This window comes from Caenorhabditis remanei, chromosome III (assembly GCF_010183535.1).
Source record: "Caenorhabditis remanei strain PX506 chromosome III, whole genome shotgun sequence".
Taxonomy (NCBI): domain Eukaryota; kingdom Metazoa; phylum Nematoda; class Chromadorea; order Rhabditida; family Rhabditidae; genus Caenorhabditis; species Caenorhabditis remanei.
In genome coordinates, this window is record NC_071330.1 from 13432867 (window position 1) to 13500076 (window position 67210).

Genomic DNA, 67210 nt, shown 5'->3' on the forward strand with positions numbered 1-67210 from the left:
GTTACTGTAACTCCTTGAAAATCAGGCCAAACCATCTCAAATGTTGCAAAAACCGATATTAAGTTTATCAACAAAAATTTAACAAAAGATTTTTTAACTTAACAAATCATTATTTTTCAGACCACCGAGATGAAATATGCAGATTCAAAATGTCAAGCTGTCTGTGCCATTCCCAATCCCAATGCTTTTTAATGGGTCTATTCTGGAGGTAGTAAAAACAGCAAAAAACTATTTTTTGCTAGTAAAACCGTTTTTTGCTTTTTTGCTACCTCCAGAATAGCCTCATAAAATAAATTCTCAATAAAATTGTTTAAAATTATCTGTTGTTTAAATTTTAATCGTGAAAATTAAAATTTCAATAGAACCGGTATTTCTTATCACTAGTCTTGCTCTGCCGACACTGAAAAGAATAAATTATTAAGAAAATATGACTAAACATATCAAATTTTCGAAACGATACTCAAAATGAGTTTCACAACAAAAATTGTATATTATATCTATTTTCAAAAATGGAAACCGACGTATTCTTTTATCCGATTTTTTCCAGAACTTGCAGTTTGAAATCAATATAAAGGAGAACTGAAATCTTTTTTTTCAGAATCTGATACTTCAGAAAATTCTGAACAACTTTCATAGTTGGAGCATGTGCTAAAAATTGCTCTGAACGCTCTATATTCCCGTTTTCCCGGCTCAAAAGTAGCCTTCGTGGAAGAGTTTTCCCACGCGAATTTTGCAAAATGATTTCTTTTTATTTCTCGATTTATTGTTTTCTTGCTTTCTTGCTTTTTTCTACAAAATTTCGTGTTATTTTCAATTTATAACGTAAAAAAAGAAGAAAAAAGTCATCCTTTAAACCAAAAGAGAAAATTCTCAAAACTAATTCCTCAACAAATCATAATTACTACCTCAAACGCGCCGAAGACTCACCGGACACCCGTTTAATAGTGTCTTTCCCTTTTCACTTTTCTCATGAATCATAGAGACGGACGGCTGGCTAAATGACCTCAAGAACAAGATTCAAGTGGAACTTGGCATTGGTTTTGAATTATTGTTTGAAAGGGAACACCGGTATTCCAAAAATTGAGTGTTTTATATAGATCGACTCAGAGTTTTGGGAAGAAGGAAAAAGTCTTTTGGAGCCAAGTCCGAAAATTTGTTCTAGAAGTCTTTTTTTTTTGACCCGGTTTGCAAGTTTGCTTTTTGACGGGCACTGTCTATCGTTCGTTTCTCCGCAAGGGATATCTCTTTTTACATTCAAACTGTCTCTCCGCTCGTGTCGATCAAGATAATACGGCTAATACACGGATATCGGCATTCGTCAAAAATTCATACTCATTCCAGATGAATGAGAGCCAACCAAAAAAACAATGGAAAAAATAATGAAGGCGCCCTCCTTTAAAATACTTTTGAATTTCACCAATTACTCATAGTCAGATCGATTAAATCATTGAATTCCATTTCGTGTCTGTTTGAAAAAAAAAACCGGAATAGCCTTCCGTCAAGATTGTTCCTTTCCTCTTTTTCCTAAAATCGTCACTCTTAAAGGTGGACAAAACTCAACTCTGATATTTTCATAGAATAATGTATGAGTACCGGTGAGTTCATTTTCATATCGATAAAATTTTAAAAATCGGTCTGGAACCCGCTGAGAGCGATCGCCGGTGAGTTTGGGCATTTCGGTGGCCTAGAAATTCGACTTCGGCCATGTTGAATTTTTCAAATTTTAACGCTATTTTCGGTCATTTTTGTTGTTTTCTTTCAATAATTTCGAAAGTAAACGGCAAAAATTGATTGAATTATTACAAAAATGTTAGAAAAAACGAAGAAAACTCGAAAAAAACAACATTTTCGAAAAAGTTCTAGAATGTTCCACGCCCACAGAAATGCCCAAACTGTTTCGGCGCTCGTTCTCCGCGGGGAATGAACCGAATTGAAAAATTCTTGAAATATGAAGATGAACTCACGGAAATGAACAAAGGAACATACGACTGAACTCGAATTTCTGAGCCATACCGCCAATTTTCACCAGCCACCGAAATGCCCAAACTCACCGGCGATCGCTCTCAGCGGGTTCCAGACCGATTTTTAAAATTTTTTCGATATGAAAATGAACTCACCGGTACTCATACATTATTCTATGAAAATATCAGAGTTGAGTTTAGTCCACCTTTAATCTCAAGACATCCTACTGAATGGACTGTCGAAACTTTATGTTATATTGATTTTTATTGAAATCTGAGCTGTATTTTCTAATTATTGGATTAATTTTAACAATTTGAGGTAACACCATATTTTTCTTAAGCTTTGTAATAAAAATACTAATTTTCAGGAACAGGAAAATCTTTTTTCATTAAAACTTTTGAAACTCTAACCCCACAAATCTCACAGCCAATGCTCTAGAAGCAAAGCCTGTCTACAAGTTTTGTCGCTGGACCCCCGGTATAGGACGGCTTCAAATACGAGTATGACCCAAACTTGGAAATAGTCATCGCTGACGAGGTTGGGTGCATGAATGCCCATATCCTCGAAGTATCCAAGATGACTCACCGTTCGGAGGATGTTCAGTTATTTTGGTGGGAGACTTTCTCCAATTTCCCGCAATCGAAGAAATGAATAGCGAGACTGAAGAAAGGGAAACGTTTCAATTGTACAATGGTAATTCAAAATGTAATTTTTTTTCCAAAGATTATCATTGTACTATTTTGCAGCAAAAGATGATCTGATCTACCTTAAAAGTCAAACAATATGTCCTGAAATCGCACTCAAATACATTCGTTGGCTAGAGCACCTTGATCCCGATTTGAAGCCTGTGAGAAGGAGAAGAAAAGATCAAAGTGCAAGGACACGAATACTACGTGTTTAAACAACGTGATATTCTTGAGGTATTGAGGAAATGTAAATTTTGATTGTTTTTATTTTTTAAAATTAGATGTATGGATGCATGTGGCATGGTTGTATACTACTCGTGATGTAAAATGCCCAAAAGGATCGACGTTACAATGGGAGTGCTTTATGATGCAACAATGGCAAGAAAATCTTTACTGGCTTCACTGTGTCATCAATTTGGGAATGTGAAATCAAGTCCGAGTTGAAAAAGAATAGAGAAACCCCGTGGATCCCTATTTTTAAAATATTTTTTCAATAAAACTTTTTTATATTTTCCAATGTAAAAAGAATGTTAAATCAAAGAGACATTGTCTTCTTTCGGCAGAACGTGAAGAGTGTTTTATTGAAAGATTTTAATCTTGGGGCCACTCGACAAGGAAACATTCAACAGTCTCACATTTCCTTTTTCCCTGTCGTCTGCATCTCTCTGTTTCCTCATAAACAAAAAAGTACAGTACCCCAATTAAGAAAACGCAATTGGGAGCCGAGTTTCGAGGTCATGAGCAATATTATATAAAGGGAAATTTTCAAAAATGCGGGAACTTGTTTCCCCCGTCTTGAATAGTTTTCTGTTTCTGAAGTTTTTATTAAAAACTTGAAAAAAAAACGATAAAGTCATAATTACAGTAACCCTATGGGATCCAGGATCCAAAAATCAAGATCCAACTACAGTAGCCTATAGGATCGAAGGATCGGGAGGGATCTGACTACAGTAACCCAGTTACAGAACTCCTCCTGAGACTACAGTACCCCCGATTCTGGATCTTAAATTCAGAATAGTACAGTAACCAATAGGATTAGATATCTAGCACCCAGGAAACTACAGTAATCCATAAATTCAGGATCCTGGATCTCAAATCCAATGGGTTACTGAAAAATTGTGAAAAAAATTGATAGAAATTGAACCGTTAAGGTGGAAAAGTTCCATAAAACTTGAGTAATTATAATTAATAACTAATCATAACTTTGATACCATAATCATTATACCACCCGCGTAGATCTTATCTCTGACAGGGTGTTTTTTTCTTTTCTTTTCATTCTCGGGGATCTTATCTTTAATTAAGTAGGTGCTTTCCTGCGTTTTCGGAGATCTTACCTTCGAGAGGATGTGGAGATAATTAGGAGCGAGCACTTTTGCTTTGGCAAGGGGGCTAATCTTGATGGGGGGATTATATTGAATGGGGAGAGGGGGAGCCTTCTCTAATCCACTTTGTGGAGGTATTATGAGTGGAGGTCCTATAATCCTATTCCAGGACACATTTTGGGGGTCATATTTTTGAATTAAGGGGGGAGGGGGGACGCTTTTTGAATTTCACACCAGTAACTCAAATCGGCTTATTATTCGTCCTTGAAAATCACAACTTGGTGACTACTTGAAACCCAGATTAGCTCTCCGCTATGGTTGCTCCTCCCCTCTTCTTCCTAAAATCATCACTCTTATCCCCAAGACGTCCTACTGAATGGACTGTCAAAACTATATTTTATAATGATTTTCTTTGAATTCTGATCTGTATTTTTTCAACACTGTATTTTCATATTTCCATCAGAATATTCTACTATTCAACGCTAAAGTTCTCATCATGGCTACCCTCAGTGACGAACAAGAATTCTACATTCGAAAAATTCTAAAAACTATCGAAAAAAAAGTGAGTTTAAAAAAAATAGTAAATACTTTTGGCTCTATTTCAGTTTAAATGTCCTTTGAAAACTTGAACGTCCCAAAAAACATTTAGACGTCCCTTAAAACACTAAGACGTCCCTTAAACGTCCTTTCGGATCTCAAATATGTTCAAAAATGTTTAAATGGTCCCAAAAAAGCATTTAGACGTCCCAAAAAACATTTGAACGTCCCAAAAAATGTTTAGACCAGAGTTGCGCGGAATTCCGACTTCCGACTTCCGGATTAGAAATTTTACTTCCGACTTCCGACTTCCGACTTCCGGATTACAAATTTTACTTCCGACTTCCGACTTCCGTTTTAGAAAAAATCACTTCCGCGCAACTCTGGTTTAGACGTCATTTCAACACTAAAAGTCACTGAAAGTGTTCAAGGGACGTCTACATATTTTTTGGGAGGTTTAAATGTTTTTTGGGACGTTTGAGTTTTTAAAGGACATCTAAACTGGAATAGAGCCATATTTTTGAATAATAGAACACATGAATCAAGTTTTGAATGCACATTTTTAGGGCCAAGCACTATTCGCAATCATTTCCCCAGGAGGAACAGGGAAATCTTTTTTCATTAAAAAGTTTGAAACTTTTTTTGAGAAGGGACTAACTCTCGAAACTGTAGCTCCCACAAATCTTACTGCAATTGCTATAGATGCAAAGACAATCTACGCATTTTGTGGTTGGACTCCCGACAGATCCAAATGGGACCTAAAAGGATATGACCACGACCCGAACTTGCAAATAGTCATTGCGGACGAGGTTGGGCTCATGGATGCCCAAATGCTAGAAGGGTTAAACACAAGAAAAAAACGAAATGATGCGCCATTTGGTGGATGTTCTGTGATTCTCGTGGGAGACTTCCTCCAACTCCCCGCGATCGGAGACATAGACAACAAGACAGACGAACGAGACACTCCCCAATTATTCGAAGGTAAATTATTCCTTTTTTCAAATAGATTGACACTATATTAATTTCAGCTCCTTCATGGGATTTGTTTGAACTCATCAAGTTCAAAACAAATCACCGTCAAAGCGGTGATGCGCACCAACAAGAAAGACTTGATAGATGGAGAGTCGGGAGAGTCAACACAGAGGATATACAATACCTCAAGGATCGTACAATCTGCACAAGATTCATGGATTATAATCTCGTTGCATCGAAAATGGCAGGATGGTATAAAGAGGCGGACAATCCTCAGTCTTTCATTGTGGCCCCATTCAGAACAAGTGTCACAAAGTTCAATAACTTGGTATGAAAAAACAGTAAATTTAGAAACTTATACTCTATTTTTTTAGGTTTGCCAACATTTGGGCTTCACGCACAAAGCGGTTAAGGAACCCTCAGGTTATATCGAAGTCAAGTGAGTTCAAAATATGAAAAAACGGTACATCAAATTCCAATTTTTCAGTTTTCCCCGCATTGGAAGATCGATGAGAATCCCTCGTGGCTTACCTCATCAATCGTTCGCGTTTAAAATGGACAATGCTTATGCATTGACTATTCACAAGGAACAAGGAAAAACATTGGAAAACGTCATCCTTGACACATCACTGGCTCGTGTTCCTACCGATATGACTGAATTTATGAAACCCGGAGCATTCTACACGGCAGCGAGCAGGGTCACGAAAGGATCCAACTTCTACATAACCGAGTTATGGCACGTAAAAAACAATTTATGAAATATCCCCTCAAAAATTCCTTGAACTATATCAATTATTCTAATATCCATATTCCAATCTTTTCAATTACTTTTCTAATATTCCTTGAAATAAATAAATGAAATTACCCTTCTAAATAGATTCTATGAAAAAAGTGAAAGTGTGCCTCTCTCGGTTCGTAATAAGATTAAAAAGGGAGGGCGCCAAGCCCCCCTTTTATACATCAGCTGATTCCCGAAAATGTTGAAAACGATGTCATTTGCATCTTTCAAAAATGCGCCTAATTTTTTCACAAAATTTTTTTTTCCAAATTTTAATCAAAATTCTAAAACTCACATTTTGAGCTCTCGTGGTCGAGAAACCCAATTCTCGGTCATGAAATTTATATCATGAAATTCAGCGTGTCAAGACGCTTCGAATGAGTATAATCATGCCTAGGTTCTGAGCAAGTTGGGTCTCACCACGAAAACTGCCGATCCTGGGTTACGGTAGTTTTCGTGGTGAGACCCGACTTCCTTCAAACATAGGCTTGTTTATACTTTTTTGAAGCGTCTCGACGAGCTGAATCCGATAAGATATGTTTCATGGAAATTTTTTGATGATTTTACCTGCCTGGCCTGTTGCAAGTCTGTCTTTCAGTCTTTGTCTACTGTGGCATAGACCTCTGGTGGGGTCTAGGAGACAGTCTTTTCATATACATGGCAAAACAGAACACGGTTTGAGGATAATTAGGTTTATTGAATACCGGTTAATAAACTACAAAAAAGATATAAAGATATGAATTAAAAGATAAAAAAGTTTACATTTTATTGCTCCATATCTGTCCAACAGTGCATTTGATTCTTTCTTCCATTCGGCCCACAACTCTTCATTCACTCTTGTTCTTGAGAAGAGCACGTGATGAAATTCTTTGATTAGTGGGATGGCTGCGCAAAACTGAAAAAAAAACATTTGATGACGACAAAACGTATACAACTAATTGAATGATCGGTATACAGTACTGTTCATAAAGAATGCGACACTTTTGGAGTTTTTTTTTGAAAATGGTCAAATTTGTGAGTGTGAAACGGATTTCCTAGTAATACCAAAATACAGATCAAAAGTAGAACGTCATTTTTGTAGTTGACTGCTTTTCTCTAGCTCCGCCCATTTTTGAGATATGCGCCTTTAAATATGGCTGCGGTGCTAGAATACGTGATCTGGCGCGCCTCCAGCGCAAAAGTGTCCTGGTGTGCCTGCGGCGCTAGATTGTTTATTTAAAACAGTTTGGCGTGCCTGCGGGGCTAGAATCGTTATAAAAAACCATCTGGAGCGCCGTTGGCGCAAAAAAATGGTTGGTGGTATGGACTTGTTAAAACTGTTATATTCAAAGACCCATAACTAAAAAGTGGGCGGAGCAAACAAAAAACGAGCAATTACAAAATTGTATATCAAATCCAGCCCTAAATTTTTGTAGTTGACAACTTTTTGTTAGCTCCGCCCACTTTTGAGATATGCGCCTTCGAAGTGAAAAAGAGCGCGTTCATCTTTAAAGGTGCATATCTCAAAAGTGGGCGGAGCTAACGAAAAGTTGTCAACTACAAAAATGAACCTCTACTTGTGATCTATATTGTGATAATATTATTAAACCCGCCTCAAACTCTCAAAGTTGACAATTTTGAACAAAAAACTGCAAAGCTCTATATGGCCTATACTGTAAAATTAGAAAACAAAATGGAGATTTTTCCAATTTTTCAATTATAAGCACTTTGAAAAACACTCCTGGTCATTCAATCATATTAAAACTAATTTAAAAAAATACCTCAATTTCCGCCTTCTTCGATCTTTGAGAAGCTGATATAGGTATCGTCCAGATTCCAGTTTTGTGAACATCGCGACATATTTTTTATTCAGCCAAAAAAATTTGTCGTTTCCGTTCTTGTCTTTCGAAGGAATCCAAGCCCGGTTCAATTGAGGAAGGCAGTTCTGAAAAAACGTATTGTTCTGTTTGCGGAATTGTACTATTAGTAACACTCACGTTCCTTTGCAAGTAGATTCCAACAGAATCAACAATTAAAGAACAGTTTTCCAAGCGGCATTCGTTTGTGAGCATGTCTCTGAAATAATTCATTTTTAATCTTGTTATTTGATTAGATTCAACTTACTGTAAAACTTTGAGAGATAGATGCTGATGTCCATTTGCCCAAACGGGAAAAACTTTCTTTTTCTTGTCTTCAAAGTTTCCAAGAAAGCATTGGAGTGCTCCTTTTCTCTTGAAATTTTTCCGAATTTCACCAATTGGACCAGCGTTCGGTGTGAAGTGGACATACATTTATGTCCAGTTCAATTGATGTGAGCTGGAAAAAAGAAACTTGAAATAAAAACCAATAGTTTAAAAAAAACTAAAGTTGAATAATTCAAAATTTCCTATAATGAACAGAACGATAACTGATAGCAAGTAATTTGATAGATACAGTACTGCCCATCAATAATTCGACACCTTTGCAGTTTTTTGTCGAAAGCTAAAAACACAATATCGAATGTTTATGGAGTGTATTGATCACAAGTAGAGCTTCATATTTGTAGTTGAAAACGTTTTATTAGCTCCGCCCACTTTTGAGATACATCGCTTCGAAGTTTTGGAGAGACGCAGACAGCTAGACGCCCTCGTTGTCTGCGTCTCTCCAAAACTTGAAAAGGGTGTATCTCAAAACTGGGTGGAGTTAGGAAAAAACTTCCAACTAGTAAAATGTACAAAATTTTAAGGTCTACATTTTTGTAGTTGACTATTCTCAGGTAGCTCCGCCCACTTTTGAGATATTCGCCTTTGAAACCGGCAATGAGAAAGAGCGCGTTCATCTTTAAAGACGCATATCTCAAAAGTGGGCGGAGCTAATAAAAAGTTGCCATTTACAAAAATGAAGTTCTACTTGTGATCTTTTTACTCCGTAAACAATCTTTTTGCCTATGAATCTATTCACGTATGGAAAAATGTATTTTGATAATTTCTCACATTCAATAAAAAATAAGCTTTCACTTTCATGTGACATATCGAAAAATACGACAAAAAAAAACGTTAAAAACTTTAATTTATCTGAAAATTACCTCCTCTGGAACTTCATCTGCTTCCTTATGAATTTTCTTCGATTTTCTCCCATTGGTTGGGTTTCCGGTCCACTACCAACTCTTTAATTCTTTCCAGCACGGTTTTCCTGACATCTGAAACATGGGTTATCAAGGTTTCATACATTCTACTACTGCTCGCATCCAAATGTTTTTGTGCAAGTAAATATAAGGAGCCAGGTCCGAAAATTCTTCTGAAACGAGTTATGAGGCCTCAAAGTGTCATAAAAAGGCTTTTCGCCGTGAAGATTTGCCTTATTTTCAAAGTAAAATTTTCTCGCCGTGAATATGAAAAAATTTTGAAAAATTAGGCAAATCTTCACGGTGAGAGGCCCTTTTTTGACACTTTGAGGCCTCATAACTCGTTTCAGACTAATTTTCGGACCTGGCTCCAAGAGACTTTTCTCTTTTTCGCAAAATTCTGAGTCGATCCATATAAAGTATCTCAATTTTAGAATACCGCGGTCCCCCTTTAAAACATATTTAAGGAGTAAAGAGGTACAGTTTTTATTCATAAAAGTTTTGTTCAGCTCTATGAAACAAAACTGAAACGACCGCTTAAAGAGTACAACTGAGAAAAGTTATCTGAAATTTTTTCAATTTTTCAAACTGTTTGCTCATTGTTTTGAAAAGTAGAAAAATACTTTAGGGAGCTACTTTGACTGCTTTGAAACTGTCAAAATTTTTAGAAAAAAAATTGGATGAAATGACTGAAAATCTGATTTTTTTAATTTAAAATGGCAATTTCTGACCAAAATTCACGTTTTCTGGCTCATAAGATAGAGAATTTCCTTTTCTACAATTTTGATGGACTTTTTTTCATGCACTGCGACGTCTTAAAGAACTGGATTTTCAGTCCGAAAAATGAAAGAAATTGAATTAAATGTGAAAAAATCCGTTTCTTGCAGTTATTTTTCGAGCTATTTGAAATGATTCGAAATTTTTTGAGAAAAAAATGCAAGAAATGTAATAAATTTTTTGAAAAAGTAGTTTTTTGAAGAAATTTTTCAAAAAAACATTTTTATAGAATTCAAATAGTATTACCTTCATAACCGTGTCCACCCAAATAAAACAAAGTAAATATAAATAAATAATAGTACAAGAATTCTAGAATAATCAGTGAGTAGATGATGTAGTTCGACGGCTATTCAGTAAGCTGTCTCGGCATAACAGAGGGAAGAGTAATATAAAAAAAAACAATAATAATTTAAATAAAATCAGAAGGCAGACATGTTGTTCGACGAGCCATTCAGTAGGCTATCCGGTGTGCATTTGTGACGAAAAAGGGGGAAGAAAAGGAGCGAGATGGGGACTTAGAGAGAGCAGAGAAGCAGAAAGTAGGGGAACGGAGAGGGACGGGGGGCATTAGATGGGAGAGAGAGGGGGATGTAAGATGGCCAGTGGGGAGCGCCCCATCTGCCATTTCCCTATAATTGAAAATAGAGAAATAGGACACTCCGTCTTCTCTTTCCTCCCGCTTTCCTGGTGTCTGGGGTGTCGTTGGCGCGTTTGGATTGGTCAAGCACGTCTCTGCCGCGTTTCCTTGGTGAAATTGCATACATTTTCTGCGCACTCAGGGCGTGGAGCTTTCGCCTCTAACCAGGGCAAGCAGCTGCTCGGGGAGAGGAAGGGTGTGAGGTTTAGAAGAAAAATGGCATGTTCTCTTCAATATTCTATCCAATCCCTGAAAAAGGGGATATAGAATTAATGGATATAGAAATGTCAAAAAGTAAATGATAATTGGATCAGAACCATTCTGATATGAACTGGTACACATCAGAATAGACAAAGATACAGTACCGCTCAAAAGGTTATGGCTGTTTTCCGTGGAAAATTACGAATTTTGATAGTGTATTTCGGTGTCACCTGATTGTCAGATAAACACAATTTTGTATGGGTTGAATATAACAAAAATAGTATATAATTTTTGTAGTTGACCATTTTTTTGTGGGGACACTACCATGAAAGTTACAGGTTGTCAAAGTATCCACGGACTAATTTCATAAGCAAAATTTTGGAGCTTTTCACTTTGACAACTTGTAACTTTCAAGGTATTGTCTCTACAAAAAAATGGTCAACTACAAAAATGATGTGCTATTTTTGCTCTATTTAACCCATACAAAATTAAATTTATCGGGCAATCAGGTGACACCGAAATACACTGTCAAAGTTGGTAATTTTCCACTGAACACAGTCAAAGTTGATAACCTTTTGAGAGGTACTGTAATTAATGTAGAACCTGAATAAGAACAAATCCGAGCAGACAAAAAATATGAGGAATCGTCATTTTGAAGCCAATAAACCATGTTAGTCTTGGTCAGAACGGTTCTGAAAGAAAGACACATTTTCTAGTTTAGTCCCAAATAATTTGAATATTACCCCGGAATTTTTCTTTCTTCAATAAATGTATTCCTCCTAAAACTAACTAACTCTTCATGAAAACTACTTTCGCGTCTCTCTCTTTTCTTTTCTTTTTCTGTCTCGTTCAGCTAAGAATCACGTGAAGAGGACACATTGGATTAGAGGGGTTGTTCCTCTAACTGGGCAATGTTCTAGACGTAATTCGGCCTTTCGTATTGACTCATATGTACTTCTCAACACGCTGATTCCGATTATGTGATTTCATTTTACAGAACACTTCCCTGAACTGAGATACAGTACCGGACAAAAAGATATCAACTACGGATGTTTTCAATGGAAAATGACCAACTTTGAGAGTGTGCCATAGTAATTCTGAATTTCACACCATGAACCTTTTTTGAACGTAAAGCTCTATTTTTGTAGTTGACAACTTTTTTGTACGGACACTCCCAAATGAGTTGGAGTCATTTGAAGTGGACAGCTCAAAAATCACACTAATTTGCACTAAAACTGGTCGATTTGAGGAAAAATTGCTTCGTCGATATGTAACTTGCTAGGGAGTGTCCGTACAAAAAAGTTGTCCACTACAAAAATGAAGTTCTACCCTTGTTCTGTATGATCCATTAAAAGTTTTCTTGGTGTGACAATCAGAATTACCATGACCCACTCTCGAAATTGGTCATTTTCTACTGAAAACAATCAAAATTGATACCTTTTTGTCGGGTACTGTATATGCGTTTTAAGTCATTTTCAGTGAAAAAATTGCATTATTCAAGAAATCCAAAATCAATTTTAGTCCAAATTTTTATACGTGGAAATAAAGTGGGAAAATAAATACATTTCAATGAATTCCGAAGTATCCTCCGCACTGTAACCGTCGGTGAACAAAACTACTTTCAATTTAGCTCTCTTAGATTTCTGGTAGAGATTTGCCATAGTATTGAGTGCTCCATTCGTGAACGTTGTGCCAGAAAAGAAGAGGGATCTCCCTATGATGGTGTTCAGTTCAGTCTGTTTTCTGCCAAAACTCTCAACTTTGTCTTGCCGGCAAATTGGAAGATTGCGACCTGAAATACATTCACTTGAGAATAGTTTTTCAGAATTTTACGAGAATTGAGATATTTATATTTTTATTACGTTCAACTGTTTCTACTTATAATTTTAAAGTTTAAAACTCAGAAATTGATCTTTTCGAAAAAAAATCATTTTTTAAAGTGACTATATCAAACGAAATTTTGCCCCAATGTTGTTGAAACATGAATTTTTGAATTTGGCTTGTCAAGAAGCTTCGAATGAGTATAATCATGTTGGGTCCTACCACAAAACTACCATCTACGCCTGGAATTGGGGTACTGTAGTTTTCGTGGTGGGACCCAATGATCATATATAAAAGGTCTCGATGAGTTGAATACAAAAATATAGATTTTCGTAGATTTGGTTGAAATTTAAGAGAGTTACGGTAAATTTTGTCAGATCAGAAATCAGATTTTTCGTATTTTTTGAAAACCTGGTGGGTTTTTGAAGGATTTTGAAACTAACCCTCGTGGTGAATTCCAATTGTTTCTGGAAGTTCTTCTCCAGCGATCCAGATGAGTCGAAAATGATTCCCATGTCATAGCGGCAATCCTTCACTGGAAGTTGTTCCGTTTTCTGCACAACTGGTTTTCTGTTTTGGAACCGATCACTGAGAAACTCTCCTGGTCGAACCAATTCTGGATTTTCATCTTTTCTTTCAACGGGTCCGGATCACATAACTTAGTAGCTCATCGAGCCAATCAACATATTGTTTTGGGTTTTTCTGTGAAAATACAGTTAAAACAGTTGTTTCTATTAATATAACTCACATTTTTCAATGACTTTCAATCCAATAATAAATATAAATTACAAAAATATATCAGAATTCTAGAATAATCAAATGCAGATGTCGTTTTTGACGTCTATCCGGTAAGACATCTCAAAGGAACACTGGAGAAAGTACAACTCATATCGGGGTATATAACATCGCGAAAACCTGTTCAACTACTTAAAAAAGGTCTCGGAAGAGATACACCTAGACTTATTTAGGTCATTGGCAAAAAGTAGATATCATTTATCCGCTAACTTTTTTTGGTTTCTTAGAATTGGGTATTCGAAGAACAGGTTTTGATTCATCTGGAATGGGAACGGAGTGTTTTTTTTTGACGAATGCCGGAATACTTTTAATCGTTTCTTAAGAACCGTGTATTAGACGCGGAGAGAAAGTTTGAAAGTGAAAAGGGATGTCCTTAGCGGAGAAACAGACGACAGACAATGCCCGCCAAAAAGAGTGTACTTGCAAACCGGGAGGACGCATAACTCGCTTAAAAATACCAAAATGTAGACCTCGACGAGTTCGATGTCTCTGTTTGATGTCTCTGGTTACTGTAGCTACGAAAATTCTAGAGTGATACTGTAGATTCAATGATACTGTCATCTCGTAATTTTGGTTTCTAGTAGTCAACCTATCTCAAAAAGTTTTGAATCCCTACAGTTCTTTGGGTTACTGTAGCTAGAGGGCTTGAATCATACTATATTTTCCATACAGTATTGGCCATAAAGAATGCGATACTTGCAGTTTTTAGTTGAAAGTTGTCAACTTTGTGAGTGTGAGACGGCCTCCCTGATGGTATCACAGTATTGGTTGCTTTTTGAGTGTATAGATCACAAGTAGCGCTTCATTTTTGAAGTGGACAACTTTTTGTAAGCTCCGCCCACTTTTGAGATATGGGGGCTTTTAAAAGGGGAAGTCCGTGAAGCACGCTCTTTCTCACTGTCGGTTTCAAAGGCGCATATCTCAAAAGTGGGCGGAGCTCACAAAAAATTGTCAACTACAAAAATCAAGCTCTATTTATGATCCATACGATCAGACATCTGGACAAACAGACACGCCACGGGAAGCTTTTACAGAAAGTAGACCGTTTCGATATCCGCAAAGCCGATTTCAGTTTTTGTTAAGCTAAAAATCACTAGTTTTCTGAATTTTTCGGCTTTTTTTAGGTTCTACTTCAATTTCAATAGTGTCTCACCAAAACTTGAATAAAAAATCGGTTCAATCATAGTTTAATTGTCCTGAAGCCAAGCTAATAGAAAACATCATTTCTATCATTTTTCATCATTATCCCTGAATTATCAAAAATTACAACTAAGAACAAATATTAATTCCAAAAATTGCATCGATATCGACCAAATCAATATTGGTGAAAACGTCACTGGGTTGGTTGAAGGAAATGGATGGACTTTTGACGGTCTTCATTGCTACTAATTGGTGTCAATTTATCGAGTAGCTGTTGAATTACTCTCTCATTCGCCGCATTTTCAGCCTTCAACGTGAGAATTGTCTCCCGATTTTTCTCTTTTTCCAGAGTCGATTCTTCCTTCAATTTTAACAACTCCTCCTCTTTCTTGGCTTCCGACTCCACAACTTTTTTGTAATTATTCTTTAGACTTTCCAATTCTTGCTTCATCAACTTTAGCCACAGCGATTCCCGTTCATTCCTCGGCACGCCACCATACTCAACGTCACGATCGGATTCCGACCGACGAAAGCAGAAACGGTAGACGACGACAATTCCGACACCAACGAGGAGAAGAAGAAGAAAAACTACGAATAAGATGACCGGGACTGGAAAAAGAAAATAAAGGTGAAAAATGGTCAGAGTTTTCGCTTACGTAGTGAAGAACTGTCCTCGGTGAAGGTGTCAACATTGAATACCCAGAGAGACATCGACACGTCAGGATTCCGTTGATTCAGTAACAGCCGCCGCGGAGATTACACGACTCCTCGCACATACTCATAACGAAGCGCTTCATGTGTAACAGTGTCGAGTATCGAGTCAGAGACTTTGATAAGTAGAAAAGTTGATGGAAGTTTGGTGAACCTCTTTGATTACGGTTGGTAGAGGTCCTGATGGAATTACTTCTCTCCAGGCTCACATGGAGAGTGAAGTGTAAAATCGAAATCTTATGTTGTTGTCGCTCTTATCTCTCAAAACCAATTGCTCGTGGGGATAACGCCCTGTTTTCATCAATCAATCTTGAGAGAAGATAAAAATATCGAGGGCACTGGTGTACACATGTCAAATGATTGAAAATGTAGTCTTCGACAGAGTCCTCACAGAAAAAAGGGAGTTCTTCTTTATGCTCCAGAAACATGTTGAGAGAAAGGGAGATGCAAGAAGACATCTGGACTAGCGGAAGGACAGACAGACAGACAATTGTCCAATTACAACAAATTTAAGTAGTGTTTTCCTTATGCATCGTTTCTTTTTTAATTCTTTAAAATAATTATTTTTGTATGAAGATCCAAATCATAAAGAAGATTTTATTTAGCTCACAATTAGTTAAATCTATCAGATTTTAAATTTGTTTGCAAACAAGCTTTGACTTGTACGTTTTCACAAACGAAGAGAAAAATACTGACGATTCACAAACAGACATCTGGACTGATACGGGCACAGACAGATATGTGAACAGAGAGACAATAATTATTATTGAATTTGTGATACCATGCTTATGACAGCCCTGAATGGTCAACCACGAAAGTTTGACACAATTTGAAAATTTGGCAAAATTTTCTAGTATAAATTCTTTTGATACAATCCTGATAAACTCTGAGCAGCGATCCTCCGACTTATACGGATTACGTGATAACCGTGAGATTTAGACAAAATAGAATAAGATTAGAGAAAAAAAGAAAAGAGGGTAGGAAAAGATGGTCTGCAAAGTTTCTATGACAACCGACTAATCCGTCCGCACTCTTCTTCATTTTTACGTTTTCTCTTACGCGCTTTTTTTTTAATTCCTTGCTTCAAAACAGCTGACTGACATATTGATTCTACTTTTTCCTCTGAAAATCTATTCTCATGGATTCCGAAACGAATAGAAACTGGGAGGTAAGTATCTCTTCTGAAACCGAATAGTCACTGAAAAATTGTATCATTTCAGGCTGAATGGAAGGTCATAAAACAAGAGTTAGAAGCTGGAGAGCAAGTTGAAGATGCTCACTACATTTTGTTGATGATGCGAGTAACACGCCGAGAAGCGGAATGGGAGCGTAGAGGACGACGTAAAGAGGAACTCGATCATCAGTTGAAAGAAGCAAAGCGTCAGCTTGCAGCAACGGAGCGGAACATAAAAGAGATGAATATGAAGAAAACGACGGAAGGAATACAAAAAGAGCTGCGAAATAAGAGAGCACTTCAACGGGAAATTCGGAAAATAAATAACGAATTAGAGGAGCTTTATTCTAGCTGGGAGATAATGAGACCATAGAACTCATAACTTTATGACAAAACTTCTTTACCCCTATCATTTTTTAAACCCTTATTTGTCCACAAGCAACAAATGTTGACAGCTTCCTGGTCCCCAAGGGCCCCCACTCCAAACTAAAATGTGATTTGTATCACTAAATTATTCTAATTTAGTTCGTACTTAAAATTTTTCTTTCTGTTAATCTACACCCTGTTTCTTTAACACATTTCAGGTGGAAGAAAGTTTATTTCATTCTAATTTCTGAAAAAAAAACTGTTTTCTTATTAATATGATTTGTGTTTCTTCGATGTTGAATATTTTTTTAAATAATACTTTTATTTTTTGCAATAAATTTGAATAATACATTGTTTTGTATGTAATTCAAGAATGTGGGGCACTGTCATGGTTCCGAAATGTCATAGCTGCCAAGTGTCTCGGTTTCAGAACGTCTGGTTTTGGAACGTCCCGGAGCCTGCAGAGATGGTATATTGCTATTAATCTTCTCAAAGAGGAGCCCGACGTATAGAAGAGAAGGTCTCCATGACTCATAACCGGATAAATGTCTCTGCAAGCCGAGTTATGAGCTCTCCAAAGACTACCCTTGTCGGTTTCCAAACTACTGGTTTTAAAACATCCCGGAGTTTAAAGAGATTGCTATCAATCTGCTCATTGAGGAACCTTACGAATAGAAAAGAAGGTCTCCATGACAACGGACAAATCCCTATTTCTCTTCTTTTCCCGTTTTCTCTTACCCTCCTCCCTTCATTTCTTTTTCAAAGCAGCTGTCTGACATATTGATTCTGTGCTCTTTTCTCAAAATTTATTCTCCTGCATTCAGAAATGAATAGAAAGTTGAAGGTAAAGGTATCTCTTTCAGAATACAATATTCAATATTGTTGTTTTAGACTCTCGCTGAGTGGCAGGTTTTACAAAACAAGATGGTTGTGCTAGAAAATCGACAAGATGAAGAAAATGAGGGAATTCTGAGGGAGATACGAGAAGAAAGACGTCGACTAGAGGCAAGGCGTAGAGCAAGACACCAAGAAGAACTTGAACGTCAGCAGAAGGAATTGTGTCGCCAGATTTTGGAAACGATTCGAAACATTAAGGAGATGAAAGAGAATAAAAGGACGGAAGGTTTAGAAAGAGAGAGGCGAAATGGGAGAGCAATCTGCCGTCGATTTCATAAAGTATGTCTCGAATTGAGGGCACTCAAGGCTTCGGAGAGAGATGAATGAAGGCAAAACCTCTTTTTAATATTCACCCTGATTTTTATTAAATTCTTCTTTATCCAAGGGCATCTTTTCTGGAAAAAAGATATAATACGTGTTTTTATTACTATTATTACTAGCACATAACTTGTGTATTTTTATGTTGAACATTTATTTTAAATGATCTACCGAAATGGAAGACAATTTGTGTGCAAAATTCAGAGACTCCAAGAAAACAGACATTTTTCAAAGGCATTTCGGTAGAGCGAAGTTGTAAAAACTGTGCAGAGGTAATACCTTGTATAACTTGTGTATTTTTATGTTGAACATTTATTTTAAATGATACTCTCACTTTTTCCAATAAACTTGAATTACCTATGCTTACTATATTGTATACAAATAAAGAAAACGGGAACGTCGGACATCCGGACAAATGGACACATACTCATTGTTCAAAAAGTCATAGCTGCCAAGTCTCTCACAGAGGAAGTCAAACGATCTATAAATTTGGTAATATGTACTTTCGACTACGGGGAGTCCATTCCTGCAGTCAAAACCGGATAAATGTCTCTGCGAGCCGAGGTTATGAGCTCTCCAAAGACTACCATTGTCAGTTTCCAAACTTCTGGATTCAAAACATCCCGGTGCCTAAAGAGATAGCTATCAATCTGCTCATTGAGGAGCCTTACGTATAGAAGAGAAGGTCTCCATGACAACGGACTATTCCCTATTCCTCTTCTTTTTCCTTTTCCTCACCCTCCTCCCTTCATTTCTTCCTTTCAAAACACCTGACTGCCATATTCATTCTCTTTTTTTTTCTCAAAACCTATTCTTCTGAATTCCGAAATGAATAGAAAGTTGAAAGTAAGTATCTATCATAAAATACAATGTCCTATATTGTTGTTTCAGACTCTGGCTGAATGGCAGGTTTTACAACAAAAGATGGTTTTGCTGGAAAATAGACAGGTTGAACAAGATAAGGCGATTCAGTGGATGAAACAAGAATAAACACATAAAGTACTGGCGAAATTGAAAAGAAGGAATGAGAAGCTGGAAGAGGAAAATAAATATATAAAAGAAGTCCGTCGTCAGCAGGAAGAGTGGTACCGTCAGCTTTGTGAAACGACACAAAAAATAAAGAATCTGAAAGAGAATAAGAAGATGGAAGGTTTAGAACGAGAGAGACGAAAAAGTAGAGCACTTTGCCGTGCTCTTCGGAAGTTAATTCGAGAAATCAAGTCATTTTTTGATAGATCGGAGGAATAATAACTTTTTCTGATTTGAATCTTTATACTTATTCATGCACAGTCACCGTGTTCTGGAGTTTTTTTTTTGCTTTCATTATTTCTGAAATAAACTTTCTTAACATTTTACTTTTGCGGGATGAAGTTCAATAATGTATTTATTTGTGTCACGGTGAAAGGGACTTGTCGACGTTTAAAAACCTAAAAATACTGGAATTCCAAAAAAAATTCCGTTTACTTTGTTCTTCGTCGGCCTATCTGTTTGCGCACAGACCGTATACCCAACTTTCAGAGACGTTAGCAAACGGATTGGTTACGGTTTCGTAACGAGTCTCGTTTTTGATACCAATATAATCCAAATCGTCTGGAGGAGCCGTAACGCATCGCTTGCAAACCACCTGTGTCAGTTTCCAAACTTTTGGTTTTGAAATGTCCCGGTGAATGCAAAGATGACATAAATCTTCTGATTGAGGAGCCCAACGAAAGAGAAGAGAAGGTCTCCATGACAACGGACTAATCCTTATCCCTCATCTTTTTTTCGTTTTCTCTCATCCTCCTCCCTTCATTTCTTCCTGTCAAAACGGCTGACTGACATATTGATTTTCTTCTTTCTTCTGAATATCTATTCTTCTGAATTCAGAAATGAATAGAAAGTTGAAGGTAAGTGGCATCTCTTTCAAAATACAACGTTCAATATAGTTGTTTTAGACTCTCGCTGAGTGGCATGTTTTACAACACAAAATGGTTTTGATGGAAAATCGACAAGATGAACAAGATAAGGCGATTCAGTGGATGAAACAAGAAGAAACACATAAAGTACTGGCGAAATTGAAAAGAAGGAATGAGAAGCTTCGACGGCGACTGGAAAAGGAAAAGGAATGTCCAGAAGAATTCTCTCGTCGGCAGAAGGAATTGCACCGCCAGGCTTTGGAGATGATTGAAAAACTTGAGAATATGAAAAAGAATAAGAATATGAAATATTACTATCGAGAGAAACACAATGCGAGAGCACTTTGCAGTGAAATTCGAAAGTTATTACGTGAAAGTGAAGCAGTAATTGCTAGATCGCGAGAATAACTTTCCTGATTTGAATCCTTATACTTATTGTCGAAATAAAAGTGTCGCTACTTTTTTGTTTTGATAATATTAAATTCTCATTTATCCCCATTCTGAATTTTTTTTGTTTTCATTATTTCCGAAATAAACTTTCTTAGCATTTTTTTTCGGACTTAAGTTAAATAATGCAACTATCTGTTTCATGAAGAAATGGACTTATCGAAATCTAAAAACCTTAAAAATACTGCAAGTTTCTGAAGTATCGGAATCTGCAATAAAACAAAAAGAAATTCAGGTCTCTTTTAAAGGAGGACTGAAGTCATACTTTTTTATTGCACATTCTGATACTTCAGAAAATTCTGAACAACTTTCATCATTGGAGCATGTGCTAAAAATCGCTCTAAATGCCCTAAATTCACGTTTTCCCGGCTCAAAAGGAGCCTAGATGGAAGAGTTTTTCCACGCGAATTTCTTCCTCCGTGTAGTCCTCTCGGACAAAATTATTTCTTTTAATTTCTCGATTTTTCGTTTTTTTGCCTTTTTCAACAAAATATCGTGTTTTTTCTTCTTTTTTACGATATAAATTGAAAAAAACACGAAAATTTGTTGAAAAAAGCAAGAAAACGAAAAATCGAGAAATAAAAAGAAATATTTTTGTCCGAGAGGACTTCACGGGGGCGAAAATTCGCGTGGGAAAACTCTTCCATCTAGGCTCCTTTTGAGCCGGGAAAACGTGAATTTAGTGCATTTAGAGCGATTTTTAGCACATGCTCCAATGATGAAAGTTGTTCAGAATTTTCTGAAGTATCAGAATCTGAAATAAAAAAATATGACTTCAGTCCTCCTTTAATTGCCAGAAGGAGAGTATTCGCATATTTGCAACGGGCCAGGCCGGGCCATGAGGAAAGTTTTCACGGCCTAAATTATGAACGAAAATTTGAAAACGTTCAATTTTTTGTCCGAAAATGTAGAATCTTTGACTTTTCTTCAGGATTTAATCAATATCAGTTATGCATCAAAAGGGTGGACTCTTTTAATGTATAAATTCTTTTTAAAAATTCAAAAAATTTGGTAAAAAATTGGTATTATAAATTCAGAACACTGCGCCGCATGGCTCTAAAGGCGCATCCCATTTATTAGAAATTTCGCGGAATGGTCTCGTAGTTGAAAAAGATCAAACACCCTATTTTCGAGCTTTGCAGGTCTAAAAATAAATGCAAATAATGTTTTTCGCTTCGAGACCATTTTGAACAAATTAGAGGCGCCAAAAGCCATGCGGCGCAGTGTCGTGAATTTATAATACCTTTTTTTGAAGCCGGGCCTTCGGGCTTTGTCGGGCTTGGCCAAAAGTGGTTTGCGGGACTCACGTATTGTCGCAACAAAAAATGTCGGAACTTTTTTATTTCGATAATATATTACTTTAATTACAGTATTTATTTTAAACATGACACTTTTGCTCCCTACTCGAGTATTACATGTGATCTAGTTTCTGAAGATTTGCTGAGCTGAGAACATCACGAATTCCCTTCTCCGGGAAAAATTCCATTCTTAATCCTGCCATATCTTCTAAATTCTGAAAATTCACCAAAAATGGTCACATTTTCGATAAAAAATTGAAAAGATTTGGGAAAAAGAAGGATCATTTTTTGAAGCCGGGCCTTGACAACTATGCAAAAATACATATTTGTTGAGTCGGGTCAAGACAAAATTTTCAAAAAATGAACCAGTGTTTTAAATTTTCTTTGGACTTTTTTTCAATTTTTCGCCGAAACTATGATTTTTTTTCATAATTCTTTATAATTTCTACTAATTCTGAATGATAGTCGAAAACTTGACTTTTTCGCGAAAAAATTCAAAAAAATCAAAACATTCGTAACAATTTGGGTTTTTCCTAGTTTTTACTTCAATTTCAATAGTTTCTCACCAAAAATTGAATAAAAATCGGTTCAATAGTTCAAATGTCCCCGGAATAATAGAAAACATAATTAACTTTCCCAAAAACATTCCACCAATTATCATGAAAAACAATAAAACATACAATATTTTTCATCGCTATCACTGAATTAATAAAAATTACAACAAAGAACAAAAATTAAACTCCGAAAAGGTTCCTTTATTATATCAGATTGGAAAACCACTCCAATCGAACGGAGCTTCTTCAACGGCATTTTGACGGTCTTCATTGCTACTAATTGGTGTCAATTTATCGAGTAACTGTTGAATTACTCTCTCATTCGCGGCATTTTCAGCCTTCAACGTGAGAATTGTCTCCCGATTTTTCTCCTTTTCCAGAGTCAATTCTTCCTTCAATTTGGCTTCAGATTCCACAACTTTTTCGTAATTATTCTTCAAATCTTCCAATTCTTTCTTTATCTCCATCATCTCCTCACATATTTGTGAATAAATGCTTGCTTTGCTCGGATCCTGGGTTTGAGACGAAATTTGGACTTCTGGAGTCTTCTTCTCACACTCATCACACTTCAATCCGACAACTCTTCCACATCCATTCTGATTGTGGAGGAACTTTTTGAGCTGAAACAAAAGATTGAGGGATTCCGTCAAAATAACAGTCAGAATCCCCGAAAATGATCCAAGCAGCGAAATTTCGGCTTGAAAATCCCGCAAGATTCCGAATTTTCAGTTCGAAATCAACATTTTCGACTAAAAGTCGTCTGAAATCGAGTTTCAAACTGAAATATTCCATATTTCATGAAAAATTATATATTTTCCACTCCGGAAAGTCACTTTTCAGCTGGAAATCGGTGTTTTCGCTTTGAAATTCTTTTTTTCCGGCAGAAAAATTGGGATTTTGGATCAAAAATAGGTATTGAGAAAAAACTAACTATTTCGCGACCTTGTGAATAGGCCCATAAGCTGACAACATTGTAAACAACCTACAGTACAATCGCGAAACGGACGGGGAAGAGTTTTCCGTGGCCTAGAAACACAAAAGAAAAAGTTCGGCCAGTACGAAATTTTGAGAGACTGAAAATTCGCGGATTGCGAATTTTTCGGGGGTTTTGAGCATCATATTAGTTCACCCGGACAACTTTTCAGTCGGAAATATCGATTTCGAGCTGAAAATTTCTTTTCGGATATTAGCAGTTCTCCCCTCTTACAACTGTGTCCCACCGCAAACCAGAGAGTATCGGCGAGAGACGCAGAGTTTTTTCTCGCGCCGACACAGATTTTCACAGTTATTTTAAATCTATTCTCGCATTTTTTCATAGTATTTCTTGCAAATTGCAATGAAAAATTGCGAAAACAAGTCAAAAACTGTAAAAACCTGTGTCGGCGCGAGAAAAAACTCTGCGTCTCTCGCAGATACTCTCTCGTTTGCGGTAGGGCGCAGTTGTAAGGGGGGCGAACTGCTAACATCCAAAAATAAATTTTCAGCTCGAAATCGACATTTTCGACTGAAAAGTTGTCTGCAATCGAGTTTCGAGCTGAAATATTCAATATTTCATAGAAAAATTACACATTAGCACGACAAGCGTCTTACAACCTCGCTCTACCGAAAACCCCTTGAGAAATTGCTCGTTTTCTCTGGGTCTCTCAATTTCTCACGCAATTTTCTTCGGTTTCGGTAGAGCGCGGTTGTAAGACGCGTGTCTAAAAATGTTAATATTTTTCAGCCCGGAATGTCAATTTTCAGCTGAAAATTGGTGTTTTCGCTCTGAATTTTTTTCCGACTGAAAAATAGGGATTTTGGATCGGAAGTTTCCGTGGCCTAGAAACACCAAAGAAAAAAGTTCGGCCAGCACTAATTGCGTTTTCGGGCTGAAAATTCGCTGCTTGGGTCATTTTTTTCGGGGTTTTTGACTGTCATAGAATTTCCCGATTTCCTACATTTGGAATTCGATTGAAGATACAAATGAGTTGACATTGCTCGATGGCATCAAACAAGTCACACGTTCTCAGATATTCCTCGGCCTTCACTCTATCCACATGATCATAAACCACTTCTGCGTAATCCTGAATTTCAGGCAATGCTTCAGTGAGCCCGAGATGTTTCAACTCATTTTTCAGATTCTGTAGAGTGAATCCATCACATTTCGCATTTCTCACTTCTTTCGCTGGAAGTTTTTCTACTTCGGATGACAATTTTGCTAATCCATTCAACACACTCATTCTAATGAAATATGGACTTTTCTGGAAATAGCTGGAATTCAGACTAATCAATGTTCTTTTTCCCTTACACATTCCCATGTGAAAACGTTCTGATAATCGGATAAAACACGCAAAAACTCGTCGAAATTCGAGATTTTTTGGAGAATTTTCGCACCGAAAATGGCACTTCGGAGATATTCAAATAGGGCGTCGACGGCGAGAATGTAAAAATTGGACTCTTGTTTTCCACCACCACAGCCTTTGATGGGAACAGCTCGGTGTTTAGCTCGTTGGATTGGGCAGCGGATGAACTGAAAATAGATGAGTTATATCGCGGGAACTTATGAAATACGGAGAGAATTGGTTTTGAGCATAGTTGTCAAGGCCCGGTAGAAAATTTTCAAGGCCCGGCCCGGCCCGAAGACCCGGCTTCAAAAAATTATCTTTTTTTTCCAAATTTTTTTTTGAAATCTTTTCAATTTTTCATCAAAAATGTAACAATTTTTTATGCTTTCTCAGAATTTCTTCTAGTTCTGAGTGATAGTCGGAAATTTGACTTTTTCGCGAAAAAAATTCAAAAATTCGACAAATATTTTAAATTTTTGAATGTGGCGCCAATTTTTCGGGCCGAGCCGTAAATTTTTTTGACGAAAAAGTCTTGAAAAAGTGAACGAAAACTGCGAATAAACTGAAATTTTAAGCCACATTTACCTTTTCAATTCCAAAAACTATTTCTTCCTGAAAATAGAAAATATTGAGAAAAATCCCCAATTTCTGGTATTAATTTAGCGATTTTTGTGCAAAAACTGATTTTTTTGTGTATTTTCCCAGGGTATTCAATCGTACTGTGAAAAAATTAATTTCCGACCAGAATATTCAAAAAAAAATCGCGTGCAGGAACGCAGGTGCGGCAGAGAGTTGTGGGCGGAGCTTAAACTGCAAGCGGGTAAATTCCAGCTGATTTTTCAACGATCAACATTGAATTTCAAGATAAACTCGTATTTTAATCGATATTTTCAAAGCTTTTTGCTGTATACCTAATTGCATTTTTCATGTTTAATCGATTAAAACACAAAAAACATGAGAAATATGCAAATCTACAGCAAAAACGTTGAAAAATCGATTAAACTACGATTTTATCTTGAAATTCAATGTTGACCGTTAAAAAATTTAGCTGAAATTTCATCCTTGCAGCTTAAGCTCCACCCACAACTCCCTGCCGCACTTGCGTTTCAGACCGCAAAAATTCTTTTTGAAAATTCTTGTCGGAACTTTATTTTTTCCACAGTACGAGAAAACTATTGGGAAAATACGAAATTTCAGATTTGCATAAAAATTGCTAAATTAATACCAAAAAATCGGTGATTTTATCTTATTTTTCTATTTTCAGAAATAAATTAGTTTTTGGAATTAAAAAGGTAAAAATGTGGCTTAGAATTTTAGTGTATTCGTTGCTTTCACTTACTTTTTGAAGATATTTCGTCGTTTTTTCTACTTAATATAAAAAACAGAGTCCAGAAACACGTTTTTTCAGTGACAACTTGACGTTTTCAGATAAATAATTGTTTGAGAAGTCAACTATAATCTTTTTTGTGGTTTTCATGAAGGGGACCACAAGGAATTTTGTCCAAAAAACCACAAAAAAGCTTTTGTTGAAAAAGTTTGAAATTGTTTTTTTTTATAGAAGTATGGTCATGTTTTGTCATTTTCTGAGTTTTTAAAGATCGGCTAGTTCTATAAAAAAAACAATTTTAAACTTTTTCAAAAAAATTGTTTTTTGGTTTTTGGACAAAATTCCTTGTGGCTCCTTTTATGAAAACCATAAAAAAGATTATAGTTGACTTCTCAAACAATTAGTTGTCTGAAAAAGTCAAGTTGTCACTGAAAAAACAAGCAAATTGAGGCGGTGAAGAAGTTGCGAACTGTCCCGGAGCCGCTTTTTTGACCGTTTGAGACCAAAATAAGATTAAAACCTCAAAAGTGTTTTTCCCAAGTGTCCGTTCAGCTTCTTCCATTCCCATTGTGTGCAAAAAGCGAATTTCAGTATCATCTTTCGTCTTGTTGAGTATATAATCAATTTCCGCTTTCATCACAAACTTCTGATCGCCATCCTCAAAAAGACGAACAACTTTAGCTTTCGGATGAAACAATTCTTGTCTTTTTTCGATAACATCTACTAGAGATTTGATTTCAGGAAATTCCGAAGTGAATAGTTTGTGTTCGGGCTCCTGAAATAGTATTTTTAAATACAAATCTATAAAACACGATCTTTCACACTGCGCAAAAGTACTGAAGCCGATTTTTTCAAGTTTTAATGCGATAAATTTGATAGTTTTCGGCTGGAAATTGCTAAAAATGACGATTTCGGCCAAAACCGTAAACGGTTAGCAAATTACTGTTTCTGCGTGGAAATCGCGAAAAAATTGCGACTTTTAGTCATAAACGCTGGAAATTGATTGAAAATGGTATAAATTCAAAGTTTTCGCTGAAAATTGGTCAAAAAGTGTCATTTTCGAACCATGTTTTGCGTTTTTGATTGAAAATTTGCAAATTTTTGTGATTTTCAGCCAAAACCGCTGAAAAACGATTAGAAAATGACAGTTTTTGGCTGAAAATTGTGAAACTTTAGGAAAGTGATGAAAATTGACATTTCCAGTCAATTTTTCAGCGTTTTTGCACTGAAAATCCAGTATTTTCAGGTTTTTAGACGGCGCAATGATTGTGGCGAAAAACTGTCATTTTCTAATCGTTTTTCAGCGGTTTTGGCTGAAAAACGCTGAAACTTGGGGATTTTCAATCAAAAACGCAAAAAATCACAGTTTTTGGCTGAAAATTGTCATTTTTGACGGTTTTTGACCAATTCTCAGCCAAAACTCTTAATTTATGCCATTTTCAATCAATTTCAAGCGTATATGATTAAAAATCGTCTTTTTTTTTAGCGATTTCCAGCCAAAAACTATCAATTTATTCCTTTAAAACGGGAAAAAGCGCGAAAAAATCGGTTTCATGTTCTTTTTCGCACTATGGAAGACAGTTTATTGCCATACATTTGGCCGGCGTTCCGCAATCATCTCCCTCAAATCCTTCTCGATTCCCTCAAAAATTTTCTCGTCGAATCGCACAAATTTGAGCGAATTCTCATTAACTTCTTCTTCTTCTTCCACATTCTTCAAATAATAATCAAGAGCCGCTGCGAGCAGCATCGGAGGATTTTCCGAAATTCCAAGAAGAATATTCTGAAGAATCACGAAAAGATCCAAATTGCAGATGTATTCCTCATCGTTTTTCAGACTTCGATAGACAATTGCATTCGTTTGATACGGAAATTCATCTAAATCGAAAAACAAATCATTTCCACTGAAACTCCCGTAGATTTTCAGATTCTCCGCGAATTCGCGAGCCGATCCGTACATTCCTGAAAGAAATTTTTTTTAATTTAAATTTTTTTTCTAAAAAAAAGTTTACGAAGTCTATTTTTCGCTGCATTCATCAATAACTGAGCACATTCTTCCTCCTTTCCGTAAGAACAACCATACGGATAGCCACCAAACGTCTGGAGATTCCCTTGAAACTAAAAAATTGGAAATGTTTAACGAAAAATGAAAATTCCTACCTCTTCAAGAATATAAAACATTGATTTTTTGTGCAAATAGTCCGGAACCAACGCCCTCTTATTAATTTCCAGAAATTTTGACATTTTTCGATGGTTTTTCACTGAAAAATGGGTGAAAAATGGTTGAAAATTCGTCAGAAAAAAAAATTGAAAACGTGGATTCTGCATTCTGCCGTGACGGTGTTTGCACACAGTTCGCAAGATTTTACGACAATTACAGTAACCTTGTGCGGAAATTAGTGAAAAATAAATAGTGAAAAATAGCTGAAAAAGGAGGTTTTTGGATGGAAATTTGTTGAAATTGAGACGGCAATAATTAGTAAATATTTGAAAATTCAGTAAAACCAACAAAAAAAACTTATATTTTTTCGTACAGCCGCTCCATAAGAAGTTATAGATAGTCAATTTGGGGATTCCTTTGATGATCTATAACTCTTCAAGGAGTGTCCGTACAAAAAAGTTGTCAACTACAAAAATGAAGATCTACTTTTGATCTACATATCCTATAAATATCGACGTTGTGGGACATTTATTGGTGCAGTAACACACTTTCAAAGTCGGAGTGCCTTGTCCCTCTCACATAATGTATCCCTCCTTGTAGATCACACTACCGCGAGAACACACGTGGCACCTATTTTCCCGAAAGGAGCAGATGGTAGATCAGAAGAAGCGATTGTGTAAACTTCTCTCTCCAATTATCTCTAATTACCTCTCTAATTATCTAAATTTAATTGTTAGCAGAAACGATCCAAGAAATCCAGCAAGAACGAAGACTAATCAACATTTCAATATCCAGAAGGGTGAAAACGCAGGCGATAAGGATCTGATTACTGAAAAATAAAAAATAAAAACATTGAATGCTCAAGATTTATTCCAGTGAAAAAGAACAATTATTTTCCAGGAAAAGGAAGGCACGAAGTGTTCTGGCACCATGTTCCAATTGGGCACCTGACTTGGCAGGTTCTCTCGAAACGACGGCTACTTGGAACACAACGAGCATTGACACAATTGTATCCATTTGGACAGTGAGCTCCAACTGAACACTTTCCACCGTACCCATTGTCGACGACACAATTTCCATCGACACAAACCGATTGGGATCCACAATCCGCTCCGGTGCTACAGGCTTTTGGCGCGACAAAACGAGATAAAGGATCATGATGCAGACCGATACATTTTCCGTGATCGCATTCCTCATTGGCTAAGCAGTCGTTATACGTAATACATCCGTTCCCCACGACGAAACGAGGGAAAGGCTTCTCGACACAGGCTCCGCGAACGCATAGCTCAACGACTGAGCAATCGTTATGCCCACGACATTCGATTGGGTCTGGAAAAGCCGAGACTCCAACAACAAGAAGGAAGAAGACCTAAAAGAGAGATGGTTCAAAGAAAAGAAGCAGGAATAGGAGAGTCTTACCAGAAGATTTTTCATGTCGAATATGACAATGATTGTGATTTTTCCCTTTTCCTCCGCCGTCTTTTATAGTGTAAAAATAATTCGATTAACATTTCCTTCTTTTCGACTCCTCCCCCATCATCGTAAAATTTTTATCGTTTTGGTTTTTGAATTCGAAAATAGGGATGGGAAAGGAAAAAAAAGATATATGCTTGTATATACACACGAGGGGGCATCGAATTTTTAGGCTGATTTCCCGTGCTCAGGCAACTCGATGTTAGTCTAATTAGACACCCGAAGTCTAATTAGACAGAATAACAATCTAAATACAATCTAATTAGATTAGCTCAATATCCAAGGCGCGTTCGCCGTGCGCGCAAACAAAATTGTTTGCGCATATTATTATTTATTGAATAAATAATTTTTCGTGGATGGATTTGAATCGAAAGGTTCTTGGATCGATTCCCACCGAGTGCAAATGTGTTTTGTATTCAAGGTGGGTGTCTTCCAGTCCACCGCAATGCCCCCTAAAATGCCCCTTAAAAAAATGCCCCCTCGTGTGTAGATACATGCGCGTAAAAAAGATAAAAGAATTCCGGACTGGAAGACACGGACTGACATGAAGAGATGAGGGTTCATCGAAAGTTTAAAAAACTTTTTTTCGAAAATTTTTGACCGAAAAACCGAAATATTCGAAGAAAAAAAATTCAAGAATACTGCCTGAAAAAATTAGTTTTCCAGATGCAAAAATCTAGGAAAAATAAAAATTTCACTGTTTTTGTTTCTTATTTTTCAGAATTTCAGCATCAATTTCCAAAATTTTTCGAACGGTTTTTCCGAAAAGTGAAAAGTTTTTTTCAGCAGAGCCTAACTGGTTTCTAAACAATTCTGCCCCAGACAACACATTTCTGACCATTTAGTTCAATAGTTTAGCGATTAACGGTTCTTCAGATTGCTCACGCGTCAAAGGTGCGCCAGACACGAGTTTTTCCTGTTTTAACGGTCAATTTTAATGGGTTTTGACGGATTTTTCTGGGAATATAGGATTTTGAAATATTTAAAAGTCAAATTTCCTGGTAAAAAAAATAAAATACGGAAAAACTCATGGCTGGAGCGCCTTGGACGCGCTTTTGAAAAATTCTGTTTTTACAAGTTTTACTGATTTTTGGGGGGTTTTAAAAGTCTAAAAATGTAGAATTTTCAACATAAAGATGAACAAATTTTTCGTCCAGATATGTGAATTAAAGGAGGACTGAAGTCATATTTTTTTATTTCAGATTCGGATACTTCAGAAAATTCTGAACAACTTTCATCATTGGAGCATGTGCTAAAAATTGCTCTGAATGCCCTAAAATCACGTTTTCCCGGCTCAAAAGGAGCCTAGATGGAAGAGTTTTCCCACGCGAATTTTTGCCCCCGTGTAGTCCTCTCGGACAATATTATTTCTTTTTATTTCTCGATTTGTCGTTTTCTTGCTTTTTCAACAAATTTTCGTGTTTTTTTTTTCAATTTATATCGTAAAAAAGAAGAAAATCACGAAAATTTGTTGAAAAAAGCAAGAAAACGAAAAATCGAGAAATAAAAAGAAACAATTTTGTCCGAGAGGACTACACGGTGGAAGAAATTCGCGTGGGAAAACTCTTCCACGAAAGCTCATTTTGAGCCGGGAAAACGTGAATTTAGGGCATTTAGAGCGATTTTAAGCATATGCTCCAATGATGAAAGTTGTTCAGAATTTTCTGAAGTATCAGAATCTGAAATAAAAAAATATGACTTCAGTCCTCCTTTAAGAAATTCAGTATTTCCTCTACATACGCTATGAAAATCATTTCTATCTGGTTGGAAAAATTTTTATTTATAATTTATTTCACATATTACATATTAAAAAACCACATCACTACAAACAACAAAAAGTCTAAAAAATAGTTTGCAATGCATGTTCCCAAGGGAAATCTTCAATGGGGGCGAATGACGGCTGAATATTCTCCAAATTCTCCAAATTATCGTCTTGGATTCTCAGAGCATTCGGAACAGGAGCAGCGTGTTCAGAAGACGATGGTGGTTGTTGTTGTTTCCAAGAAAAATCGTTGTGCAGAGGCACTGACTGATACGTACTGACCAAAGGGACAAAGGGAATGGGTCCTGGTTGTGACGACGTCTGAGAAGCACAGTAATCACTTATGGGAGTGGGCTGGTTCGTACTGACCAAAGGGGTAAAATGAAGGGCCGGAGTGGCTGGAGGAGAAAAATGACGGCGTGGTTCAAAAGACGGCTGGATATTGTTGAAAACTGGCTGGCTCGTACTGGCCAAGGGAGTATGATGAGTAGGAGGATTCCGTGTACACTGATTGGTCATGAAAGTTGGTTCCACGTTTTCCAATGGTACTGGCTCCGAGGGGTCATAGTGAATTGTAGCAGGTTCTGACGGCACTAGCTGGTTTGTGTTGCCCAGGGGGGCATAGGACACCGGAGAACTACCGTAACCGGGTATTAAACTGGGTTCGATGCTGTCCAGAGGTACTCGGAGTGTGTAAGGAACTGGAGTTATTTGAGGTTCTGAGTTCCAATAAAAACCCGGATTTTGTGGTTGGTACGCGTCGTCAGAAGGAGCTGGAGCAGACAAGGATTCAGAAGACAATGATTGCTGTTGCCAAGCCATATCCGCATTTTGCGGATGGTACCCATAGTTGTGAGGTGTTGGAGCAGATGGATACGACGATTGTTGAGCCATAGAAGTTGGTTGAATATCTTCGAGGTCGACTGGCTGATTGTTGTTCGACAACAAATTTGCTAACAGGCTGAATGGAACTGGAGCAGGAACAGGAGTCTCGGAAAATTTAGAAGCCTGTGGCACCTCGGCAGACAACAAACTTGTCAAGAGACTGAACGGAGCAGGAACAAGAGCAGGAGCTGGAGTCTCACGAGTCTCGGAAGATTTAGAAGACTGTGGTGGCACATCGGCAGGACGCTTTCTTTTTCTTTGCCTTGTCGGGTACGGGTTTTCCTGAAAATAGCTTTATTTTGTAAACGCATAGCAAATTCTACGCAGATTCCAAATCTGAAATCAGTTTTTGCAATGGAAAACGTTATACACGTTTTTGTGGAGCTAAATTTATCAATTTTAGCAGTTTTCAGTTAATAATGTTCAACTTTAAGAGGCTGTCTAGGTATTCCTGATTGTCCCACAAAAAAAATTTTGTATGGACTATACAGATCAAAAGTAGAACTCCATTTTTGTTGTTGACAACTTTTTGTTAGCTCCGCCCACTTTTGAGATATGCGTTTTTGAATCCGGCAGTGAGAAACATCAAATTCACCTTTAAAGTTGCATATCTCAAAAGTGGGCGGAGCTAACAAAAAGTTGTCGACTACAAAAATGAAGCTCTACTTGTGATCTATTTTTTTCATAAATTATGGATATTGTGAGACTAACAGTTGGGCCGTCTCACACTCGCAGATTTGGCCAAAAGCTACAAAATAAACACTTCTCTTACCTTCTCAAATTCCGCCGATTCCTCCATATACCGAAGTCGTTCTTCTTCAGGTATCCCCTCCCACAAACTGTTCAACTCATCCGCCATCTCGTTAATATCCAGTGATTCAACGATCACTGCTCTCGACTTTATTAAATGTTCCTTGTGTTTTCTGCAAGCCTCCGTATGCTCCGCCCTCTGAATGCTCTCTTGCTCAAAATACGGTTCCTTTTCCTCATGTGACATATAACCCCAATCCACTTCCATCCGTTTCTGAAGTGTGCGATTCTTAACTCCCGGATCTCGTCTCATGTACTCTTCCTTGTTCTCTTTAAACCATATTTTATAGGCGGTCAATGGAAGTTTTATGTGTCCATAGACCCTTTTTCGATAGCTGTCTTGCCGCGTTGCTTCCCTGTCGAACGGAGCCTTCTCTTCTTTCGTTGCCTTTTTCCAGAGCTTTCTCAACTCTTTCAGGATTTTGTCTTCGGTGAGATCGGGATGTTGTGCGATTAGTTCTGGACGTTTTTCCTCATTAAATAACGTCATGGCCGTTTTGAAGACATCCTCGAAATCGGGAACTTCTATATATTTGGTCATTCTGAAAATAAATTAATAAGTAAATTAGAGATTAAATTGAAAAGGATGACAAGTATAGCGTGGTGACAATACATACACAGTGCAGGCTAGTCCTCACTTTCAGAGCAAGCTAAGATAGCCCTATCATTTCAGTTTTGATAGTGGTTATAGACAAAGACTAGAGTGGTTATAGACAAAGACCACCCATCATTTTTGTAGTTGACAACGTTTTGTTAGCTCCGCCCAATTTTTAGGTGTGCCCCTTGAAACTGGCAGTGAGAAAGAGCGTGCTTAACGGACACACCATTTTTAAAGACGCATATCTCAAAAGTGGGCGGAGCTTACAAAAAGTTGTCAACTTCAAAAATGAAGCTCTACTTTTGATCTAGATGGATACGTAACGATTTAACTATGTGGAACAAACAGTAATACCATAACTTAGTCTCAAAGTTGACACAACTAAAAAATGAAAGTTGTATGTTTCCTCAGTATCAATTGTTTTCTTTTTTAGTTGAATTGTCTAAATTTGAAAACATACAATGATATTATGGGGTTATTCACCTCCGGAAAAAAACGTTCTCCAGAGGTGAATAACCCCATTACTAATTGGCCCATGATTTCAATTATGATAGTGTTTATAGATAAAGACTAGATCTCCATTTTTGTAGTTGACAACTTTTTTCTACGGGCACTCCCTAGTGAGTTATAGTTATTTGAAGTGGACAACTTAAAAATTACTTAATTTTTTTCGAAACTTTGGGCCGAAAATTTTTTCGCACAACTCATTGCCCTAAATTGAGTGACAATTAGTAAGACCGTGATACACACTTTCAAAGTAGACACCTTTATGATCACTGTTCAAAAAGGATGAATAAACTAAGCAAATTTTCAAGAAAAAATTGTATTTTGCAATTTCCAGTTGAAAACTTGTAAGCTTATTTTAAAAGTGTCATTGTCACTTTTTAAAGAACAATAGTTTTTCATGGTTGAGTTTTTATAGACGAAGCTGTCAACTAAAGAAATCGTATTCTAACAAATAAGAACAAAAGTTGGGTAATAAAACAAAAGCAATTAAGTAATTATAATTTCAAAATTTCAGAAACGATATATGTATAACTATTTAGTAAAACAGTAAAAGAAACGGGAAAAAGAACTACAAAGAACTACAAAGAAACCAATCAACACCTGTGCGTTTCCCTTCCCAAGAGAGAACAGATTGTCCAACTGCATACCGACACGCAATTGGACCATCATCTGTACATCTCCCTCTCTTATTAAACGATTAGGTGAAGATAATTACCTCTGTATACGGGTATTATCTAGATGGAGGAGGGGTGAGCAGGAAGAGACAGAGACGGAGCACAGGTGGATTCTGCCCCAGAGACCCAAATATTTAAGCACCCCCTGTTCTTGTAAGATGATGTTCTCAATTAACGGATAAACTGACACTAAATACACAGATGATGATGATGATGATGTGACAGGTGGGAGGGACAAAACACCGCCCTTCCGAATCTCGATGACGTCATAATGAGGGAATGGCAATTAGGTGGGAACTCCTTTTATTATCGGTTCACGAACTCGTGCCCTTTTTGAAGAGAGTTTTAGAGCTCCGGAGGAGATTTTGTGATTAAAAATGAGGAGAAAAGTATAGTCATTCCAATGATAATAACGACTCTAAAAGCGAATTTTCCACTCAAAAATGATCCAAAACGGTCATTGCTGGCCCAACTTTGTGTGTTTGTGTTTCTTAGGCCACGGGACGTTCTTCTCCGTCCTTTTCGCCATTATTGTTAATTTTTGTCTTGTTTTCAATGATGTTAACATAAGATTATTGATGAAAGCACTTTTGGGAGCATTTTTGTGCTGAAAATTCGCGGGTTCAAGATTTTTTCAGAGCTTTAAAGTATTCTCATTGTTTGAATTTTTTTTTCAATTTCCCATTCTTTATTAAAGGAGGACTGAAGTCATATTTTTTTATTTCAGATTATGATACTTCAGAAAATTCTGAACACTTTTCATCATTGGAGCATATGCTAAAAATCCCTCTAAACACCCGAAATTCACGTTTTCCCGGCTCAAAAGGAGCCTAGGTGGAAGAGTTTTCACACTCGAATTTTGGCCCCCGTGTAGTCCTCTCGGACAAAATTATTTCTTTTTATTTCTCGATTTTTAGTTTTCTTGCTTTTTTCAACAAAATTTCGTGTTTTTCCAATTTATATCGTAAAAAAAGGAAGAAAAAACACTAAAATTTGTTGAAAAAAGCAAGAAAACTAAAAATCGAGAAATAAAAAGAAATAATATTGTCCGAGAGGACTACACGGGGGCAAAAATTGGGGTGTGAAAACTCTTCCACCTAGGCTCCTTTTGAGCCGGGAAAACGTGAATTTCGGGCGTTTAGAGCGATTTTTAGCATATGCTCCAATGATGAAAGTTGTTCAGAATTTTCTGAAGTATCAGAATCTGAAATAAAAAAATATGACTTCAGTCCTCCTTTAAATAAATTTGGAAAAGTTACAGTTATAATTAGCAAAATTTTTTTTTAAACAATAAAACTTAATTAACAGGAACATAAAAAGTAAAAAAGAATTGCAAGAATTTTCAAATTTTCGCGAATAAAAATGACCGCTTTCCGATTCAACCTCCATCTTCTCAATGTGACATTCTCTTTGATAGTACCCCGCTGAGATGAGTCATCAGTTTCCTTCTTGCTTTATGTATGTATCTATATATTTATATACGTTCGTGATAATACATTTGAAAAAATAAACGAACAATAACATACAGTTCGACCTGAGATTTTGCATTTCGACACCGCCGACTTCTATGTATTCCATAACGTTTTTTTCCGAAAATTTGAACACTGGACTCTTTCCGGGACCTCCAGTTCATCCGGACATCTAGACAAACAGACAGACAGGGGAAGGTTGACTCTTGGTAGCGCGAAGACCAGAGGTGTGGTGAACTAAAAATTTAGACCAGAGTTGCGCGGAATTCCGACTTCCAACTTCCGACTTCCGGGCTGTTTTTCACTTCGGACTTCCGACTTCCGACTTCCGTTTTGAAAATTTTACTTCCGAATTCCGACTTCCGAGTTCCGACTTCCGGGCGTTTTTTTCACTTCCGACTTCCGGCTTCCGACTTCCGTTTTCAAAATTTTGCTTCCGACTTCCGACTTCCGGATTACAAATTTTACTTCCGACTTCAGACTTCCGACTTCCGTTTTAGAAAAAATCACTTCCGCTCAACTCTGATTTAGACATTCTGGAAAACTTCTGGATATCAAAATTTTAGGAAACAATTCATCGAAATTTTTCAATTAGAAAATTTCCCTTGAATGTTCTTAAACCATCTTTTAGAAAGTGCAAATAAGAACCAAATCTGAAAAAATCCTAATCTTTTTTTGTTCTTTCTCTTAAAAAATATCATTCTTTTTTGCGTCACTCCATGCTAATCCCTGTCGTAATCTGTCTTATCTCCCTCCCTGCTCTTGTGGTGGTCACCTAGACAACCGGGCTCCGCGAGCAGCTTCTTTTTCTGCCTACTTCTCTCATACCTTCCAGTCAAGTGTCTCACCTTCCAGCCAAGTGGAACATATCGATTTTTCAATTCTCTTTGGAAAATGAGCCGGAAATTAGTGGTAAGTGTCGTTTCTCCAATCAAATATTTAAATTCCTTTCCTCCCAGACTCTCACCGAATGGCAAAAACGAAGAACCAATATTAATGTGCTGGTAGATCAGATGATAGAAGAGTGTTTTAATGTGTTTCTACTGCAAAGTGAAGATGAGATGAGAGAGGAAGAAAGGAATCGAAAAATGACTGCTCAAAATGAGAAAACGTTCGAAGCGACGTATAAGAACAGAGAACGTGTCCGTGAGATTGAGAGGGAGATCAAAAAGTTGAATAGGAAATGTAAGAAGAAAAAGGATTCAGAAGGACGACACATAGAACGTCGGAAACTCAGGATTCTGAAACGGGAATTGGTGAAATTGGAGAGTGAGTTCAAGGAAGCGGTTGATCGTGTGAGAAATGAAACATAATTGTAGTCACTTTCTAATACATATGTATACAGTACCGGACAAAAAGGTATAAACTTTTGGTGTTTTCAGTGGAAAACGACCAACTTTGAGAGTGTGCCATAGTAATTCTGAATGTCACACCATGAAGATTTTTATGGATCATACAGATCAAGGGTAGAGCTCCATTTTTGTAGTTGACAACTTTTTCGTACGGACACTCCCTAGCAAGTTACATATCGACAAAGTAATTTCTCCCTCAAATCGAACAATTTCGGTGCGATTTTTGAGCTGTCGTCTTAAAATGACCATAACTCTCTAGGGGGCGTCAGTACAAAAAGGTTGTCAACTACAAAAATGGAGCTCTGCTTTTGATCTATATGATTCATTTAAAATTTTCATATTGTGACATTCATTATTACTACGGCACACTCTCAAAGTTGATCATTTTCCACTGAAAACAGCCAAAGTTGATACCTTTTTGTCCGGTACTGTAATTGCTTCTGGTTAATTAGACTCTATGACTGAACATCTGTCAATTTTGTATTTAATAGTGTTTCTTAAGTGTTTTAAATGTAATTTATTAAGGAATTCAACATTTTTATAAAAAAAATTATTTAGTGTAAGAACACCTTTAATATAGTTTCTAATGTTGAACAAAGAGTCATCGTCTTCGGTTTTTCTTCCACACTGAAGTAGTTACAGCGGAGAACTCCGGAATGATGTTGGTTGCTGAATTTACTTTTTTTGAATTTACGATTTGAAATTGGTACTTACGAGCACAAGGAGCATTATTTCTCTGGACGGCTTCTAACAATTCTGAAGTATTTATTGGTTCACTTTCTAAGGGAGTTTTCCTCTGACTGCAACATTTGGCTTTCTATTTCCCCGTGGGTTTTCAGTCCATTGATGATGGCGACCATGTGATTGTGAAGCGCTCTAAGGCTTTCTGGGTGTAGCTGTATAATCTCAAAAGTTACTATAAAAATTCCTAAAGTTACTTACCTCTTTCTTTTTCTCCTTCCACCATAACAATAAAAACAAATTAGATCTCAATAAAAATAAGAAGACGATTTTTTCGGCAACCAGCCAGAAGGTCGCCTGAAAGACATGACTGAAAAGAAGACGCTGTTGCTTGCTAGCGAAGAAAAAGGGGCGGAGTCAGTTTATGTCGCTTTTTCTCTGGAATCTCTCTGGGGGATTAGAAGGGATTTAGAGAGACATGTGGAAAATACCTGGGGCGCCGAAGTCGTACCTCTGGTGGGCTCTATGTCTATAGTGTTTTCACGTACACGTTTGAAGGTATATTGTTTATTGAGTAAATATATTCAACTATAAAATCCATACTTGGCAACCGGGTATTTCTTGAATAACTTTTCTTGAAAAAAAAATCGCACCAAGTTGATTGATAGCTCTCAATAAATAGGTTACAATCGCTCTATGTCCCGGTTCGGACCGGTTGACAATTATGAAAAAGGTTAATGAAATAAAAAAGGTGTTAGGGGAAAAATAACCTGGAGAAGAAGAATAATAGATTCAGAAAAAACGTTAAGATAGAGAAGGAAAAACCGGGAGAAAAAATAAGATAAATTAAAAAATATAGAAAACCAGTAATAGAGTTATAAAGAAGTGTTGTATGGGGGAATGTGGGGGGGGGGGGGCAATAGCAGTAATTTCATATAAATGTCGGGAATGAGGAAGAAGTCAAGTTGATATATATATAAATGTGAAATGTTATGAGCAGTGTGTGTCTTTGAAAGAATTTCGAAAAAATTTTCGAAAAAATTCTGGGTTTTTGAAAATTTCTGAAAGTTTCTAGAAGATTCTGAAAACTTTTGCTATTTTTTGTTAAGCAAAACTATTTGATAGTTTCCAGATGTTTCCCGAAATTTGTGGAATCTTTTAGAAACTTCCAGAAATTTCCAAAAATCCCTGAATTTTTCGAAATACTTCCAAAGAAATACATTGCTCATAACATTTCACATTCATTTCACATTGACTCCTTCCTCATCCATGACTTTATCATTGCCAGAGATCTCGGTCTCCTCACTGACACAAAACTGAACTTCTGCACCGGGGATGTGCGAAATTTTTTACTGCGAAAAATGTTGAAATTTTTTTTTGGAAATGTTCAAAAGTTAGGCAACAAAACTTGATTTTTTTCTGAAGTTTTTTCTAATTTTGTACTCAAAAACAGGTTTCTGTGGGTCTCTTCTTGAAATACTTATAGATTTCATACAAATTCAAGACTTTTGCTTCCGAAAAACTAACTTTTTTCCAGACAGTTTTCTTTTTTTTTCGAATTTTTCGGTGATTAGTTTTCAAAAACATTCGGAAAAGATTTTTCTCAGAGCTCTGTTTCGCAACTTCATCTCTCGCACACACGATAAGTCCTGAGCTACCGCGCTCTATTGACAAGAGTGGCACATTCTTGCCTCACGGTGAACTTTCGAATATATATTTAGCCGGTATAGTATGCTCAACAGTTCTAATATTCACAGTGACGCAAAAAAAGTACCACTCTTGTCGATAGAGCGCGGTTGCATTGGTAGTCCTGGCCTGTGTGCGGACGGTGTGGATTCCGAACTTGAGTTTTGGGTCAGTGAGGAGGCTGAGATCTCTGGATGGAGTCGGGAATGAGGAATGAGTAATATTTGCGAGGGAAAGATTGGGGCTAAACGAAAGCGGTTAGATACCAGAGGCAGAAGATGATAACGACAATGAAGGAGGAATATTCAGTGTTGACGCCGATTTGGGGTTCCGGGTGAAATTGAGCGATTGATCAGGATCTGAAACTCTGGAGAGGATATCGAGAATAATTTGGATTGACAAATAATAACTTCAACATATTATTGACTTGACTTTTTAAAAATCTTTTTTGTATTTTTAGTGTTCGGTCACATTTTTACATGAGTATTCACAATTTGCAGACTTGCAAAATATCTGCCCTGTAGAGAATTTTGCCGGCCCGGAGTCAAAAGAATGTGCACAATTTTTTCCACAAAATTTTCACCAAAAATAGTCAAAAATCCTACGCACGTTTGAGTTTTATCGATATGTAAAAACAACAAAAAAAAATCGAGAAAAAATTTCAAATTTTTGTGTTGTGATCCGGCGCGGGAAAATTCAAATTTGTGAGCAGAGTTGCTGTCAGGTATCTACTTAATATCTAGTGATTGCTTTTTGACTAATTACGTTTTTTTTATGTTAATTATGTAGTTAAGCATCAAAAAACTCATCTGTGGATCACATCGCCAAGTCATGAAAGCATTGATATTGTACTCTTCTACTGAAAAATCTTCCAATGAGCGGAATGAAATCTTCGATGCGTGACCTTGACATGAGTTATATCTTTTAGATATTTCGAGTTCCCAGGAGAGGATTATTATGTTGTTTTCCGAACAACATGTATACACGGAGATCACCAGTCTGGAATAAACTTGTAGAAAAAAAAATATTAGTTCATTTACTTGAAGTAAGCACTCACGTTTTAACAGTTTTCCTGTTTTCTTGCACACTTCGACGCCCACCACTTGAACGGTACAGTTTTTTAAAGTTTTTTTTTCAACTTTTTATTAGCTCCGCCCACTTTTGAGATACGGTGGGTCAAAGATGAGCGGAACGCTAGAATGGGAGGGAGAGAGAGAGGGAAGATACTCTCCTTTTTTGGCATGAAATTACAGATTTTTACGTTTAAAAACGTTTAAAATCGTTCAAAAATCTAGCTTCCGTGAGAGACGCAGAGAAATGAGACACTCTAACTGTCTGCGCGCTCTCTCTCTCTCTCTCTCTCTCTCTCTCTTACTCCTGTCTTCTTGCTTGTAGCTATCGTATCTCCTCAGGGTTTAAAGCTATCAAAAAGTTGTCAACTTAATGAAATGTAGAGAATTTTAAGGGCTATATTTTTGTAGTTAACAACTTTTTATTAGCTCCGCCTACTTTTGAGATGCCAGCGATCTAAGGTTAAAAGAAAATGAGAGAGGGAAAAGGAGAACGCAGAGAAGCGAGTGTGTCTGACTGTCTGCGTTCTCTTCAGTCATTGTGATCTATTTAGTTTTTAGTTTTTGAGCGTTTTTTTTTTAAATTTTCTATTTCAAAATCAGTCAGAATTAAAAAAAAAACTAATGTTTCTAAGTCATTTGCCGTGATTTTCAGAATTTTCAGACACGTGTATCTCAAAAAGGGGTGGAGCTACCAAAAAGTTGTCAACTACAAAAATGTAGAGAATTTTAAGGGCTACATTTTCCATGTAAATAAAAGTTCTAGTTTTCCGATTTTTTGGAAAACTCACTCTCACGAGAAGGCTCTTCATCGAGAAGACGGCTTATCAAAAAGATCAATGTATCAAGGATGTTTAATTCCTCAATAATAGTGTTCATTTCCTCCTCTAAAACTTTCCAATGAAGAATATCCAATTGTGATTCGGTAATCAATAGTCCTTGTTCAGTGGGTCTCTGAACATTTTTATTTCTTTTTTTGAAATTCTGCAACTCTTTCTACCTAGTCGCTTCTCGAGCCTCCTCCTCATCAGACGATGACGATTCCGTATATTTATTTTATATTTATTTATTTTAATTCGATATAATACGGAGACACTGAATACAAGTTCTCCTTCTTTCATTTGGTTATTTTTCCCATAGAATGTGCATTTCTTCCTGCCATCAGTTGTCTTCCTGAAAATTCAGAATATAATTTTTTTCGCTTTTTTTGAAACTAATCAGATTTGGTCAAATTTGACCAAAAACCGATAAGTGTTTCATATTTTTACGCTAAAAAAGATTTTTTTAAACAAAAAATTCCGTCATTAACGACACTATATGAGCATTTTCGCAATTACTGGCGCGCCTTTGACGCGTATTTGAAAATAAGCAGACATGTTCAAATTCTACCGATTTTGATGGTTTTCTACCAAAAATTGACGGTTTTTGCAGATTTTTATATTAAATGTTTTGAAAATAAAATGTTTCCCTAAAAATTTCGTCAAAATAGAAAACTCACACATTGACAAAACCAATTGCATCGTCTTCTTCTATGCGCCTTATTATGTAGTCGGCATAGTCCGAATTATCTTTGAAAAACTCGACCGGCAACACCAACTTCATTCTGTCTAAAATATATAATAAAATATTCAGTGCCTGACGGTCATTTTGATTTAAAAAAACAACTCAAAACTCTCTGATACTGACAAAGTTACAGAATTTCGAAACTTTTCGAAAATTAATTTTTTAAATTAAAACTGTTTTAACATCTTTTTATCATCTCCAAATCACAAAAAACTTGAATTTTTAAACTCAGCTCGTCAACACCTTTCAAATGAGTATGATCATGTCTAGGTTTGGAGTAAAAAGTAAAACCGCGACGCACGACCGCGACGCGTTGTCGAAGATCAAACTGCTCCAAACCTAGTCATGATTATACTTTTCTGAAAGCTCTTCACGAACTAAATACAAATATTCAGTTTTCAACCAATTTGGAGCAAACCAAAAAGAGTTACGCTGGATTTAGAAAAAAACAGATTTTTCGAAAAGTCTCGAAAATGTTAATTTGTTAATTTATGAGATTTTCAATGAATTAAAGGCTATGCTTCAGAGCAACAACACTGTAAAACTGTTTTTTTTTTGTAGTATACCACTTTTTTGTAGCTACGCCCATTTTTGAGAAACAGCGTCTTGAAGTTGCGCGTCCTGAGCAAGGGGGAGGCGCAGACAGCTAGACACTCTCGTTGTCTGCGCTCTCTCATAATTTGAAGCGTTATATCTCAAAAAAGTGAACAAAATTGTAAGCCCGTTATATATCAGAATGATAATATAAATTCCCACATTTTCACCCGTGAGCGCTCGAAAAGCAGTGACAAATGTTTTTTCGAAGTTATGGTAGGATTTGTCGCCACGAATGAAATGACTCACGTTTGCCCACCGGCGCTCCAATTCCTGGATTTTCTGATCCAACTGTGCGGTTTTGTGACGGATCATCTTCGAAGTCGTCATGATTATCGTTCTGAAACATTTGGGTTTAAGAAATAATTTAGCTCCTAGAAAGACAGGAATTTTGAAATTCGAGCAATAAAAAAATAGCTGAAAATTTTCAGTACAAAAATTCAAAATTTAAAAAATTTTTTACAAAATGCTTAAACAGAATCTTTTGACCATTTTGGATAAAACTTTCAACATATTCTCGAAACATTTTTGAACTTTTTTTCAATCCGAAATTTTGCATGTCTTACCTCTGTTACTTTAGATCCATAAAATATAATAAAAAGTGTATATAAATAAATTAATTCAATAAAAAATAGGAATACCATAGTTCGACAACCAACCAGAAAGTCGCCTGAAAGACATGATTTACAGAGAATCAACCGACGCTTTTATAGTCAAGGGGGCGGAGTCAGAGTCTTGGTAAAAATAGGGCGGTCTTTGTCCCAGAATAGGTATAGAGGCGGCGGGAGTTATTACGAATGGCGCAACTTCTTTTTGGATTATTGGCAGCTGTTCATATGGATGTACATTATTGCGTTTGAGTGGCGTCATAATAGGAATAAGAACCGGATATTCGAACTGTAGAAGATGGTATCTTTAACATTTGTAGTCGACGGTACAGTACACCCCCAATAAGCCCGGTGTGTCCGAATGTGACGCCACTAATTACCGAGATCTTTGTGGCGCATGTCGATCAAAAAATAGGTTCCGACGGGATTAATATGAGTTGCGCTATTTGATGCACCTGCTCACTCTTTGTTGCGTTAGAATGGCGTCAGAGCACTTAGAACGTCAGTTTTTCGGGTTACGGTAGCACTGTAAAGTTTAAAGATTGAGTAGTTTTTATTCATTTAAATAATTCATGCCTCCTTATCAAATAACCAAGTCTAGCTGAAATTTTACAACAGAAATAGAAAATGATTTATAAAAGATATACAGATTCACAGAGAAGGCCACATTTGCACCAATGGGTTTTAAGGGAGAAGAGAATGGAAACGTAGATGACCGACTTTGACAGTGCATTTCGGTGTTTTCTGATTTTCCGACAAGCTTGATTATATATGGGTTAAACAGAGCAAATATAGTATATCATTTTTGTAGTTGACCATTTTTTTGTAGGGACACTCCCTAGAGAGTTACAGGTCATCAAAGTAAAGTGCATATTAGCTAAATTTCGGAGTTTTTCACTTTGACAACCTGTAACTTTCATGGTAGTGTCCCTAGAAAAAAAATGGTCAACTCCAAAAATGATGTGCTATATTTGCTCTGTCCAACCCATATAAACTTGAGTTTGTCGGACAATCAGGTGACACCGAAATACATTGTCAAAGTTGGTCATTTTCCACTGAAAATAGGCAAAGTTGATGTACATATCTCATTTGCAAGGCTGGCATCACACTTTTAAAGTAAAAAATTTAAAAAACTAAACTGAAACTTATAGATATATGTTTCAAAACCACAATGACGACTTTCGAGTCATTATCTTGAAAAATTGGCATTTTTTCCTTTCTATTTTTTGGAGCACTTTCCGGTTTTTCTAAAAAGTCCAAACGTTTCTTTTCAGGCCATTTTAGGTATCTAGGAATTGGTATCTAGATTTTTTGACCATTATCATAGGAATTTCCATATTTTTCTCCGCATTTTCGTAAATACTCCTTAATTCCCAAAAGAAAGGTTTCTAGACCCACCTCAGTGTGTCACGGTGTAGCCGTTTGACCTACGCGCATTTCTTTGTCGCTGTTTTCTTAATCTCGCCTTCAAAATGGGCCCCTATCGATTTCGTTTTGTATTTTACCTTTTTTAGGCTGTTTTGTGTATTTTAGTAATCTGAACTCGTCATATATCAGAGTTTATTTTTTAAAATATGATTGTCTGCGTCTAGTCATGAAAATTATATTCCTACTGTAATGGATTCTTGATTTCAGGTTTCACACGTCCCTTGGTTTGGCACCACCTCTCCAGGAATTCCAGCTTTTCCATCATAAGCACGGCTTCCGGATCAACAGCCGACAAAATCTATTCATCATTCGGACGTGGTGAGTTGTCTAGCAAATTCTCGATTATTAAGAATCCCCTTAAATAATAACAAAATGTAGCCAAAAGTTGTTTGGAGATCACGAATTCCCGTACCACCCCACAATTTTAAATTTTTAGTATTATAGATCAAGACCAGCTCAACATTTTTCTAGTTTACAACTTTTTGATAGCTTTTCATCCTGCGGAGATACGGTAGCTATAAGCTAGAAGACAGGAGAGAGAGAGTGAGAGCGCAGACAGTTAGAGTGTCTCGTTTCTCTGCGTCTCTCTCTCACGGAAACTTGATTTTTTTAATTGGTTTTTGGCGTTTTCAAACGTAAAAACCTGTAATTTCATGCCAAAAAAGGGGAGAATCATCCCACTCTCTCCACCTCTCGTTCTAGCCTTCTCCTCTTTTCGACCCACCGTATCTCAACAAGGGGCGAAGCTATAAAAAAGTTTTTAACTACAAAAATGTAGCCCTTAAAATTTCCTATATTTTTTTAGTTGACAACTTTTTGATAGCTACTCACCCCTTCAAGATACGCCCCTTCAAAGTTAGGCATTGCCCTTGTGGCGAGAGAGTGTGCGAAAAGAGGAGGGTGTCTCGCTTCTCTGCGTCTCCTCACTCAGCCTTCGAAATAGGCTATCTTTAAAGGCGCATAACTCAAAAGCGTGAATAGCTATCAAAAAGTTGTCGACTTCAAAAATAAAGAGCTAAGTTTAATCTACACAACCGATATACTTTTGAAATTGTGGAATGAAATATAGTCAGGAAAATGTTTAAAACTTTGTAACTTTTTTTATCATTTTTAAAATTTCTTCCGAATTTTGTTGTTTTTCGTTCCAAAATCACGGGATCTTTTACTATACTAGTCACACATATTTCTAGAGATGTACAGATATGACCTATTCTCAATTCAGTCTACAGGAATCTTTTTAATGACACAATAGCCAATCTGTCAATCTCACATATGAATCCCAGGTGTGACGTCACTGGGGTACATCTGTCTGCACTCACTCCCCCCGCGTCCCTTATTTCCCAATGACACAGTAGAAATATCGATTTGGAGAGGTTGCTGACCTACCTGTCTTCATTCAAAATTTTCGATTCTTCTCAATTTTGTACGGTTTTGTTCTTCTATACAAGTCTTGAGTTTCTAACACTCTTTTCCATAATAATTTCGTATATTCGAGAATTTTCCTTTCAATTTCAGATCGAAAAATGGAAGAAGAAGCGAAACAAAGCAACTTGCTTGAAACAAGACGATTTGGAGAGGAGAACATGGATCCATCGAGAGAAATCCAGAGTCACAATGAGTACACAAATCTCGGAGAATTCCAGGAGCAGACACATGTTCCAGTTGCTCATTCAATTGATAGCATCATCAATGACGTAAGTTGGACCTCAACTTTAATCCGATGTATCTCAGAAAGGGGCGGAGCTAGAAAAAAGTGGTCAACAATAAAAATGTAGAAAATGTCAAGCGCTACATTTTTGTAGTTGAAAGCTTTTTAATAGCTATTCATGTTTTCGAGTTATGCGCCTTTAAAGATTGTATATTTCAAAGCGGAGAGAGAGGAGACGCAAAGAAGCGATTAACTCTCCTCTTTTTGCACACTCTCTCGCCAACATCTAACTTTGAAGGGGCGTATCTCAAATGGGTGAGCAGCTATCAAAAAGTTATCAACTAAAAAAATAAAGGAAATTTTAAGGGCTACATTTGTGTAGTTGACAACATTTTTTATAGCTCCGCCCCTTGTTGAGATACGGTGGGTCAAAAATAAGCGGAACGCTAGAATGAGAGGTGGAGAGAGAGGGAAGATTCTCACCTTTTTTGGCATGAAATTACAGATTTTTAAGCTTAAAAACGCCAAAAACCAATAAAAAACTGCTCAAAAATCTAGTTTCCGTGAGAGACGCAGAGAAACGAGACACTCTAACTGTCTGCGCGTGCGGGCTCTCTCTCTCTCTCTTAACTTGCAGCTACCGTCTCTCCTCAGGGTTAATAGCTATCAAAAAGTTGTCAACTAATAAAATGTAGGAAATTTTAAGGGCTAAATTTTTGTAGTTTACAAATTTTTGATAGCTATTCACGTTGCTGAGATATAATCGTTGAAACATTTTTCAGCACCCATCTATCACAAACCATATGCCGCATTACAACATCTACGATGACTATACCACAATGATTCAGTCGGGGACGTCCAACTACAGTAAGCCGACGATTCAAAGTCTCGGTAAGTGTAAGAATTTATTCCTACTGTAACCGTAACCTTGATTTCAGGCTTCTCAACTTACCCGTCGACTGATTCAACATCTGTCACTTCCACATCATCGGATTGTTCGTCTGGCAGAAATTCCAGCTCGCCGCCTTCCATCATTTCCAGCACGACTATCGATCCATCAGTCACCCCAAATATCAATTTATCATTCGGACGTGGTTCAGTGGATTTAACCCTTCAAGAGTATGAAACGGTGCAAGAACGGATTCAACGCAAAGGAACATACGGACACACCAGACCCCCGTACTCGTACGTTTCATTGATCTCTATGGCTATCAAGAAGTCGCCGACAGGTCAGCTGACACTCGCAGAAATCTATCAGTGGATAATGGACGTCTTCCCGTTCTACCATAATTATCCACAAAAATGGCAGAACTCTGTTCGACACTCCCTCTCGTTCAACGATTGTTTTGTGAAAGTTCCGAGGTAAGATTCTATCCATAATGTTTTTGGGAACTTGATTAGGAGGGAGAGACAGGAAAGCGCTGAAACCAATTTCTTTAGATTCTGCTCATTCCCAGCTTTCAGAAAAGTATAATCATGAAGCATTTTTTTTCTGAAAATTTTTTAAAATTTTCGACCTAAAACTCATATTTCGAGCTCTCGTGGCCTAGAAACCCAATTCTCGGCCATGAAACCTATCTCATTAGATTCAGCGTGTCAAGACGCTTCGAATGAGTATAATCATGCCTAGGTTCTGAGCAAGTTGGGTCTCACCACGAAAACTACCGTAGTCTGGGTTGAGTTATTGTAGTTTTCGTGGTGAGACCCGATTTCTTAGGAATAAGCCCATGATTATACTTTTCTGAAAGCTCTTTACGTGCTGATTCTCAATATCGCATTTTTAGTTTCAGAATTTTGAATCGGACGTGCCTGGGACGCGTTTTTTCAGATTTTACCGTTTTTCATGGTTTTTCACCCATCCCATCGATTTCTCCTAGTCGAGAGCTTTCAGAAAAGTATAATCATGTCTATATTTGGAGCAAATTGGGTCCTACCACGAAAACTACAGTAATCCAAGTTAAAGGCGCATGGCGTTTTTTTCGTGGTGGGACCCGTCATGCTTATACTTGTTCGAAGCGTCTTGAAGAGCTGAACTCGAATATCTAAGTTTCATTGAGTTTGAAGCAAAACTGACCGGGCTACGGTAGTTTTGTAATTTTTTGAATTTTCGAAATTTTTCGAATATCCGTAACTTTGTTGGTTTCCAATAATTTTAGACAATTTTTGGCTCAAAATTTAGAGAATTTTTCCTCCCGACTATAACTACCGAAACTTTGTCAAAAATGCTGAAATTAATCTGACTTCAAGGTTAAGTTTTTTAGAATCGGTAAATTTCGGAGTCTGTATAACTCTTGAAACTCTAGAATGCTCATAAAGAATTCTCACAATAACTTTTCTCATAGACATCCATTCCAAAAATTAGTTACAGATTTGAAATCAGCATGAAATTTGCTATAACTCTCATAAAGATATACCCCATCAGAACCATCCCCTAGTAAGATGGTACTGCAGAGACGCTAGCTGTCGGCGCCTCTCCCTCAACTTTAAGCCAATGTATCTCAGAAAAGGGCGGAGCTAGGAAAAAAGTATCAACCACAAAAAAGTAGAAAATGCCAAAGGCTGCATTTTTGTAGTTGACAATTTTTTGATAGCTATTCATGTTTTTGAGATATAACAGTTTCAACATTTTAAGACAAAAAAGAAAGACGCCATTAGTTTTTTTCCAGAACGCCAAAAAATCCAGGCAAAGGATGCTACTGGACTCTTCACGAAAGCTGCGGAGAGATGTTTGGGAACGGATGCTATCAACGCCGTCAAAAAGTATTCAAGGTCAAGGAGACGAGGGAGCCGAAAAAGAAGACGTCACAACAAAAAAATCAAGTCGTGTCAAAGGTAATGCTCGAGGACAAGAAGGACACGGCAGCTGCTGGAACGGTGTCCAATGATAGTGCGGCGACGTGGAATTCAACCAACAACAATCAAGTGACTTCTAGTGTTGACACTTATGGAGATACACAGGTAGGAGTCTATGGCTATTATGATCCAGACAGAAAAAAGTTATCATCTCAAAAAAGTGAATAGCTATCAAAAATTTGCCAACTACAAAAATGTAGCCCTTAAAATTTCCTACATTTATGTAGTTGATTACTTTTCTGTAGCTCCGCCCACTTTTGAGATACAGCGGCTTGAAGTTAAGCGTCCTGAGAGAGAGGAAGGCGCAGACAGCAAGACACTCTCGTTGTCTGCGCCTCTCCCTCAACTTTAAGCCAATGTATCTCAAAAAGGGGCGCGCCTAGGAAAAAGTTGTCACCTACAAAAATGTTGAAAATGTCAAGGGCTACATTTTTGTAGTTGACAATTTTTTGATAGCAGTTCACGTTTTTGAGATATAAGGGTTTAAACAATTTACCAATTTTTCCAGATGAACTTCGACGGGCACTATCCTCCATTACCGTACGAATACAATGATCTCAACACTGTTTTCTACGATTCGCCGAGTACAGATGTCAATGACTACACTGGATACCAGGAGACAATCTACCCGAACTCGCCGAGTACTCTCTGAAGGACTCATCTCATTAAGATGCTTTTCCTCCAAAAAACTGAAACATGTCATTTTTATCTCTTCTATTTAACCAGTTTGTACTGACTTTCCCCAAAATTTGTATTATATTTATTTTCAATGATCCCCCAATTTATTAAAATGAATATAATAAGAATTAACTTTTGGTGTTTTCAGTTCTCGATTTTCAAATTTTGGACCTAAAATTCCATGTTGAGCTCTCGTGGCCTAGAAACCCAATTCTCGGTCATAAAACCTATCTCATCAGATTCAGAGTGCCAAGACGCTTCGAATAAGTATAATCATGCCTAGGTTCTGAGCAAATCGGGTCTTACCACGAAAACTACAGTAGTCTTTGTTAGGTTACTGTAGTTTTTGTGGTGAGACCCGATTTGCTTGGAATGTGGGCATGATTATACTTTTCGGAAAGCTCTCGACAAGTAGATTCTGAAAATCGCAGTTTTTTCCGAATTTTAAATCTAGCGCGCCTGGGGACGCGTTTTCACCTTGAATTTTCAATTTAAAGGCGCATACCGTAGTCTCGTGGTGGGACCCAACTTCCTCCAAAGTGAGGGTTGATTATACTTTTCTGAAAGCTCTCGACTAGGAGAGTTTGATGCAATTAGTCTCGTGGCCTAGTTTTGGGAGTTGTCTCGATGCTGTTCTGTATCAATCGTTGATTTGTCTGTAGGTGTGTCGCCGGTTGAAATAGTAAGGTCTCCCAACTACCAACCAAGATAATACTAGATGGCGATGGTAAATAATATAGATTTATTGGTTTCAGTTTAACAGATAGAAAGGTACATGACAAGGAATATATAAAATGATGTGGGGATTTTCTATAGAATAAACATGCTTCCATGGGTAAAAGACAAGTGTACCATATACTTCCACAACTGTCACTACAATAAGTTCTTCCTGGGTATTTGTTTGCTTCTTTTAATTCACCTATTTTAGAGTCTGGTCCTATGTCTAAACATTTTCTACCTGTACATTCTCCCATTCCGTAGCACGTCTTGGATGATTCTACTCTGGTGGACCTCTGATTTCCTACATTTCCTTTGTACATACTCAGCCTTAATTTTTAGTTTCTAATTGTTAACACACGGAAGTTGTAATCCTCTGCTTCTCCTTGGCTCCTGATGCTCTCTTCCATTTGATCTTTTAGTCACGGCTCTCACAATCGAAGGAGCAGCTGTTCTCCTCCTCTCCATCCTTTTCTCTCCTTGATTGATTGATGGGATAGCTCCGTCATCCTCCACATCAGTTATATAGAATTTAAAAATCCAGGCAGGTTCTCGATATCGTTGCATGAGAGAGGCTGAGATTTATGATAATATCTGAAAAGTGAGAAATTATTGGATAACTTTTTGAATTGCGAGACTCACTTTCTCTTTACATCTTCTGGATTGCTTTCCGAAGATACATCCGTCCTTCGTTTTTTCATCTGGAAAAATCAAATTCGAATTGAATTGTAATGAAATCTAGCCAAATTTCGTTCTTTAACTTCGACAGTCTCTCACGGATTCCCATTTTATTCCACAATTTCAAATATTTAGTATGTCATAGATCAAGACTAGCTCAACATTTTTTTAGTTGACAACTTTTTGATAGCTTTTCATCCTGAGGAGATACGGTAGCTACAAGCTAGAAGACCGGAGAGAGAGAGAGCGCGCACGCGCAGACAGTTAGAGTGTCTCGTTTCTCTGCGTCTCTCTCTCTCACGGAAACTTGATTTTTGAACGGTTTTTAATTGGTTTTTGGCGTTTTCAAACGTAAAAACCTTTAATTTCATGCCAAAAAAGGGGAGAATCATCCCACTCTCTCCACCTCTCGTTCTAGCCTTCTCCTCTTTTTGACCTACCGTATCTCAACAAGGGGCGGAGCTATAAAAAAGTTGTCAACTACAAAAATGTAGCCCTTAAAATTTCCAACATTTTTGTAGTTGATCACTTTTTGATAGCTATTTACCCCTTTGAGATACGCCCCTTCAAAGTTAGATGTAGGAGAGAGAGTGTGCGAAAAGAGGTCCCCGCTTCTCTGCGTCTCCTCTCTCTCCGCTTTGAAATAGGCTATCTTTAAAGGCGCATAACTCAAAAGCGTGAACAGCTATCAAAAAATTGTCAACTACAAAAATAAAGAGCTAAGTTTAATCTAAATAACCAATTTACTTTTGAAACTGTGTAATAAAATATGGCATCAGGAAAATGTTACAAACTTTTTTGTAACATTATTTCAAAAAAACCACTTACAATACTATTGTTGCACACCACATGTGCGTCCAATGCCTCCATCTTTGCAATATTTGTCTCCTGAATTCAATATTTATTCATTTTTTGAATTAAAATCAAAGTTCCTCACCTCCCAACTCCTCAGCATCAACACCAATATAAAAATCAAAATAAAATTAGAATTTCAGAAAAATCAAAAAAAATAGACAATCATTCAGTAGATCGTCAAGTTGAGAAAAAAAACTAGTGGGAGCTCCCAGCTCCCAGCAAGAGAGAGAGGGAGAGCACATGTGTCAGTTGGCGTCTCTCAGTTGGTGTCTCTCTCTCTCTCTCTTATCTCTCGTTCCAAAGATTCTGGGTCATTTCGTCGTTTTTTTGATTGATTGACAGATGGAGCAGTTGGTTAATGAAAAGGAAAAAGCAGACATACAGCTGGTGCGCCCTTGACGCGTTTTTGAGACTTGAAAGCAGATAGAGGGGTTTTCTGACTGATCTTCCACTGGCTGCGCCTTTTTTCCAGAAGTAGTGTATCTCATGAGTCTTTTTCAGCTATTTCATCATTTGTCTGTCTATCTGTCTGTCTGTCTGAGTGTCCGGATGACCAGTGGGGTTTGGCTGGCTGGCTATCAATCAACTCGTCTTCAAATTTCGAACACATTTTTGAAATTATGTCTGAGAGTGGAATGGTCAGTCTAAAACAAACAAAATTGGTTAGAACTCAGCGGGAAAGTTTGGAAGGACGCCGGAAGGTTTATGGATGGAAGAGGTTATCGGAGTGTCGTTGCCTCATTTTCAAAAGTTGCTTTTACAACTTTGCCCTTCGAGAATCAACTAAAAAAAGGAGCCATACAAAAGACATATTATTTTAATGACTGATAAACATATTCAGTATGTCAGAAAATAAAGATTTCATGTTTTCTTGTGTTTATTTCTTGCTTTTCATCCTACAATATGATGAAGAAAGTTGTAAAAGCAACTTGAATTTTTGAAAATGAGGCAACGACACTCCGATATCCCCTTCCATCCATAAACCTTCCAGCGTCCTTCCAAACTTTCCCGTTGAGCAATTCAACATAATTTTTTGTTTATTTAAGTGTTTTCCAATTTTTGAAAAAAAAGAAACATAATAGTAGCGGCCCACCCCCTCTTACAACTGCGCCCCACCGCAAACGAGAGAGTATCGGTGAGAGACGCAGAATTTTTTCTCGCGCGAACCAATATTTTACCATTTTTGACCTATTTTCGCTGTTTTTAAGAACAAATTACATAAAAACTTTCGAAAAATAGTGAAAATAGGTCAAAAACTGTGAAAATAATTGTTGGCGCGAGAAAAAATCTGCGTCTCTCGCCGATACTCTCTCGTTTGCGGCGGGGCGCAGTTGTAACGAATTTGCTCGGCTAATAACTCCAAGAGAAAAATAAAAGTTTTTTTTCTTCGAATTTTCAAATTCCGATCAGGAAAAATCGATTATCGAAAAAATCAGAAACGGAAAAATTCCAAAAAAAAACTAATTATCTTGTTACAGGATATTTCAGCTACCTGTCAAAAAAAATTATGCGAAACGTACACGTTTCAGCAGAGTTACACTGAGGCTCGCTACTGTATAGAAAATAGAGCAGGAGCGAAATTTATGTACTGTAACCTGAAATGTTATTCTAGAAAGTCAATAAAAGAGTTGATAGACCGTTTTTTTTATTGATCAGAAAAAAAGAAAAATCGTAATTATGATTAACAAAATGGATGATGAACATCAGAGCTGTGCGAAAGTAAAATTTTTGAAAAGGGAAGAAGGAAGAAGGAAGAAAAAAGTGAACAAATCCCGGAAGAAGGAAGAAGGAAGTTGGGTTCCGAACCGGGAAATCGGAAGTTAATTTTGAAAATGACAAGTTTGAGGAAACTTTTTTCTAGTCATCTCTGAAAACGAATTTTGATGTTGTTTCATACAAAATTCCGTCAAAACCCACCAAAATTCCGCCAAAATTCAGTCGAAAATTACAAAATTTTAGTAAACTTTTCAACGGAAGAAGGAACAAGGAAGAAGGAAGTAAAATTTTTGAAAAGGAAGAAGGAAGAAGGAAGAAGGAAGTGAAATTTTCAAAAAGGAAGAAGGAATAAAAACGTGAAAAAAGCCCGGAAGAAGGAAGAAGGAAGTCGAAGGAAGGAATTCCGCACAGCTCTGATGAACATGTACAAACAATAAACCCGAACGAAGGAACATGAATAGTTTTGCATTTAGACAACATTAATCTCTGGCTCAATTTCTTCCTGATCTTTCTCTTCTACTTTAACGGAAGGTTGCGGTGGAAATGAAAGAGGCGAGAAGTATGGAAAACCAAGAGGAAATGGAAATGGATGGAGGAGGAAGGATTCCAGTGGAAAACTGAGTGAAATAAGGAAGAGTATATAACGTGTTCTCTGTAAGACTCGAGCAACAGAGGTACTAGGGAAAGTTAGTTATATAAACATGTACTCTGAGTCTTCGGTAACACATATGCACAATATTGGTTCGCAGCTCCGGGTTACTGTAGTACGGTAGGTGCTCATAGGTCAAAAAATGAACTTTTTGAGAATTGATCGGGAAAAGCTGAAATTTTTAGCATTTATTGGATAGGAATAGAGTATTCATTTCACAAAGTTTCAAAGTTTAAAAAAAGTTTATAACCAAGTTATGGCCAAAACACACACTTTTTTGACCGATTTTTTGAAAAAATCTAAAATTAGAATCCTTAATCGGAATTTCCGTATTCCAAAACTATCTTTTTAACGTTTGTTATTATTTTTCCTATCGATCAAAAAAAAATCCATTGAAAAAAACCTCGGCTGAAGAGTTCAAATTTGATCTAGAAAAAACCAAAAAAAATTTTTTTTTGAAATTTTAAAAATTTTGTTTCAGAAATGCGTAGTCCTTGTAATTTGCAACATTTTTTGTATTGACACTTATGTCTTAACTCTTCATCATCACATAGAAATCTTGAATTTAGTGGAAATCTTCAATTGAGCGGCGTGTGATTTCCAGCTGTCGCGTAAGAGCGTCATACACAAAATAAATGTTTTTGTTTGAGTAATTTTACGATTGTGCTTTGTTTGACAATAAACTGCTTACTGTAGAAGACAATTCGGTACGTTTTTCATTCACAAAGTTGTGGATAAGTTCAAGTAGTATCTCACATGAGAATCTCTTGCGTTGGGAAACGCAGATCTTGATATTTTTTTGTAAAAGATATTACTTGGTCTTACTAAAAAAAACTCCAAAAGTAGTAGCGGCGTTCTCCCAAGTTTTGCTAAAAAAATCGATTTTCTGTTTTTTTGGGAAATTTTTTAGTCGACTCACTTTGGCTCTTCATAACTTCTCACATTTTCAATATTTTTAGAAGACTTTTTTTGTAAATGATTGGTAATGACATGTTCTTTATTTTTGCTTATTGAATTATAAAGCTACTACCTTGTCGGAATGAGATAATTTAGGAACTACTTTTATTTTGGAAATACGTTCTCAAGAGACCGAGTCCATTTGATCATTTGACGGATGATGCAAGTTCACACACTCAAATGTAGATCGAACCAAAAAATGAGATTTACTTTAAATTTTAGACTTCTTTACAGGTTATTTAAGTATTACTACCCTACACATACTCTACTCAACAGAAGAATCGTTCGACCCTCTGTTTTTTTCCAAAATTCAGATTTGGGTCATTTTTCAGAAAAAGATGTAAACATAAAAAGTGTTTTAAATTAAAATGGAAATCAGGCAACTGTGTTCTTTTTCCCATCACGTGAACTAAAAATGAAAAATTCCAAAAAAATTGGTTGTAGGGTAGTAATACTTAAATAACCTGTAAAGAAGTCTAAAATTTAAAGTAAATCTCATTTTTTGGTATGATCTACATTTGAGTGTGTGAACTTGCATCATCCGTCAAATGATCAAATGGACTCGGTCTCTTTATAACGTTTTTCCAAAATAAAAGTAGTTCCTAAATTATCTCATTCCGACAAGGTAGTAGCTTTATAATTCAATAAGCAAAAATAAAGAACATGTCATTACCAATCATTTACAAAAAAAGTCTTCTAAAAATATTGAAAATGTGAGAAGTTATGAAAAGCCAAAGTGAGTCGACTAAAAAATTTTCCAAAAAAACAAAAAATCGATTTTTTTTAGCAAAACTTGGGAGAACGCCGCTACTACTTTTGGAGTTTTTTTTAGTAAGACCAAGTAATATCTTTTACGAAAAAAATATCAAGATCTGCGTTTCCCAACGCAAGAGATTCTCATGTGAGATACTACTTGAACTTATCCACAACTTTGTGAATGAAAAACGTACCGAATTGTCTTCTACAGTAAGCAGTTTATTGTCAAACAAAGCACAATCGTAAAATTACTCAAACAAAAACATTTATTTTGTGTATGACGCTCTTACGCGACAGCTGGAAATCACACGCCGCTCAATTGAAGATTTCCACTAAATTCAAGATTTCTATGTGATGATGAAGAGTTAAGACATAAGTGTCAATACAAAAAATGTTGCAAATTACAAGGACTACGCATTTCTGAAACAAAATTTTTAAAATTTCAAAAAAAAATTTTTTTTGGTTTTTTCTAGATCAAATTTGAACTCTTCAGCCGAGGTTTTTTTCAATGGATTTTTTTTTGATCGATAGGAAAAATAATAACAAACGTTAAAAAGATAGTTTTGGAATACGGAAATTCCGATTAAGGATTCTAATTTTAGATTTTTTCAAAAAATCGGTCAAAAAAGTGTGTGTTTTGGCCATAACTTGGTTATAAACTTTTTTTAAACTTTGAAACTTTGTGAAATGAATACTCTATTCCTATCCAATAAATGCTAAAAATTTCAGCTTTTCCCGATCAATTCTCAAAAAGTTCATTTTTTGACCTATGAGCACCTACCGTACTACAGTAACCCGGAGCTGCGAACCAATATTGTGTATATGTGTTGCACATGTCCTCATATACGTTCTTTGAAAGTTTCAAAGCTGTAGCTAACTTAGCCGCCCTACGCCCCTACCTACAGTGACCATGATCGAGTCTTACAGAGAATGCGTTATATACAGTACTGGCCATAAAGAATGCGACACTTGCAGTTTTCAGTTCAAAATGGTCAACTTTGTGACTGTGACACGGCCTCCCTGATAGTGTCACAATATTGATTGCTTACGGGGTGTACAGATCACAAATAGAGCTTCATTTTTGTAGTTGACAACTTTTTTGTACGGGCACATCCTAAGAAGTTACAGGCAGTCAAAGAAATTTATCGCAATTATTGCCCTTTTTCAGTGCTAAAAGGAGAGAATAATGAGATTTTTACATTAATTGCCTGTAACTTCTTAGGATGTGCCCGTACAAAAAAGTTGTCAACTACAAAAATGAAGCTCTATTTGTGATCTGTACACCCCGTAAGCAATCAATATTGTGACACTATCAGGGAGGCCGTGTCACAGTCACAAAGTTGACCATTTTCAACTAAAAACTGCAAGTGTCGCATTCTATATGGCCAGTACTGTATGAAAGGATTGATGGGTGTAGAAGTTGGAAAATGAGAATTCGAAAATATTGGAGGTGGTAGACGTGGCATTAATGGAGGGGAAACAGAAGCAGTTTTTGATTTCTTTGGGAGGAGACTTAAGAAGAACTTTCATCTGTAGTTGAGTCATCTGCAGACGGAGAACTTCTCTTCCGGTCTCCTTGATTTCCTTCTCTGAACCCTTTGGCAAATGGATTGAATTGAATCTTAAGCTTGATCAAAGCATCATTCTGAAAAGAGAGAATAAGCGTGAATAAAAAGATGGGAAACATCGATTAAGTTTACACATGTGTTAATACACGTATTAATGCAACAACAAAAGTTATCTAGATATGCATCAACTAGTTGTGTTTTCGGGTGTTACCTGGTATGCAGTGACAGCTATGAATTCTGTGTAGTCCAGTCGTACTGAAGTGACGAGACGAGTCGATGGTTGAGGGATTCCCATTGGAGTCTCGGATTGGCTCTCGTAAACAGAAAGCACGGGCGTGTATATATGCATTGAATGAAGGAAGATCTGAAATATCAGTAAATACTTGAGTTTAAAGCATAGTTGTCAAGGCCCGAGCAAATTGGCGCGAAAGTCAAATTTTCAAATTTTTTCAAATTTTTTCGAATTTTTTCAAATTTTTCGAATTTTTTCGCGAAAAAGTACAAATTTTCGACTATGATTCAGAATTAGAAGAAAATCAGAAAAATAGTTTTTAAAAAAATGATCACATTTTCGATAAAAAATTGAAAAAATTTCGAAAAAAAATTAGGAAAAAAAGGGTCATTTTTTGAAGCCGGGCCTTGAAAATTTTCTGCCGGCACGGGCTTTGACAACATACTTGCAAAATATCGGCCCGGGCCGGGCCGGTAGAGAAAGTTGCCGGCCCGGAGTCAAAAAATGAGCACAATTTTTTCACAAAATTTTTCGAACTTTTTTAAAAATTTCATCAAAAATAGTCAAAAATCCTATGTACACTTGAGTTTTATCGATATGTAAAAACATAGTCAAAAATTCGACTTTTTTTGCGAAAAAATCAAAAAAATTTCGAAAAAATTCAAATTTTCAAATTTTTGTACTGTGACCCGGGCCGACCGGGCCGGGCCGGGCCAGGCCGGGCCGGGCCGGGCCGGTGAAAATTCTCAAATCGGCCCGGCCCGGCCCGTTGCAAGTAAGCTTGACAACTATGGTTTAAAGGGCATTTTAGATAACTTACCATAGAAGCATTCGAGGAATCAACGATGTTTGTAATCTTGACACTGTCGAAACAGATTGGATTGGCCATCCAGTCTCTGGAATTAATGGATAAACTGCGGAACGTTCTCAACTGTAATTGTTCTATTAACATTCCAACAAACTCACTTTCCACTTCTCACACCATCTGGATGCCACAGCTTCTTTGGTTCTTTGTGTTGTTCAGCTTTTCCAGATTTCATCCATTCTCCACTACTAAATTTGTATCGGCAATCATCCGACTGCTCGATATGAAGCATCATTGCATAAAGCTTGTTCTGATTTAGTCCTCGAATCACGTAGTCCAATTTTGGAAACATTTTTCTTCCGAACTTCGTCACAATCATTTCATTTCTGTGAGAATGAAACAATTTCCATAGTCTATCTTGTTCTTCTTTGAGCGAAACTTGAACTTGATTCGACATTTTTTACCTAGAAATCATCAAGTTTATTGAGTTATCAAATGTTGAAAAACAAAATGTTGAGAAAAATATGAACGAAGCGTGAAAGAGAGAAATGAATAATAACTCTTAGTTGTGAGCAGAGAGAATCGCTCAACAACGTCTTGCCACGCCTACATGGGCGGAGACTCGGGATACGGTATCTCGGTGTTAAGGTGGAAGAATCTTTCTGCGCTCAATCGATAGAATGTATCATAGGCGTGGTTTTTAGGAGTTTAGCGGCTGAGTGAAAGAATTTAGGAGACAAAACCCATAATGGAAGCCAAGAAATTTACTAGAGAAAAGCTTATAAAATTTATTTTTTGAATTACGGTAATAGAAATTTACAATATTTTTAAAAAAAATCATTTCAAATTTCTTTTTTCCAATTCAAACAATGAATCCAGAAGAGAATCTCAAAAGTGAGAGACACTTGGATAGATTCATCATTTTATTGTTCCTCACTGAAAATACCGTAGAGATAATGTCAAACAGATGTCATAAAATGCATTTCATACATAGTTGTCAAGGCCCGGCCCGGGCAAATTGGCGCGAAAGTCAAAATTTCAAATTTTTTCAAATTTATTCGAATTTTTTCGAATTTTTTGAATTTTTTCGCAAAAAAGTCAAATTTTCGACTTTGATTCAGAATTAGAAGAAAATCTGAAAAATAGTAAAAAATGGTCACATTTCCGATGAAAAATTGAAAAAAATTCGAAAAAAAAATTGGAAAAAAATGGTCATTTTTTGAAGCCGGCCCTTGAAAATTTTCCCGGGCCTTTGGGGCTTGCCGGGCCGGCCCGGGCCTTGACAACTATGTATTTTATAGGCTTTCTAAACAAATAAATTGGGTTATTGCTGATATCGAGATTCTGGATATCAGAATGAATCAAATCAAGGTTAAGAGAAGCCGACCGAATTCTGTAAATGCTTGTATAAGTTTTAAAAATGTCAGAAATAGGAGTATTGAGAATACGGTCGCTACTGTTTCAAAAAAGCTCTGGGTGCCGATGTCATCTGAACTGAATTAAAAGTGTGAACGAATTCATGATCATTTGACTTGTTTCGAGCGGATAGTTGAAAAAAGTATGAACTTTACACTTGTGCAAAGATGTATTCTTCCACTTCAGAGGGCTGTTTTTTTTTCAATTCAAGACGAAAATTCCGAAATTATAATTAAGACAACTAACAACGAGTTGTGAAAAGATAGAAACCTTTCGAAAAGAAAACAGTTTGTCAGCATCGCGGGATTATTGAACGGAAAAGAAGTAATCTCATATTAAAACTGTTCTTCCCACGATATAATAAACGGAATACACGCAAATAGTTGTAAATATCTGACCTATCTCTCACCTTGGATCTTATGACAGGGTGGTGCTTCTTTTTACAACTATCTTCAAATAAGATAAGCTAAAAACAACATCATCAACAAGACTATAAACGAACTCTTTTGAATTTTACAATGGGAAACTGAGGAATGAATGAGAATATTTGGTTTGAATGGAGTTTTCTCCAGTTGAGACGAATGATCTAAAGTGTGAAGTGTGAATAGACGGCGGCTTTAAAGAATCGAATTCACACTTTTTCTTCTCTGATGAATCGTGACATTCGTTGTTGTCAATTTAGTTGTTTCCAGACATGTGACATACAGTAATCCAACATGACATGAGTTACACTAGAACAATAGAATTGCTCTGGAGAAGAATGATTTCATTCAATAACTTCCACATATTCACTTCAATAAGAAGAAACATCAGCGGGTCATATATAACCTCAAAGAGAGGACATGGTTTCAAATCCCGCAAAATGAAAACCGTTTGTCGGAATTGCGTGATTATCCACTGAAAGAGTGACTGTTACATCATCATCTACATGAGTCCAGTCGGGTGCCGACTGTCGGCTGTAAACTTGAGCAGACGTACAACTGGCGCATTGCGGGGCGGCTCTTTTTTATGTTGTTGCATAACGAAAATGGATATATGCCCAAGGCCCGGCCCGAAGGCCCGGGCAAATTGGCGCGAATGTCACATTTTCAAATTTTTTCAAATTTTTTGAATTTTTTTCAATTTTTTCGCGAAAAAGTCAAATTTTCGACTATCAGTCAGAATTAGAAGAAATTCTGAAAAAAAGTCAAAAATGGTCACATTTCCGATGAGAAATTGAAAAAATTTCGGAAAAAAATTGGAAAAAAGGGTCATTTTTTGAAGCCGGGCCTTGACAACTATGGATATATAGAGTGATCAACAAGTAGGATAGGATAAAAGCGATCGAAAACACTGTGATATTACAACAAAATTTTTTTAACAGTTTATGTACGCGCTATGTATATCACGTCATCTGAATAATCTAAACTTAGAAAGGTGTAATGGGTTTTCGATAGTTTCAAATTCCAGAAAGTGAGTAGAAAAAAACAAGAATTTCATTTTTTCAGAGAAAATTCAACATGTATTCAAAAAACCGACTACTTTAACTTGAAAATATCTTTGGTTACCTGATGCATCTATTTGATCGGCTTTTCTCAAAGTAAAACCAGCACAACAGGAAACTTGTCGCGATTCAACATAATCTGATTGAGAGAGCTCCCGCTGTTCTGATGATTAACTTTTTCTTTTTTCTTCCGTTTATCATAATCTTTTTGAGTCCTACTCTGTTTTCTCGAAGGAATCTCCTTCGTTTTCTCACTTCACTTCTTTCTCGTCTCACTTCGTTTTATGGTTCCGGCAGAAATTACAAAAGGTATACGGTAGAAACTGTTTCTTGTCTCCAACACTTCGCTGATCCTAATCACCATACTAACAAATAAGAAGAGTACGACTGTGTTCATCCGGTCAGGTTCTTGCGTCATGGGCCGTGTAGATTGATTGAGTTGTCATCGGAGATGGTATCAAAGAGAATATTATGATAACCGTGCATAAGAAGAAGGTGGCTCCTTTCATTCCGTTGCGCTTATATTCGAGAAAAGGAAGAAAGCGGAAATGCGCTGATTGAAAAGATAAATGTTCACTCTTAGTTTACTGATCTTTTAAGCAATAGAACGAAAATTAGCAGATATTTTCTCACTGTAGTAACCAGAAAGTCTTCCAAAAACTTTTCATAATCAAACCCCCTCCGTACCACTTTAATTGGGCACACTTGTTTTGACTTTTCCACGGTGTCATAAACAAAACACCATAAAAGAAATCAAGATTTCCTAGGAGGATTTTCGGTTTGCTTCTTTTAAAGGTGATGAGTTTTACAACCAACAGGTTGTAAAACTCATCACCTTTAAATAAACAAAACACCATAAAAGAAATCAAGATTTCCTAAGTCGGGAGAAAAAAAATGCGAGCAATGTACACTATATTTTGCCAGTGACAGTTGTTTTGACTAAATGAGTGTATTTTCCCATTTTTTTTGAAAAATATTCAAAAAATTCTATTAGAAAAGCAATAAATATCGATTTTTGTATCACTTTTGTCGAATTCAGCCTGAAAATTGAACAGATTTAGAAAAAAAAAACTGCAAAAAACATTGCCGGAAAAAAAGTCGGCAATTCCGGCAATTCGGCAACGCGGCAACGGCATTGCCGCTCGTAGCTGGTGGTTAGTTGGCAAACTGATCTATTGGTGATAAGTTTTACAATCACAGATAACTGATCAATTGGAGGAATGTCGAGGAGAAGAGGTTTGGAGAAGAGGAACCTGGTTTTCAGATTCATGATATGAGAACGGAGAAAGTGACACAGATTGCGGCTGACTTCGTTCATTGGATTTTAATAATCTCGATAAACAATTCTCTACAGAAAATTAAAATAAACTGTTCTCATTTCATGTTACGGTTACCTTTTAGTATCTACATTTATCTCACACAATGACGGTATTTCTCAATTTTTCGTATAATACCCTTTTTGCCACCCAATAAACTCCACAGATGCGCTCGTGTTCACCAGTAGTGTGAAACAATCACACTATGTTTTGTTGTGATAGATCGGTTAGATGAAAGTGTTAACACCAATTATCTCATTTTCTGACAAGGGAATTGACTTTCGGTATGCGTTCAGAATTTTCTATAAACTTGCACACTGATAGTTTCGAATCTGCTTTAAACAATGATAATAGGGAAAAAGTGCAAAACTCCCGAAAAGTTGGACTTTTTTGCTCCGAAAGTTTGCTCATTTTTCATCATAGAAAACACGAGTGCCAATTCGTGAGGACTATCGGGTTCGTAAAGGCAACTAGCTGCCCTCTACACAGGTAAACCGCTAAGTCCCAAAAGCGTGTTGTTGGCGGCTGAAAAAGCGCTAGCGGCTAAATAACGGCCCAATAACCGGTGAGCGACCGCCAAAGTCCCAATGGCGGCTTAATAACCGATGAGTGACAATGTTGCGGAACATTACAGAAGTTGTGTTAGAGATGGAATTTTGAGAAAATATTTTAGGAGGTGGGTCCTATTAGATAGATGATTCATTCTTTATTTCGTTTTTTTCATAAAAATGGATTTTATTTTTGGCGGCTTAAAAACGGCTTAATGGCGGCTGAACAGCCGCTGGCGGCTAAATCACTGGCCAGGAACGGGCTAATAACCGGTGAGTGAACCGCTGACGGCTAAACGGCGGCTTAATAACCGGTGAACGACACTGTTCCGAGAAAGAGTTTGAGTTGAAATTTCAAGAAACTATCACCCAGATGGATAAATTTTGAATCTAATTTCTTTACTTTTTTCTTCCTAGATTGTTCCCCAGTGACTAATTCATCATACAAATAAGGGGCTATAACCGTGAAACCTGTAACACAGGAGAACCTATTATGAAGAGTTTGAAGCAAGATGCATATCTCGAATGGCATCTCAGTTACGATTTTTTTTTTCAACTGATGAAATATTTCATTTGTATCAAGCTATATTTTGTCAGTTGGGAACTTTTTAGTATCTCTTCTTAGAACCAAGTTATGCTACGTTGAACTTGTACATCTGGATGTGTCTCTATCACAGAGTATACGGTAGTTCAAATTCTTGTTCAAAGTTACTGAAATGTGTCTCTTTTGCAATTTTCGGTTTCATTCTATTTAAAACTTTTTGACGTTAACTACTTTTCATCTGCTCTTTTCCGACACTTCTTCAACATTCAAGTTTCAATCCAAGCCGCCGCTTGCAGCGAGAAGTCGCAACGATACTCCGCTATTCCGCTGTTCGCAGTAAATATTTACCGGCGCCGCTCGAATTATTTTTCAGTAAAAACTTTCATTTTTCTTCGATTTTCATGTATTTCTTGATGATTTATTAGTTTTTTACATTTCGTTTAGGTAATTGATCAATCTTAATTACTATCCGCTTACTACCCGTTGAATAATTACTCCATTATTCGTTTCTAGGCTAATCGAGACAACTTGTGATGGCGTCGGGCGTCTCAACGCAATATGGAGGATGTTTCCGCTATCGGCGGACAGAAAAGGTTTGTTATCGCATGAATCTGATTATAATTCTATGTAGTTTAACTATTCTTTTACAGAATCTGACGTCTTAGCGCCTGAATAAAGCAACAGACGCCAGTCATGACTGCCAAATCGTTCTCGATGGGAAATTCAGAGACAACGACGACGTTTTTTCACATGAAATGAAGGTATTTTTGATTCTCTATAAAAGAAAATAAGCGTAGTTATTTAGGGCAAAACATCGTCAAGTGTGCTCATAATCGGGATCGAACGCCTGTCTCCCCCCAAAGGACTTGTTACACTATTCAACGAAATTCAACAAGCTAAAGAAGAAATCTATGTGAGTAACTATCGGCCTTCGAGCAAATTTTACCTATTTTATTTCAGATTTGATGAACAATCTTCACCAAAAAAGGATTCTTTCGAACGAAAATCAAAACACCGATTACACAATTTTACACTTGGAACGAGGCGATGAGAAGCGAAAGGAAACAAGTCAAATGGAGTCAAAAGCCAAGAATATTTTAATTTCTATTTTTCTTCTTTCTTCCTTTTTAATTGTATTTTTGTTTTTTCTTATAATAAACAATAATTATTCAACCATGTGTTCCGAAACTACCGGGGAAAGGGGCCTATTGGGAAAGTGCGCCGGGTGAAAGTTGGTCCGGTGGCGGCTAAACGTTGGTCCGTCGGCTGCTAAACGTTGGTCCGTCGGCGGCTCGCAACTTCAACCACCGTATGTTCGCCGTTGGGCAACTTGCGCGCCGCCGCCGGCCCGTTTTTGGGACTTAGCGGTTTACCTGTGTAGACCAGCGGCTGGATGGCCACGTGGCAGTGAGGGGGACTGGTAGGAGGAAGGTCTGGGGATCGAACCCTTCCCCTTTTTTCTTTTTTTTTGCATTTTAAAAACTGGCTATAAAATGTCAACTACAGCGTTTTCGAACTATTCCATCAAGTTTTCTTCCGTTTCGAACTGTTTTCTACATTTTCTGAACATTTGGTAAGAAACTTTTTTTGAGAAAAATTGTTTGTTCTCATGGTCTCATTCATCTCACCATGGTCTACCCACTCATTTTGAAAGCTTGCAAACCAAATTTTTCATCCCATCTACTCTCTAAACAGGCATTGTTTCAAAATGAAGAAGGCACTGTATGATTATCCGGCATGTCTTCGGAAAAAACAAGATTAATTGAAGAATTGTCAAAGAGAAGTCTCAATCATGAATGAGACCATGAGAACAAACAATTTTTCTCAAAAAAAAGTTTCTTACCAAATGTTCAGAAAATGTAGAAAACAGTTCGAAACGGAAGAAAACTTGATGGAATAGTTCGAAAACGCTGTAGTTGACATTTTATAGCCAGTTTTTAAAATGCAAAAAAAAGAAAAAAGGGGAAGGGTTCGATCCCCAGACCTTCCTCCTACCAGTCCCCCTCACTGCCACGTGGGCAGCTAGTTGCCTTTACGAACCCGATAGTCCTCTCGAATTGGCACTCGTGTTTTCTATGATGAAAAATGAGCAAACTTTCGGAGCAAAAAAGTCCAACTTTTCGGGAGTTTTGCACTTTTTCCCTATTATCATTGTTTAAAGCAGATTCGAAACTATCAGTGTGCAAGTTTATAGAAAATTCTGAACGCATACCGAAAGTCAATTCCCTTGTGAGATCCATGGGCTGTTCATAATTATTTACCTTATTGAGGGAAAACAATAAGATTGAAAGATATATTTCTCGTCAAGCAGTGGTAACACCGTTTAAAACTTCAAAGGGAACTGACTCGTAAGTCCGCGAAATGAGAAACTTTTGCCGAAATTGCGTGATTATCAACTGAAAATGAACCTGTTCCCCGTTACATCATCATCCATCTATTCGGGTGCCGA

At 36.9% G+C, this 67210-nt stretch overlaps 13 protein-coding genes across 13 annotated transcripts; 5 read left to right on the forward strand and 8 right to left on the reverse strand.

Annotated features, from left to right (window-relative positions):
• Nucleotides 1-7130: 7130 nt before the first annotated feature.
• GCK72_011181 (uncharacterized protein) lies at nucleotides 7131-8527 on the reverse strand (the record flags this gene model as incomplete). The annotated part of the gene is made up of 4 exons (XM_053728274.1): nucleotides 7131-7152; nucleotides 8018-8181; nucleotides 8234-8312; nucleotides 8361-8527. 4 exons carry the CDS (start codon nucleotides 8525-8527, stop codon nucleotides 7131-7133), a joined length of 432 nt encoding a protein of 143 aa, XP_053587851.1.
• Nucleotides 8528-14903: 6376 nt separating this feature from the next.
• On the reverse strand, nucleotides 14904-15421 carry GCK72_011182 (uncharacterized protein; the record flags this gene model as incomplete). Its single annotated transcript, XM_003092676.2, has 2 exons — nucleotides 14904-15319; nucleotides 15367-15421. The coding sequence occupies 2 exons, from the start codon at nucleotides 15419-15421 to the stop codon at nucleotides 14904-14906; spliced, it is 471 nt and encodes a 156-aa protein (XP_003092724.2).
• A 1138-nt stretch (nucleotides 15422-16559) lies between these two features.
• On the forward strand, nucleotides 16560-16968 carry GCK72_011183 (uncharacterized protein; the record flags this gene model as incomplete). The annotated part of the gene is made up of 2 exons (XM_003092680.2): nucleotides 16560-16589; nucleotides 16642-16968. The coding sequence occupies 2 exons, from the start codon at nucleotides 16560-16562 to the stop codon at nucleotides 16966-16968; spliced, it is 357 nt and encodes a 118-aa protein (XP_003092728.2).
• An 819-nt stretch (nucleotides 16969-17787) lies between these two features.
• GCK72_011184 (uncharacterized protein) lies at nucleotides 17788-18185 on the forward strand (the record flags this gene model as incomplete). The annotated part of the gene is made up of 2 exons (XM_053728275.1): nucleotides 17788-17805; nucleotides 17853-18185. 2 exons carry the CDS (start codon nucleotides 17788-17790, stop codon nucleotides 18183-18185), a joined length of 351 nt encoding a protein of 116 aa, XP_053587852.1.
• Nucleotides 18186-20044: 1859 nt separating this feature from the next.
• Nucleotides 20045-20479, forward strand: GCK72_011185 (uncharacterized protein; the record flags this gene model as incomplete). Its single annotated transcript, XM_053728276.1, has 2 exons — nucleotides 20045-20062; nucleotides 20111-20479. The coding sequence occupies 2 exons, from the start codon at nucleotides 20045-20047 to the stop codon at nucleotides 20477-20479; spliced, it is 387 nt and encodes a 128-aa protein (XP_053587853.1).
• Nucleotides 20480-22579: 2100 nt separating this feature from the next.
• On the reverse strand, nucleotides 22580-28265 carry GCK72_011186 (uncharacterized protein; the record flags this gene model as incomplete). Its single annotated transcript, XM_003092687.2, has 7 exons — nucleotides 22580-22990; nucleotides 24308-24610; nucleotides 24658-24879; nucleotides 26542-26796; nucleotides 27616-27983; nucleotides 28034-28139; nucleotides 28182-28265. The coding sequence occupies 7 exons, from the start codon at nucleotides 28263-28265 to the stop codon at nucleotides 22580-22582; spliced, it is 1749 nt and encodes a 582-aa protein (XP_003092735.2).
• Nucleotides 28266-29071: 806 nt separating this feature from the next.
• On the reverse strand, nucleotides 29072-29616 carry GCK72_011187 (uncharacterized protein; the record flags this gene model as incomplete). Its single annotated transcript, XM_003092685.2, has 2 exons — nucleotides 29072-29551; nucleotides 29602-29616. The coding sequence occupies 2 exons, from the start codon at nucleotides 29614-29616 to the stop codon at nucleotides 29072-29074; spliced, it is 495 nt and encodes a 164-aa protein (XP_003092733.2).
• Nucleotides 29617-31495: 1879 nt separating this feature from the next.
• GCK72_011188 (uncharacterized protein) lies at nucleotides 31496-33653 on the reverse strand (the record flags this gene model as incomplete). Its single annotated transcript, XM_003092682.2, has 2 exons — nucleotides 31496-32584; nucleotides 33075-33653. 2 exons carry the CDS (start codon nucleotides 33651-33653, stop codon nucleotides 31496-31498), a joined length of 1668 nt encoding a protein of 555 aa, XP_003092730.2.
• Nucleotides 33654-37254: 3601 nt separating this feature from the next.
• GCK72_011189 (uncharacterized protein) lies at nucleotides 37255-37673 on the forward strand (the record flags this gene model as incomplete). The annotated part of the gene is made up of 2 exons (XM_003092679.2): nucleotides 37255-37272; nucleotides 37320-37673. The coding sequence occupies 2 exons, from the start codon at nucleotides 37255-37257 to the stop codon at nucleotides 37671-37673; spliced, it is 372 nt and encodes a 123-aa protein (XP_003092727.2).
• Nucleotides 37674-40337: 2664 nt separating this feature from the next.
• Nucleotides 40338-48025, reverse strand: GCK72_011190 (uncharacterized protein; the record flags this gene model as incomplete). Its single annotated transcript, XM_053728277.1, has 4 exons — nucleotides 40338-40438; nucleotides 41941-42103; nucleotides 43556-43646; nucleotides 47943-48025. The coding sequence occupies 4 exons, from the start codon at nucleotides 48023-48025 to the stop codon at nucleotides 40338-40340; spliced, it is 438 nt and encodes a 145-aa protein (XP_053587854.1).
• Nucleotides 43520-50495, forward strand: GCK72_011191 (uncharacterized protein; the record flags this gene model as incomplete). Its single annotated transcript, XM_053728278.1, has 7 exons — nucleotides 43520-43643; nucleotides 45550-45660; nucleotides 46858-47036; nucleotides 47773-47881; nucleotides 47929-48352; nucleotides 49657-49948; nucleotides 50352-50495. The coding sequence occupies 7 exons, from the start codon at nucleotides 43520-43522 to the stop codon at nucleotides 50493-50495; spliced, it is 1383 nt and encodes a 460-aa protein (XP_053587855.1).
• A 1088-nt stretch (nucleotides 50496-51583) lies between these two features.
• On the reverse strand, nucleotides 51584-51805 carry GCK72_011192 (uncharacterized protein; the record flags this gene model as incomplete). The annotated part of the gene is made up of 1 exon (XM_053728279.1): nucleotides 51584-51805. One exon carries the CDS (start codon nucleotides 51803-51805, stop codon nucleotides 51584-51586), a length of 222 nt encoding a protein of 73 aa, XP_053587856.1.
• A 6557-nt stretch (nucleotides 51806-58362) lies between these two features.
• GCK72_011193 (uncharacterized protein) lies at nucleotides 58363-59911 on the reverse strand (the record flags this gene model as incomplete). Its single annotated transcript, XM_003092678.2, has 4 exons — nucleotides 58363-58494; nucleotides 58629-58781; nucleotides 59470-59545; nucleotides 59616-59911. The coding sequence occupies 4 exons, from the start codon at nucleotides 59909-59911 to the stop codon at nucleotides 58363-58365; spliced, it is 657 nt and encodes a 218-aa protein (XP_003092726.2).
• Between the last annotated feature and the right edge of the window lie 7299 nt (nucleotides 59912-67210).